Consider the following 60,948-nt stretch of genomic DNA (forward strand, 5'->3'; position numbering starts at 1 on the left):
CTAGAAGCCTAAATCCTCACTGCCAAACACACATGTACGCATGCACGTGTGCACACACACACACACACACAGAGTCCCCTCTAACAGAAAGAACAAGTCAACTTGAACTGGGCCTCCTTTCCTCAGAGAAAAGCCATGTGGCAGATCTATCTCTTGTGTAAATGTAGGTGTGGAGACACCCACTGCCCAGGGTAAGGGGTTAACACAACTTTTTGTGGCCCAACTAGGGCCAGCATTTATCTTTAGGGCCCTTGGTCTATAAACCTGGAAAGACAGAAATCGTGTTCATGAGAATCCCAGGGCTTCCAAGAAGACGAGGGGTCCCAACCCCGATATGAAAACTCATTTCGGTGGCCTGGGTGTGCTGCCCACCTCAGTGTGAGTCCACGGGGTGGCGGTTTGGTGTATATTGCTTACACGTGTCCCAAATCTACTCTTGGGCTGGGCACATAGTGGGTCCTCAATAAGTCTTTTTTTAGGGAATAAATGCACAAAGATGTGTTTGTAGGAAAGGACTCAGAAGGGTGCCCACTAGGAGGACAAGGCAAACGTGACCTCGGCCACAGGTCCAGGTCACCACAAGGCCTGGGCCAGGCACTGGGCACTAAGGTGGACTGGCTGGGGGCATCTGGACAAAAGGGCCTCCCAGCTGGGTAGACAGAGACTCATCTAGCCGGGGAGAAGCCAAGGAGTGGGGTTTTGGAAGCACCAAGGCCAGGGTGATCTTGAAGGCACCTTAGTGATGGGACCAGCGTCCAGCCTGTCCTGGGCATGTGGGGTGAGCCAGAGTTGGGGGATGCAGTCCTTGCAGGATCTGGAAGAGGTTTCTGGTTATTTATTAGTTTCATCTCCAGCAGCATGGCTTGCTGTCATTCTTCGGAGCTGCTCTCTGCCAGCAGCCCCCAAATTCAACCTTCAGGAGATTTGTAGAGTCACATGGAGATGGGGTCGCACCCCACAAGCCTGGCTGGGGAAGCTCGGGTTGCCAGAGAGGAGATCACACCCCGTCTAGTGCGAGAGGACAAGATTCCTTCACTGGGAGCCCCAGGCTCAGAGAAGCCCCTCCCAGAAAGCAGCAGGGCTGACTGTGGCCAAACAAGCCGAACTCTGCACGTCTGTCTGTCCATCTGCACTGAGGGGACAGCAGCACCCTTCTCAGCAGCCCCCTCTGCCCTCCCGGCCGGGCCACAGCTCCGAGCTCTTCACTGGGCACGGCTGAGCAGGGACAGGAGGGCAGAGCAGGCGCTAAATATGTGTTTTTAAAGAGAGAAGAGGAAAAGGAGACAAAAAAGCAATTCAGGCACCTCTAGCCCAGAACTTTTTTATGGAAAACATCACACATTCTACTCTTGCCAACATTCAAATTCAGGTGCCTGGAAGGGACAGCTGGACCTTAAGCGAGCAAAGGAACCACACCCCGGTCACTCCCAGTGCCTCCCCGCAGGCCCAGCCCCTGTCCCGGGTGGCAGCAAGGCCTTTGGGCAGCGGAGAGCCGGGGCTGCCCTTCTGGGGGGAGTCGGTCACACGTATAACCTCAGCAGCCGTCGCCAAAGAATGAGGGGAGGATAAGACAGAGTGAGTGGGACCCTATCACAGGGTCTCAGGGGTCTGAGTCAGCACTTTGTGCTTCGGCCCTGGGGAGCCTTTGGTGGTTTTTGAGCTGGAGAGTGACTTCTCAGACATGCGCACTAGAAATGCTCTATTTAGGGAAACCCAATGTTCCAGGGTGCCTGGCTCGGTCCCGGGTTTCCGGGACAGTCCCGATTTATGCCTGCTATCCCCATTAACTCCCTGTTATACTCTCAAAAGTGTCCTGGTTTTGTTTACTGGATATTTTATGATAATATGGAATAATTGTTGATTTTTAAAGATCTGCTGGGAGAATTGTGGTTTTGTTTTTTTAAAAAGAGTTCTTATCCTTTAGAGTTAGATACTTCAATATTTATAGATGAATGTTGCCTCTGAGATTTGCTTCCAAATAATCCGAGGGGTGGGATGGGCACGGGGAGTAGGCGGGAGTAGAGATGACTCAAGGTTGGCTGAGTTAACAGTTGTGGAGGTTTGGTGTGGTTCATTACACCCCTCTCTCTATTCCAGTATTTGTTTGAAATTTTCTGCTATAAAAAGGTTAAAAAGAGAGGCACCTGAGTGGCTCAGTTGGTTAAGTGTCTGTGTTGGCTCAGGTCATTATCTGTGGGTCCTCGGTTCAAGCCCTGCAGTGGGCTCCTTGCTCAGTGGGGAGTCGGCTTCTCCCTCTCCCTCTGCTGTTCCCCCCAACTCATGCTGGCTCTCCTGCACTTGCTCTCCCTCTCTCTCAAATAAATAAAAAAAAAACTTTTAAAAAAATTCTAAAAAGAAAGTGTCCCAGACTAGACAATAAATATGGTCCCTCTAGGGGCACCTGGGTGGCTCAGTGGTTGAGTGCCTGCCTTCCACTCAGGGTCCAGGGCTGGAGTCCCGCATCGGGCTCCCTGCTGGAAGCCTACTTCTCCCTTTGTCCAAGTCTCTGCCTCTCTCTGTGTGTGTCTCTCATGAATAAATAAACAAAAATCTTTCTAAATAAATAAAGTCACTCTAGTTTAATCATCAGGAAGGATTTTGCCCCAAAGGAACAGTTGGCAGCATCTAGAGACAATCTGAGTTGTAACAACGTAGGGTAGGGGTGCATGCTACTGCATCTCATGGGTAGAGGCCAAGGATGCTGCTAAGTGCTACAGTGCACAGCACAGCCACCACAACAAAGCATTATTCAGGCCAAAATGTCAGTGGTGCTGAGGCTGGGGGACCTGGGCTACTGACACTGTCTATAATTTATGCTGAAGCACAAATCCATGAACAGGAGGGATGGTATATTTGGGCAGGAGTTCACTGTAATTTATGCTCTAGGGATGATTAGTTAACACGTAAAGGAATTCACACTCTGGGAGTAGCCAGCAAGAGCCTCAAACAGTTGTCTAAATCTGCTCTCCAAAATTCATTAGCTGGCCTGCAAGGTGTTCTAGATAATTTGTCAGTAGTGAAACAAGTGATATTCAAGAAATGTGTTCGGCTGGAAAGATGCTACAGGCACCTATGTCTTTACTGGAACACCACCCACGGATGAGGGCTCTGGGTCTGTTCCCATTCGGTTCCGAGTCTCTCTCTGGGCCCCAACCACCCCTCAACGCCAATAGAAGCATCTGTCTCCTGATCCAACTGGGAGGCGGGCTGGTGCTGCCAACAGAACATAGTCTTATCTTTGGGGCACTGAACGTTTCCTGGGCACGCTTGCTGGCCTATCTATGGACAAAGAATGGGGGAAGGCCCAGAGCTCAGTGGACAAGTGACTGTTTGTGTGCCTACTTGCTATTAAAAATATGTCCTTGTGGCAGACTCTGGTCTGAAATTTTGCTTCCATTATCATATCCAGTCACCTGAAAACTCAGAGCCCCCCACCTAATCCCCAGGGACACCCATGTTTACCGAAGAACCTGAGAATCGGGGAATGGCCAAGGTGGCTGGGATTAGGAGGATAATGCTGGTGGTGTGTGGGGAGGATAGATGGCAGAGGCTGGACCTTTCCACTTCCTTCCGTCTTTCTCATATCTTTCTAATAGCCCTGTACCTTCCTGGCACCAGAACCACGTATCACACATTTTCCCGTCCACCAGGGTCTCACCCGTGTCTCCCAACACCCACATCTGTGGATTCATCCGTGGCCAGGAATTGTCTCTTTGTGCTCAGGCCTCCAAGGCAGGGCAGTAAACATCAGGAGAGCTCTGTGGCCTGAGAGTGGCCTCTGGGGCTGGAATTCGTCATGGTGGCCAAGACTGGTTTTCAGCGTCCTTTCATCTGCCTCCAGCAGCAGCCAGGCAGGAACAGGCTGCCTCAGTGTCCTAGAAAGCCAGGGAGCCCGGCAGCTGAGCGCCACTCTTCCTGCCCCTGGCTAAGCTCCCTGGTTGTAAGTGGTGGCCACGCATTTCGGGGCAGGGGAACAGTCAGTGAGCAGTGTGAGTGGCTGGGAGGGCCTCTCAGAAACCTTCTTTTCAGTCCTCAATGGCTCAGGGAAAGTGCGCTTCTCAGAGCATATTCCGAAAGCCTATTTGTCTGGAGAGAGGTGGGGAGGGTGGAGAGCACTGAGCGTGTGAGTGGGGAATGGGGTGGGCACAGCGAGGGAGGTGGGAGCATCCAGAGAGAACTTTCCAGAACTGTCACAAGATGAACTCCACTAATGTCACCATTTCTGAGGAGAACCATTGCTGCCCCAGCCGGTCCCCAACACATGTGCACACACACATACACGTGCACACACAGGCACCGCCAGAGGTCCCTGGGCTGCATTGGTTGGCCTCGTGGCCCTTTCCCTCCCAAGGTCTCAAAGTACATGTCTGACATGAAAGTTTTTCTAGCTGCTAATCCCACATGTGCTGGCTCCCATGGGGCCCCCCAAATGCTCCCGCTGGCCAAAGGCAAGCTCCTTCAAGGGGCATCTCTGAAACACAAGAGTCCCTGCAGGAGGCCAAGATCCCCCTGGAGGCATGTGTTCTTCTGTTTGGCGGGACTTTCTGGCACAAGTCCATGATGGCCAGGAGTTGCGCCACGGGAAAGCTTCTGGCAGGAAGGAGAAGGAGTTCTAGGCCTCCCATCATCCCCACAGCAGCGCCCCTTCCCCAAACCATGACAAATAAACACATAACGTAACAAAACAAAACACCCCCCAAACTGGTATGCTGCTTCTAGGCCCTTTGCCTACCAGCTACCACCCCAGCCCTGCCTGTCGGGGCTTCTGAGAACCCCCAGATCCCAGCCCACAGTGTCACTGGGATTCTATGGGGCATCTTACTCATCCGTCTGGGGTTCTCTGAGCACCGGGACGGGGCTGAGGCCGGGTGGTGTTGCTGCCCGTCTTTCCCACAACAGAACTCAGTCCAGAACCCCCTCGCCCCGTCCGCACCCCCGCCCCCACGGGCAGAGGATGTCAGTGAGTGTGGGCAGAAGTTAATTGCCTTGCAAGTTCAGATTCGCATCTTTGATCTGCAAACCTGGCAGTGCGGGTAGTGGAGAGAACTCGGGATCTGGGCACAGACGGCCCTGGGCTTGCATCCCGGTTTTGTCACCTACACCGTGTGACCCTGGGCAGTCGCTTTACTCCCCTAAGCCTGGATGTCCTCGTCTGAGAAATGAGGACGGTTGTACCCAACTCACAGGACTGCGGGAGGCGTGATTACACGACGTGCACGACCAGCCCGGCCCAGCGCCTGGTGGCCTCTTGGCTTCCTCTTGGGGATTAGCCGTGCCCGGTGATGAGTGCTTTAGTATTGATTTAGGGTCCTGCGCTTTCTGCGTTACCGGCATACTGAGCACTTTATATGGATCCTAATCCTCCCAGTCCTTTGAGGAAAGCATCGTTATTTGCGACACCACCACCTTTTCAGAGCCCAGGCAACAGGCCCAGAGAGATGATGATGCTTGGCCAAAGTCACCCAGCCAGTAAGTGGCATCACTGTGGTTCGAACCAAGGCATTTGGAGTTGGTACCTGCCCTTCTAGTTTTGCCACGACACCATTCCGAGGCCCTCTGACTAAAAGAGATCAATGAAAGGACGTTTGCTGCGATTAGACATATTTGCTGGGTTCCTCCTGGAGAAGTAGGAGCGGTGGTCTCAGGCCCACCTGTGGATGCTTACTGTGGGGTCCTGGGGACCAGCTCCAGCCCAGGCCTGAAGGAGGAGCCTGAGACCTGGCAGGGGCAGCCCTGCCCATCACGTCTTCCTCCGCAGCCCGCTCGCCTGCCAGGGCCTTTGAACAATGATTAACTGCAACGGGCAGGCCAGCGCAGGCCGGGACGGGCCCGCGGGTGAGCTCACCCCTTGCACAACGGCTGCCGCACCCGCCTGCCAGGCTCAGGGGCGACCCAGGGGGGCAGGGCCAGGCAGCCTCCATGAAGCTGGGAAACGGCCCTGGGGAGGGCAAGGGACAGCCTGGCTGCAAGCGATCACACCACATTCTGCACCCCTGGTCCCCAGCTTGTGGGGCTTCTTCTGGAGGCTCCTGCATGTCCCGGGAGCAGACTCTGGCCCCAGGGCTCGGTGGGATCAGCATTTGCTGAAGATGTTTCCCAAATCCTATCACCTGAGCCAGTCCCCTCTACTCCAGCCACAGACCAGCGTACCCAGATGGGACTAGAGGAGGCAGGAGCTCACCCTGAGGGCCCCCAGCCCCTCCCACCCCTGTTCAGGGCCCTGGGCGGATGGAGCCGCACAGTCAGCTCCTCCGCACCTCCTCCCCTGTCCTTGCTACACCAGGCAGCACAGGCGCATGCATGTTCCAGACATGGTGCACCCACCCACACACCACCCCCAGGGCCCCTTCCCCACGAGCACCCTGGCTCCTGGGGCAGTGGTGGTAGTGAACCTACATTCAGACTGAGCCAAATCTGCCTCCAGATGCACTGCCGTGCCCACACCCTCACACCCAGCCTCACCTGAGGCTGGGCCTATTTGTTGCCTGCATAGATCATGTGAGTCCTTTGTCCTGCATGAAGTCTGTGCCCATTTCTGGTCTGGCTTCACTGTTTCAAAAGTCCAGGGAGGGTTGAGCTGTGTGGGTGGGAGGCGGGGTGGGGAAGTGAATGAGAATTTCTCTGAAGCTCGGAGAGGGGTGAGGGGTGCCACGGACAGGGCTGATCCTCCCCCCACTCCCTCTCCCCTTCCTCAATATTCCAGGAAGGCCAGTCCCTGTTGGGCCAATGAGGTGTCTTAGCTCACCTGAGGGGTCAGCCAGCCTTTCGGGTCCTCCTCAGAGAACTGCCTCCCCCCACTTCCTACAGCTGTAGCCGCCCAGGGGTGGGGGCACTAAGGAAGGCCTGGGCCTGGGTGGGCTGCCTGGCCTCTCCTCACAATCCAGGGACCCTGTGACCCGAGGCTTCCTGAAAACTTTTCAGTGAAGAGAATAGAATATGCTCACTGCCCTCAGGAGCATGTGACTCCGTGGGGGAGACAGGCACATGCACACATGGTACAGAACGGGTCAGAATTTCCATGAAGGAGGCCTGTCCCAGCTGCTCTGGCTTCTAAGCAGCACCTTCTGTATACCAGGCCCTGTTCTAAGCAGGTCCCATGGAGTTACTTGTTTTTAACCCATGAGCTTCACAGCAGGGTATGACCCCCACTGTAGCTGATGAGGGAGAAGCAGAGAAATTGAGTAAGTGGCCCAAGGAGGTGAGTAGCAGGACCACCTAAGGATTTTAACCTTAGGGCACTGCGCTCTTAGCTGCCATGGTATGCCACCTCTGATGTAGCCTAGAAGAGAAAGGGATGACCAGGGACAGCTTCCTAAATGAGATGGTGGCAGAGCTGGGCCTGGAGTGTGAATGGGAGTCTGTCTGAGAAGCAGCATGGGCAACCCGGACAGAAGAAATAGTATCAACAACCCCAGGGAGGAGATGGGGACCCCCATACCCCTGTCTGGTCTGAATCTCCCATAATGAGCACATATTTATGTGTTACAGGTAAAATATAAACACACACAAACACAATAAAGACAGAAAGCAACACCCCAAAGCAGGAGCCGGCAAACTTGACTTGTAAAGGGTCAGCTGGTAAATATTTGAGGCTTTGCAGGCCATGCTTTTTCTGTCACAACAACTCAGTTCTAACGCAGCCACAGACGGTGTGTGAACAAATGGGCATGGCTGTGTGCCAATAAAACTTTATTTATGGACATTGAAACATCGCACAATTTTCACATGTCACAAAATATTATTCTTTTAAATTTTTCGATCGTTTAAGAGGTTAAAAGTGTTTTCACCTTACAAGCTATACAAAAACAGACATGAGTGGAGTGATTTGGCCATGGGCCACAGTTTGCCAACCTCTACCGTAAAGGCTCACAGAGGTGAGAGCAATCGGAGGCTTCAGGGAGCTAGTTACGCAGATTGGCTAGAGCCCAGGAGTCTCGGGAGTGAGGAGTGAGGTTGGGCCAAGATCAGAGGGAGCTGGAGCCTCCCCTGGGGTGACTCGAGGGCCCCAAGAGGAGGTACTGCCTCAGCAGAGTCACCCACAGGCTCAGGTTCCAGTGTCACCAGGCCCTGGCTGTGAGACCCAGGTGTTTGCTTCTCTGAGCTTCAGTTGCTTCGGCTGTAAAATGGAACACATGGCACTGATCTTGAAAGTCCTATGAAGGAAGCCAGATGGGGTAGGGGGTGAAGGGGTGGCTCTTATTAACTCATACAATTGTTTTGGTTATTCTCAAGATTTTAGGTGGGAATTTAATTCAGATATGGGTTTTGGAGACATCCTGCTGGTGGCCATGTGAAGAATGGATCTGCGTAGTTGTGAATATGTTCCATTTGCCCTCTAGATCCCCCCCCACACACCTGCTGCCTTGGGCTGGGAAGATCCACCTGTGTGGACAGTATCAGCCAGCTCCTCCACCTTCCTCCTGCTAGGCAGATTCAGCCAACAGGGAGCCCCAGCAGGAGGTGGGGGAAAAGAAAGGAGACCAAGGTTCCAGGCATTAACTCCCTGCAGGGTGTCTGTCTACAAGCTGGCTGCACCCCTGAGGAAAAGCCACTGGGCACTAGGCCTGGCTGACCTCACTAGTTCTCAATGTTTTCCTACCTCCTTGCTCACATGTGTGCAAATTCTTCTGTTTATCTGAACTTGAGTGCAACCTGGCTGATTGACTCAAAAAGAGAGAGACTGGAGAGATACCAGTAGGAGACCATTGCCATTTTGATGAAGGAAGATGAAGCAATGGGACTGTGAGGGGAAGATGGAGATGCTCAGGATACCCAGGAGGTACCCAGAAGGAGAGGACCCAGGGGAGAGGCAGGCATTTGGAATGGAAACGATGAGTTTGAACTGTTGTGCCTGCAGGACATCTGTGTGGCTGGATGCACAGGTGTACTCAGGCCGCCTGCAGTCCTGATTTTCCACCCAACTTTCAGCTACAACCCACTCTGTTGTCCCAGATGAGCCACCATGTTGCGAATAGCCTGGGAGTCAATGCATAAATGGTTGCTGGCCCTTTCGATGCTAGGAGAAGGCTCTCAGATCCATGAACTTAGCAGGGAGGAGCGATGGGGCATGCTGGGGCCCTCAAGAGAGGCCCAGAAGGACTGCATTCCCAAGGGGCCATGGGAGGGGTTAAAGCTGGAGCCACCAGCCAGTGATATCAATAAGAGATCGGCCAGGGATGCTGAACACGACGAGGCCCCTCAATTTGTGATATATTTGGTGTAAATCTTCCTTTTAAGCACCCATCCTCGTGGCTTGTAGGAGGCAGGAGGTCACCTCCAGGCTTTCCTCCAGAGTGGGTCCCGGTGTTGGCACATGTAGGGGCCAAAGGGAGGGGTACCTCCTTCAGACCTCTCCAAGGCTCCATCTCCTTCATAACTGCACTGCCTTCTGATGACGTTGTCCCTCCACAAACACTTGATTAAATATTTCTCAGCTGAATCACTGTTCAGTTTTCCTTCTCCCAGGAAATCAAGCATACTCTGGCTTTGCCTCTTCATCATTCTGGCCACAGTCACGTCTGACCTTCTCCTGGGATGGGCACTCAGTTTTCTCTGCTCTCTCTCCCCCACAGAACCCTGGACAGTTAGAGTCTTATCTCAGATTCACTGCCTTTGAGAGGGCGGCAGTTTGCACAATGCTTCTCTCCATTTGCCCACGATGAATTACCACATCTTCTCCTGTGAGGCTGGCCTGCCTTCAAGCCCCCCACCCCCACCACCTCAGCCCCAGTCCACAGGTCTGGTATTCATTAGTGTCTAGTCGAGGCCTGATTCAGACACATTGCTCCACAGGCAGCCCAGCGGGCAGACAGCTAATGCTTTAGGCAACCCAGATCTGACCAACTGGTTGGTCAAGTTCAGATGGCCATGTAGCTCCAGGAACAGCTATGTGGACCTCAGCCTTAGGTAGCTGAGACGGGGCCCATAGAATAGCCCCTTGCTCTGACTCACCAGGTGATACCGAAACTTTGGAACACTCAGGAAGGCCCTTTTTTTCCCAGAGAGCCTTCCTGGCTGGGTCATCACGCCTGGACCCAGCAATTGCTCCCACGCTGGCCTGTGCAGAGCATAGGGTGTTAGTTGGCTGAGCACTGCTTTCTGGATCGGTCTTCTCTGATATACTAGAGACTGGAGAGGACTTGAGCGTTCCAGAAGATCCATGAGGTACTCAGTTGCTGAGCCTCCACCTTAGTGGGCATGAAGTAATTAAACTGCAGCTCAGTCGCAGGGGTCAGGAAAGGAATGAGGTGATACAAACAAGTTCGTGCATCTTTGTTTCTGCCAAACCATTTTCGGCTCAGGCTTCATGCAGGAAGCAGGTTTCCCACCACAAAATTTCCCAGAACACCGAGGTGTGCCCCCACAGACCACAGCCCCTGGGCTCAGATTCCGTCTGGGGGTTCCACATCACATAGCAGCATAGCCAGCGAGTTGCAGAATTGGAGGGAGGCAAGTCTCCATGGAAACCGATTGCTAGAGACTTGGTCTTAACACGAGGCAGGGACATGCCAGCTCACACGAGACGGTGTGGAACGGGAGCCTTGATGACGAGCGTCAGCCCCCCTGATCAAGGCCTCTCAAAGACTCCTTGGTGTGACGAGGGTAAACGTCCCTCCTGGTCCAGCTCATGTAAGGGAGGGTGACACGGGGGGCCCTACAGAGCGTGGACTTGATCAGGCCTTCTTGCAAGCCCGCCGAGGCCTCCAAGGAGCCCCGAGTAGGAGCCCTGGGCAGTTGGACGCCTGGGAGCCTTGAGCGGGTCTGGCACCCGCTCCCAAGGCTCAGTTTGGGATCCGTTTTCCTAAGTGCCCTGGGAGGGCGAGGGGTGTCGGAGACACACTTCTGGTGGGAAGATCTGCTTCCTGTTGGGATTTCCCTGTCGATTTCCTGAGCCTCAAGGTCACCAAGAGCCTCTGTGGCAGAAAGTCAGATGAGCCCACGGAGCAGGCAAGCCTGGACTCTGCCCAGAGGAGGCACCGCCTGCAGACAGCTCCGCTTAGGAAACTGTGACCCCCGGGCTCCTTCTGACTGCACGGGACACTTTCAGAGGTGAGGAGCCCCGGGTCATTTGAACAGGAAGTTCTCGGGTCACATCAAATGTTCCATGTCACAAATCGCCCGTTTAACCCCTTTTCAGGAAGTCATCAGTCTCGGTGGCAGGGTCGGGGAGGGGCCGGGTATTGTAACTGTCACGAGTAGGTGGCGTCCGGCCATCCCTCCGGTCAGTGCACCTAGGGAAAGCGCCAGCTCTCTGCACAGCCCCACGACAGCGCAGGGACAAGACCCCTTTGCGGTGGACAGCACCAAAGTAAAATCCCCAGGAGCTCCGGCAAAAAGCTGAAAAGATTGGGCGTCTGGCAAAGAGCCTGAGACACTGGGGTGAGAGCTGGGGATGCTCCTGCATTCAGGATGGCAGAGGCAATGAGGAGGGACGGCCTCACCCCCTTCTCTCCCTGAGCCCATCCCTGTCTCTCCGTCCCTCTGGGTTCTACATCCTCCTGCTGTGTCCCCCAGCCGCAGGCCGGACCTGCAGATCCCACCAGGAGGAAACGACAGACAAAATTCTGTCCCACAGACTGAGAAATCCTCAGTCTAGCCCTGCCCTGTCCCCACTACTCAAACCCACACCCCACTCTCCTTGTGCTCGAGGAGAATCTGTGGGTCACAGGAAGGGTGGGTGATGAACGGCAGAGCTGCTTCCATTCACAGCCTCAGCCCTCCCCTGGAAGTCTCCTAGAAAGTGCTGGAAGATTCTAGAGTTACAGAAGGATCCTCCTAGCACTCCAGGATCCAGCTCAGTGACACCTCCTCCTGGAAGCCCACCCCTGTGAGTGCTGCTGCTGAGAAAGTAACTAGGGGAAGCAGAGGCCAGAAAAGTGTGTGGGATGAGGAGGAGGGAAAGGGCGGAGAAGCCACAGGGTCCATCCTGGGACTCTTGTTCCCTCGGAGACTGGCTCCATTGGTGTGTGGCCCCAACTCCTGATCCTTCCTCCAGGTGCCCCCCCACCCCCGCCATGGTACAGGTGGCATTGAGGGGAGAGGCAGCAGGTAAGAGGGAAGGCTTTCCTGGACAGGCCAAAGGGAGCATCCAGAAGGCGACAGAGAAGCTACCCCCACACACACCAGGAGGTGGCACTGGATTGGTGGGGGACACATCCTGCCATCTGAGCTCCCTGCCTGGGGGCACCCACCAAGCTAACCCCTTCTTCTTGAACCCTCACAGAAAGTCTTCCCCAACCAAGGAGGGAGTGCTGGGTGGGAGTCAGAGTCCCCTGCACCATCATCATGCCCACGGCAGGGTGGCCTGCTTTGGCCACTGCAGCACCCGCTACAAGGAAAAGGCTCCTGGAGAATGAGCACCTGCCTCAGCAACACCCAAAAATGCTGGAGCCCCCCACCAAATTACTTCCGTTGCCAGACTTGGTTTCTTAGCTCCTTATTTTTTCTTATCTTTAGACCTCTCCCAATCAGAAACCCCCCTGTCCTTCTAGGCCAGACCGAGAGCCCCCCCGCCCCAACACCCACAGCCCTGAGCAGGCTCTCCCTCCTTCCCTTACTCCTGAAGGGCCTAGAGTCAACTCATGGTGCCAAGTGCTTGAGTCTGCCCGGTGACTCCCCAGCAGGACCATGCGGTCCTCTGATGGCCTGTTCCCTGGGGAGCTGGGGCTGGGCATCCCGTAGGTGCTCCATGGGAACTCAGTGATGGGCCGAAGCCCCAGCTGCAGCCCCTCTGCCCCCTCCCCACCTGACCCCCCAACCTCCCCCTCCTCAGGAATTCCTGCCTGTGGGGACCAGCCCCGACCCCAACTTCGCAGGTAGGAGCCTGGCTTCTTTCAGGCTGCTTGAACTCGGGGCCTGGTCTTAGCAAACGACCTGCCCAGGGGACTCTCAACAACTTCCCGCCCATCAGTGGCCATGGCTCCTTTCTCTTCGAGGAACTAACTGCTATTCCGTGAGTCAATAACTGGGGACAAAGGAAAAGAGTGGCCTCATGTGACAGCTACAGTCATGGGGGGAAGGCCCTTCTGCTTCTGCTTCTCCAGAGAGACATTCTCCTCCGGTGGGAACACAGGTTCCCAGGGGTGTGCAGTCCAAGCAGATGGGGTCCCCGACGACCACCTGAACAGCCCAAAGAGCTGGGAGCAAGGGGACCCAGCAAGTCTCGTTTCCCCCTCTGATTAGCCAGTCACTCCCCTTCTCTGAACCTCAGTTTCAAGGCTATGGTCCCAAGAACCCTAAGAATCCTGTTTTGTGATCTCCAGAAATTCATATAGGTGGAGAAGCGTAGAGGGGCGGCCGTGCCCTAAGGGATCCGAGGGGCCAGAGGGCCCCCCCAACCCCGCCCGCGCTGCCTGGCCCGCTGGCTGCGGAGAAGCCTTGCAGCAGTGGCTCCGGGTCCCAGCCCGAGCTCAGCTCGTCTGTCACCTGCACGCGACCCAGCTTCCCCACCTGGTCTCACCCATGCAGAGCCTTGGAGCCCACCAGGGAAGGAATGCGCCCCAGGTCTGGAGCGCCTCCCGGGCCTGCAGGCCGCAGCTCCGTTCCCCCTCTTCCCCAGACGACACACCAAAAGGGCTCCCTGTCCTGAAGAGCCCCAGGGTGGGCTTTCCACGCCTCTCACAGCCCCCACTACCGGGAGCTGTTATGGCTACATGGTGACCCTGTGCGTCTGGAGGTGGGGTAGGGGCTGGATGGGACCCCATGGCCCCAGAGGGGAGCCCCCCCGAGGGGTGGCTGGGGCCGCAGCTGGCCTAGGCCTTTCATCTCCAGATGCTGCGGCCTCCCTCCCTCCCCACATGGTGCCCAGAAGGAGCATGGGGCTTGGCCTCCTGGAGGCAGCCCGCGCAGAGCTGTTGGGGGGGGATGGTGGGAGCGGGGCTTCGAGGGGGCGCTACCCCACAGCCCTTGAAGTTTGGGAGGATTTCTGCGACAGAAGGCCCTCCTCCCTGCCCTGCAGGTCCCTCCCATCCTTCTGGGCCATTCATTAGGAAGGGCTGGGCGGCCTGTGGGTGGGTGCACAGCCCCAGTGGCGGGGGTGGAGGGGGGGGCTCTCCAGGCCCACAGGGCCCGCCTGCACGCCAGTCACTGCGCAAGGGCTGCGTCTGCTTCAAGGATGGCTCTCCCTCTCTAATTGCAATCAAGGCCGAGGCCAGGCACCAAGGCCTCTGCCCGCAGAGCTGGATCCATCCAGAGGGGACGGACTGTTCCCAACATGCGCGGAGATGTCCGTGTGCCCCTGATGCCTGGAGGCCCTGGGCTGGGGGTCACCCATCCCTGGGTGGGAATTCGGGCAGGGAGAAGGACTGGGGGTTACGCCACAGGTGGGAACGCAGTTCACAAAGCGGCATCCTCTCGGAGCCAGAACTTTCTCCCCAATTCCAGCGCACCTGCCAGGACCCCGGCTCCTCCAGCCAGGACACGGGGCGCTCAGCCAGCCGGCTCAGGGCCTGCGAGCCCCGCCGCTGCTTGCCGGCCAGCACCGGGCTGTCCTGAGAAGGCGGGGGAAATGCTGCGTGCTTGGATGTGCCTTCCCACCCAGGGCGTCCTGCCCTGTTGGTGCCTCCCTCAAGAGAAGGGTGGGTGCAGGGCCCAGAGCCCAGCCCACGTCTCCAGATACTAAAGCTCAGGGGTCAGTTCTGATCTGAAGGCCAGGCCGGGCAATGCCAAGCTCCAGAGGGCTTTGGGATGAGCCCGGTCTCCTGTTTTGGGTCTCAGGTACTCTCTCCTTCATGCATCTCAGGGAGGTGGTTGGGGGCACAAATGGGGAGGGCATCGGCCTCCTCCCCCCTGCACTCTCTCCAGTCAACCCCCACCCCCACCCACCCCCAAGACTCTGTGGGGAAGACAGGGGAGACCCAGGACCTAGCCTGGTTGTGGCTTCAACACCTGTGACCTTTGCTAGGAGCCCCCATAGGGGATAGGCACCCACACAACCAGCGCTTGGGCTCAAGTGATCACTAGGGGCCCGTGCCCGGTGACCCATCCTGAGCACCCCTTACCACCCGCTGTCCTCACCAGCACAGGCCCAGGGAGCCCCGAGGAAGACTTACAAGAGCTGGTGTAGGAGGAAGGGAAGGGAGAGGAAGGGATGGGGAGCCAGGTCCTCCACACTCACCCTCATCCCTCGCCCTCCCATCCCCAGCTCTCAGCACAGCCAGCGGAACCCAGGTGTTTCCCATTAAGGGTTTTATTGCAGATTCTCAGGCTCCGGCAGAGGCTGAAGGAGCTCCACACCCCTCACCCCAGGCTGTGCCGACACAGCGGGCCTGCCCTCTGCCACCACCTAGGCCTTTGTGGGCAGCCCCTCGCCCTTGCAGGGAGGTCACCCGACGCCCAGCTCCAGGCCCCAAGCCCATCCCCTTCCACCCAGCCTCCGCACGGCAACAGCCAGAGCATCCTTCCATGGAACAAAGCTAATTATCCCATGCCCTTACTTTTAAATCCACCAAAATCTCCCCTTTGTGTGTGTGTGTGTGTGTGTGTGTGGTGTTTAACAACTGGCTCTGATTTGTAGCGCTTACCGGTTCCCATGGTGTCAATATTCCCACCACAGCCAATTTCAAGCTAACAGTGTGAGGTCACTGAACTCGTGCCCAATCAGCACTCACAAGCCAGGAGTCGTTGACCTCAGCACGCCACCACCTGTACCCTTTTACCTTGACCTAGGATGCAAAGTCCTCCTCTCCTGGCCCCAGTGGTCCTTCTGGCCTCATCTCTCACTGCTTTCCCATACACACACAGACACTGCACATGGGATGGCACCTGTGGGTTCCTGAGTGCACCCAGCACTTGTCGAACACCCCTCACCTGTTGAGCCCGGCCAACTCCTTTGGTAAGACCCAATTCAGATGTTTCCTCCTGTAGGCTGTCTTCTCTAACTCCCGAAACCCGAATAGTAGCCTTCCTCTGCAACCCTTGAGCACTACCCTCGGACATCTATATTACTTTGGAATGCACATCTGTCCTAACACAAAACTGAGGGCTCTGCAAGGGCCAGTGCTATGTTCTGGGGTCTCTGGGTCTCAGTCCCTGACCCAGAAGAGGCCTCAAGATTGAGTTGAGGGAATGAGACCCTCAACTTGTTAGCGTGGTAGCAAGCTTGGGACCCAGGGTTCTGTGGGAGGAGCTCCTCAGGGACCCAAGGCACACCCTTGGACCTTTCCCAGCATAGCCTGGTGCCACCTTCTTGGCCAGCTTTCTAGGAGAACTGCAGGAGAGGGACAGGGGACATGATCCATATTTGGGGAAGGGGCATCCTCTTACCTTCTAGGTCTGAGATTCACCAGGTGCCAGCCCCAGCCTGCCCCCTGGCACAGAGGGGCACAGAGCTGGCTGGGGCTGAAGTGACCTGCTGCCCCTCCTACTTGTTTGTATCCTGGTGACCATGGTTTCCTGCAGGGCAGGCTATCGTTATTGACTTTGGCACCAGCACCCAGGCATTTCAGAGAGGCCACCTTTTCCCATGCCTGGGAATAGCCTCAGGGGTGGCTAGGGCAGCCCCAGCCTGGAAGAGCTCCCCACCCAGGTCCTACCCAGATGGTCCTTTGTGACTGGAACGGGTGAGACAGGAAGCAGCAGTGGTCTGGGGAGGGCTATGGGCTTCCGAGAGCAAAAGACCTGGGTTTACAAATCAGCTCGGCCACTTGGTAGCTGTACAAAGTAATGGTGTGGGGCCTCGATTTGCTCATCTGTAAAATGGAGGGGGTTACACCTGCCTTTCAGGGGCTTTGTGAATATAAGAGTAATGTCCACCATTTATGGAGTGCTTGCAAAGTGTCCATAGCAAAATGTATTTTACTCACACTAGGTATCCCCCCTATAGCCCTACGAGGTCAGACCTATTAGCCCCATTTCACAGATGACAAAACAAGTTCTGAGCAGTTCATAGTCACAGAGCAAGTAAAGCGGGGTATAACCCCAAAGCTCCTGCTCCCACCACTATGCTACCCTGTGTCCCTAAAATTAGAGGGCAGGTGGGAGAGGGGCCTGGCACATTCTAGGCACATAGTAGATAGTAGCTATTATTAATAATTATCCCATATCCTGCTGCCGGCATGAATCAAGAGATGGAATTTTAAAAAATCTCTTTACCTGAAGGTAGGCACTTGTGCTCCTGGTCTTCAAATGAGGAAAACGGAGGTCGGAGGTGGTGTAGGCTTCTCCACTGCCCCGCAGCCAGTTACCGCAGACCCTGGCTGAGCACCAGGTCCGGGCTCTGGGCCTGCCATCTGCGGGGTGAGGGCAGCCTCTGGCTCCTGGGAGAAACCTGCTGGGTCTGTGGGTGCAGGTGAGGAAGAGGGCTGGAAAGACAGGGCCGAGAGGAGCTAACCATTGGACATGGACCGAGAGTGTGCAGAGAGGCCAGCTCCTCACCTCCCCCGCTATCCCCTTCTGCCCTTACCCTGGGCCACATAACTGGGTTGGGATGGGGGGCAGGGGAGCATGGGGTGCCTGGAGCTCCAGCCCTGGGACCTTGTGCACATCTCTCTTTTCTCCAGAGCCGTGTGCTCCCCTGTAGAATGGGAACGATGATAACCCCTGCTCCACCACCCGGTCCTGGGATGTCGTGAGAATGTAAGGCATGAGTCTCCTGGCCCTGTGGGTGGGAGCCCAGCTGGGGAGGGGGCTGCCAGCCTGCACTGAGCAGCAACTGAAGGGCACATCCCACGGACAGCTAAGCCCACCTTGGGAAAGAACGATTATGAGGCTTTGCTGCACACAGTGAAGCCCTGCTGTGTGTCTGCACTCAGGCCTGACAACTGTGTGCCTCTCACACCGGGAGACAAGTCCTCTCTAATAGGCTCCAGTGGTTGCACATCTGATCTGGTAAAACATCCTAATTTTAAAAAGAGAACAATATATAAATATTTCATATAGCCTTGAGAACCCGTGGTATAGAGAACAGCCATCTGTAAAATTCTTCCTCCTTCTGTGAACTATGGACAGCCAGCCAGGAGCTGAACTTGAACAAACCCACGTGCCTCAGGTTCCACTGTGGCTTCGGAGGAGCCAGGCTGGACCCACTAGGGGGCTTGGCTGCTTCTGCATTAGGGACCCCTGGGGCCTGGTGTAGACTTTCTTCCCTGACCCTCAGGTTGCAGGGATCACCTCCCAGGACGGTGAGGGCCCGGGTCTGCATCATCAAAGCCCCTGGGCCTGGGTATCGCCAGGTCAGGTCACCCTGCCCCCTCAGAATTCTGGAAGGTATGAGAGGTGATCTCACCTATGGCTACGTCCTAGGAGATGGGGAGACTGGGTCCGGAGGGAGAGAACATGAGCTGGTCATGTCCATGCTGGAGCTCCTGACGCCTTGCCAGCCCGTGATGCCGTCACTGGTTTAACCACAGCGCCTGTTACTTCCCACAAGGCAGCAACAGAACAAATGCCGTCCACCTGATGCCTTATTGAGCCCTCAGGACGCCCTGTGAGGGAGATCACGCCACTGGTAGATGCAACCACCAGGATTCTGAGCCCAGGCATCTGGTTCCAGCATTTGTCTCAACCACCATGCTATTTCGCCTTCTCCATGAGCTCTGAAGGGGCAACCACATGCCCTGCTCCCCCCATGTCACCTTCACCTTGGGGGTTGACAGGAGCACTAGGACCCCCCCCATCCTTGGAAGCCCTTACACCTAGGGCTGCTGGAGCAGGTGTGCCAGCCCATGTGTGTCTTGGCTGGTCAGGGACTGGGAAGGGCTCTAATGATTCAGGACTGAAGATGCTCCCCTGCCAAGGTCTCTGGGGCCCCGACCGCCCGGGGGGCTCCAAGGCAGCCCAGGAACACCAAGCAGGCTTCCCCTGAGGCTCACACAGAACCTCGTGCTTGCTTGCCTCCCAGGCCTGGAGAGTTCAGCATTTTGCAGCTTTTAAGGGTGAGAGGCCCCAACCTGGGCTGCCCTGTGCAGTTGTGCAGGCTTTGCCTGGGTCAAGGAGCAAGCAGGGGGCTGATACCCTGATTTCGAGGTTCGAGATTCACAGTCCTGTAGGAAAAGGTCCTTTCTCTTACTGGACAAAGGTGTAATCCGCTAATGGAGCCAGGCCCCAAATGGGGAGTCTTTTTTAATTCAGCAGAGATGCTACATGGGCTGAGGGTGGCCTGCCTCAAAGGAGGTGTGTCGGTCAGCCCAAAAGCTCCGGAGCACATGTCCTGTCTTGTGCTGTCTGGCCCCAGTCTCTCTGCTCCCTAGGGGCCTGTGGACCTCTGATGGTTCTCCCAGGTGACGGCTCTCCTTCAGGCAACAGGGACCCCGCTTTCTGGATGTGAAATCAGGATTTGAACCTGGACAGAGGCAGTACTGATTTCTGAATCTAGAAGTAAGGAAATCCTTACGGTTGAAGAGCATTTGGGTTATTCTAGTTTGGAGTGGTTATGAGCAAAGTCACAGTGTCCGTACCGTGGAATACTACTCAGCAATAAAAAGCAACCAGCTTCTGATCCTTCAACAGCTTGGACAGAGCTCAAAGGGAGTCTCCTAAATGAAAGAAGCCAGACTCAAAAGGCTGAAGCTATATGATTCCGTTTATGGGACATCTGGAAAAGGCAAAACCACCAGGGCAGAGAACATATCAGTGGTTACCAGGGGCTGGGTGCAGAGTAGGGTTTCAACTACAGAGGGGCACCAGGGAGTTTTCAGGGTGCTGGACAGTTCTACTGTGTGCTTGTGACAGTGGTCACAGGCTGTTTGCATTTGCAAAAGGGGTGTCAAATAGATCTTAATTTTTTTAAAGATTTTATTTATTCATGAGAGACACAGAGAGAGAGGCAGAGACATGGGCAGAGGGAGAAGCTGGCTCCCCATGGGGAGCCCGATGTGTGGATCATGACCTGAGCCAAAGGCAGACATTTAACCACTGAGCCACCGAGGTGCCCCTAGATCTTAATTTTTTAAAAGAACAGAAAGAAAATGACATTTCCTCTTCTATTTTTCTGCTCATTTGGACCTCAATATACATTTGAATGTTAATGAATGTGATTTAGTAGGAATTTCCCAAGTGTCTCCTGCATGCCAGGCCCTCTGCTCTGTACAGAGGAGGGAGTGGCACCCAGAAGCCTGGGCTCACGCGGGGACGTCCCCACTCCCGTTCTTCCTCAGCTTCTGTCATCAGCCCCATGCCTCCTCCCATACCTTCTAGCATGCGTTCAGAAGCACAGTGCACCCCAATTTCCCTTTTAGGGGACTCTGGATTGCTTTAACCTATTGCTGACTGATGTGGGTCAATTGGTAACTATGTGCTAAAATACTGGAATTTCTGAGATGTTTCCATGGTTTATGGGACCATAATATTTGAACTGGGAACATGGGAACCATCCTTGACGCCTCCTTGTCACCCCACCCCTCCTATGCCCCACACTGTCAGGTAAGGGGGCACACAAATTAGCAGGCAGGTGGCCCAAGGGGGCTCAGGCCTAATTCTGTGGCTTATCAGTCTGGATCCTATGTCACAATTTTTGTGAAGAACAGTTGGCAATTTTTTTTTCACTGACCCCAAAGTGCCCTGGACTGTTGGGCAAAAAATCAATCCACTGCGGCTCATCCTGTTGGTCTTCCTTTCTGAGTGTTTTCATACCTCCCTTCCCCAAGGCCACCGCTTGCTTGTTCCAAGCCATGTAGCTCTCACAGTGACCCCTGCACCAGCTGACCAGTCCCCCACTCCCCTCACCCTGCAGCCGGATGGGATAGTTTGGAAACCAGAACCTGACAGGCTGCTCCCTCAGAATCACTAGGTGCACACAGAACCCACACCGATCCATTAGGAAAAGACAAAAGGCCCATTAGAAAAACAGGCCAGGGGGCGTCTGGGTGGCTCAGTGGTTGAGCGGCTGCCTTCAGCTCAGTTCGGCTCAGGTGGTAATCCTGGGGTCCTGGGATGGAGCCCCGCATGAGGTTCCTCAAGGGAGCCTGCTTCTCCCTCTGCCTATGTCTCTGCCTCTCTGTGTGTCTCTCATGAATAAATACAATTTCTAAAAACTAAAAAAAAAAGCCAAAAAATATGAAGCAGTTGCCCTATGGGGAAAAAAAAAAAATCTATACAAAGACTCCTAACTGGGGCAGCCCCGGTGGCTCGGTGGTTTAGTGCCGACTTCAGCCCGGGGTGTGATCCTGGAGACCTGGGATCGAGTCCCGTGTTGGGTTCCCTGCATGGAGCCTGTCTCTCCCTCTGCCTGTGTCTCTGCCTCTCTCTCTCCTCTCTGTGTTTCTCATGAATAAATAAAATCTTTAAAGAAAAAAAAAAGACTCCTAACTTCATTTACAATTAAATAAATGAAAATCAAAACAACCATGTGATACCATCTGCCTCCCCCACATCCATGGAAAAGGAAAATGCAACTGGTTGCTGGTAACATATGGTGACCTGCGAGCATCCAAGACTCCTGGGGGGTAGAGGGGGGTTCCTTGTGTCTCTCACATGCAGTCTGGGTGTGGTGACAGGTGTGGCAAAGTGGCGAAACGTTTGGAGGGTCATGGGGAGGGACACCCCCTTCTTCCATCCCGAACCCACTGCTAGGAAGGGGCCCGTGGCGTGTAGGGTTCACGGAGTCTGCATCACCTACTACTGTACGATAGGCTGCTCCCAGCAGTGTTTGCAGAGCAAAAGCCTGGAAAGAAGATGCCCACCCCGAGGGGGGGGTCAAGTCAGTAATGCTCCATCCGAACAACGAGATGCCCCACAGACCGTAAGAAGGACGGGGTGGGCCGGAGACGACACCGGGTCGGGGAAAGGGGCTGTGGATGGAGGCTCTCCGAGACGTGCCTTTGGTCGCCACTCCTGAAAGCACAGGCTTATCCTCACAAGTACACGCGTGGAAAAGTTTCTGGAAGCACGCACCAGAAACCTGTTAAGTGAAATTGCCTTTGGCGACCGAGACAGGTGGGGAGAAGGAGGCTTTCCCTCTTCATTGTGTGCTTTGCTGTCCTGCTTGGGTTTCCCGCGCCGAGGGTTTTAATTTTTGAAATGTCATCGGGAAATATCTGGGTGGTGGGATTTGAGGCCAATTTCGTTTTCTCCTTCGTACTTCTCTATATCAAAAAGAATCAAAATCAACGTGTTTAAACGTTGCAAAACAAACAAAAACTTTCGCTGCCCTGGGGATAAAGTCCGCTCCTGGCTCGCGCTGGGAGTCCTCTGGTGCCGGCGGCTGCTTCCCCTCGGGCTCCGGGTCCCGCAGGCCAAGGTCCCCGCCTTCCACCCCCAGAGCCCCTTGCTCTCTCGCATCTGGGCCTTGGGCCCTGCTGTGCCACCCTCCCCGATCCCTCCCTCGGCCCCTCCGATTGCCTCTGGATTTCGCCCTCCTCCTCTTCAGCCGGCACCTGGCCCTGCCTGGCTGCTCCCCGGCACCCGGCCTCCCCGTCGAGCCGGTGCCCCTAAGGCCGTGAGGCCCGCGTGCGCCCAGCGCCCCGGGAGGGAAGGCCAGGCCCGGGTCACCCGCAGCGTCCGGGGCCCAGCACCGCGCCTGGCACACGGGACGTTTCATACACGGTGGCTGCTGGGCCCGACAGACGCCTCCCAAAGCCAGAGGACACCCAGCTGGCACCCAGGCCCATGGCTCCGTCCTCCCTGGGCAGGCCTGTGTGCGGGGTGGGGTCCCCGGGCCCCAGGGCCCGCTGACGCAGTCTGGAGGGGCCCACGCCGCAGCCCGCTCGCTCCACGGTGGCTTCTATTTCCTCTTCGGCGGGTGCCAAGTCCCTGAACAAATATTTTCCTGGAGTGGAGGAGCAGCTTAGCTCGCAGCCCCAAGTGCTGGGAAGGCCGCTGGGTCGGCGGCTCCAGGAACCGGAGGAGGAGCGAGGCCTGACTGCAGCTCCAGGAGGCCAGTCCCGGGGCGGCCCTCTGCACGGTGCCCACCCTCCTAGGGGGCTGGGGAGCCGCCACCCCACCAGCCCGTCGCCCCCCCACACCCACCCACCCAATAGCAGCCTGCTTGTTCTGTTCAGCTCACGGCCGGGAAAGGCTTCTGCCCTGGGCCTCTCTGCCCATAAATTAGAATCCTCTGGGATCCTGAAGAAAACCTAGGCCATGTGGGCCTCCCTCATTTTTGCTGAAAAAGCTACAGTGGGGTTTACAGATTCTAATTAGAATCTCAGAAGCCCTTTTAAAAGAGCACCCTCCCCACCCCCCACCCCCCCTCCCCCTGCTGTTTTAACTTTCTTACCCAGAATATGCAGAGTATACTCATCTGAGATATATAGCTTGATGATTTCTTTACATATGCATACACCCTTGTGATCACCACCTACATGAAGCCAGAGAAACTTCCAGAGAAGGTTCCTTCATGTCCCTGCCTTGCCAATCCCACATCCCCAGCAGAGGCACCACTGACTTCTATTGACATCAATTAGCTTCGCCTGTTCCTGAGCTTTATACAAATGGAATCATGCAGTAGGGGCTCTTTTGTGTCTGTTTTTTTTTTTTTCTTTTTTAAGATTTTATTTATTTCTTCATGAGAGACACAGAGAGAGAGAGGCAGAGACATAGGCAGAGGGAGAAGCAGGCTCCATGCAGGGAGCTCAAGGTGGGACTTGATCCCAGGACCCCAGAATCATGCCTTGAGTTGAAGGCAGATGCCCAACCACTGGGCCACCCGGGCATCCCTGTTAATCACCTTCTAAAGACAACTTGACTTTCAGAGCAAGCCTGAAGCACCAGGTGTCTACAATAGCACCCCAAAGGGCAGTGAGCCCAGGCCTCATGCATAATAAAGCGTCTGCCCTCAAGAGGCACCCAGGGTGGCAGGAAGCCACTGTGGAAGCAAAGACTGGGTGATAGGATGAGAGGTGCCAAGGAGGGACCCAGAAATTCAGGGGCACAGATGACACGGGGTCTCTCCAGCCTCTAAGTGGAGCAGGTGTGGGATAGCACTGCCAAGCACCTGATTTGGAGGTGCATTCACGCTCATACCCCCACTGTGCGAATGGGTGTAGAGCTGGCAAGGCTCAAAGATGGCACTGGGTGACAGGGTGCAATGATGTTGGGGAGTGGGAGGAAGGGAGAAAGCCAGGTGAGGGCTGTGCCACAGCCGGGCAGAAATAGCAGGATCCCATGGCCCTCGAGGGTCCCCTGGCTCAGGGCTCTCTCCTCCACCTCTTCCAAGCAGCCCGCCCACCTTATTCCTCTGCCTTGCTCTCCAGGCTGGACAGACGGGGGATGGGGGAGGACTGGGGGAGGGAGGATGACAGGGTGCCTTGGAGGTGGGAGCACGGCCCCACACTCCTCTCTGCATGGGAGTGCCCTGCAGACCCATTTAAAAGAAGCCTTTTCCCCCAGATGCTGCTTGGGGTCCTCCTACCGATAATGCCTAACGTGGAAGGGGGCATGAATCCCCCCTTGAGGCCCAGCACTGGGACTCCTGTCCCTTCTGCTTCCCGTTACCCTGCCCCCACCCTGTGACCCAGCAGCTCAGAGGACAGCCTCGGCTCCACTTGGGAAGTGCACCTGGGGGAGGGCGAGGAGCGGCCCAGTGAAGTGCGGACAGGCCTCACAGGTTGGGCCAGTTCTACCTCTGAAGGAGTTCTCAAAGCCAGCCCCTCCTCCCCATCTCTAGTGTCCTGGGCCTGGGGCCCACATCCCCCCATTCCCTGATCTGCTCCTCAGAGACCCTCAGAGACATTGCAGGTGAATTCTCGCCACATCCCAGCATCACCTCTTCCCACACCTGCTTTCACTGGGCAGCAGCATGAAGTCTCTGGAGTCCCTACTCTTGCCGAAGCTGTGCCTTCTGCCTGGAATGCCTCTCCCACCCCCTTTGAGAGGCCTCTGTCCTCAAAGACCGGGTCTAAGTGCCACCTCTGGGCACCTCCCCTGACCCCGACGCCAGGCTGGATTGTGTACCCCCTTCCCCCAGGCAGCCCACACCCACGCTGGACCGCAACATCCCTGGGAGCCACACCGCACATCTTTGTTCTGGGTGTGAAAGCACAGGGTAATCCCATGATCCAGAAAAAGCCTGAGAAGCAAACAAGGCAGAAAGTGCCACGTAAAGCAGAAAGTGGCTTAAATTAAGAAGACAACAGCATTGGGGCACCTGGGTGGCTCAGTGGTTGAGCGTCTGCCTTCAGCTCGGGTCATGATCCCAGGGTTCTGGGATTGAGTCCCACATCAGGCTCCCCGCAGGGAGCCCGCTTCTCCTTCTTCCTATGTCTCTGCCTCTCTCTGTGAATCTCTCATGAACAAATCAATAAAATCTTAAAAAAAAAAAAAAAGGCAACACCCATCAATCTAAGAGAATGGTTTAGAAAATAACTCGAAAGAACTCTTGGCGGCAAATTCCAGGAGCCCCCCATCCCCATACAAAGCATGGACGCATCGCCAGGCGCACCATGGGCACGATGGCAAGATGGGGAGAAGGGGAAACAGGACCCAATTGCTCCATTCCCAGGGGTGGGGAGGGAGAAGCTTGGGGAAGCAGGAAAGAGGGGGTAAGCAGGTCAAGGCCGCGGGGAGTAGGGCATCTAGCTGAGGCCTGAGAAGAGAGGGACGGAGAAATTAATTCCTTGAGGCTGGGGTGCCCGAGGAACTTGAAGACAATGTGTTAGCCCTTCACGTTAGCTTTTCCCCCGTTAGGCTCACTCAGTAAAGCCCATTTTATGGCACTCTCCTGCACGGGTCATGCCCTCTGGTGGGGTGACCCCGCTGGGGGCTTAGAATAGCAAAGGCAGTTAGCAGAGCAAGAGAGTCAGTGGCCCAGGACACTGGGTCTTGGAACCTGGCAGGTCCCAGGGGGAAGGGACATCAACCCTCCTTGGTCCTAGAGCCACCTTCAATGTGTGCATGGCCCACGGTGGGCTTGGCATCCAGACTACCTGCTTCCAAGCCCCAGCTCCACTGCTCATTGGCCTGGGACTACGGGCAAGCCACTTTTCCCCTGTGCCCGTTTGTGTCTGCCAAGTGGGCCTAGTTCACAGCAGCTCGGGCTCCGAGACGGGTTGAGAGGTTGGTAGTGGACTAAACCATCCAGGTGTGGTGCCGAGCAGCATCTGGCCCGCAGTGGGCTCAGTGGAGGTGCAAAGTATGAAGTTGCCCACAACCGTGCCCTCGCAGAGAATAGGCATTTGGGCTTTTCAGTGTCATATAAATGAACAAACTAAGGACTGTCTCAGCCTCCGAAGGCGTCAGGCAGTGTGTTGGGGAAAGCACAGTTCACCCTGCAAAGCAGCCCGGAGCATGCTCTCCCTGCCCCCACCTCCACCACCCATGAGTGCAGGGCCCTAGAAGGAATGGTCCCTCCCACCTGTGCTCCCAGGACACACCTGGGGTCCAACCCAGCCCCAGAGGGTCTGATGCCAAGAGCCTCAGGCAGGGAGACCCGCCGGGGAGGGGCAGCTGAGGGACTTGGTGGCCACCCCCAGCCTGGTTGGGACTCTGAGCAAGGGGAGAGCAGCCAGACGCCCTTAGAACCCTGGGGCTCCCACAGCACATTGCACTTTCTCAACCTCCAAGATTTTCACTCTAGTTTTTCCTTAACGTGTAGACATTTTAGGCTTTGAGCATTTGAGACCGTTCACTGGTGAGCTTTCCAGAATTGCAGGACAAGGAGTGCAGAGAGCGGTCAGCTAACTCTGCGTCTATAGGGAGCCCTTGTGTCAAGGTAGGAAATGACCTAGAAGGGGAGCAAGGACAGGCTGGGGAGGAGACGGTAAGAGGGAGCCCTGAGAGGAGGAGAGATGACAAAGGCCAGACAGAGGGCAGAGCGGGAGCACCACCCCAGGGCCAGGCTCCCTCCAAGAGGACAAGGAAGGGCACGGCCAGGCGAAGAAGAGACTCCACCACCACCACAGCCCAAATGACAAGTACTGTTTATTACAGTTACACGAATGGGCCCAGCCACAGGCTCGGCGCCACCCCAGGGATGAGCAGAGATGAGCAGTCACGGACCCCCTCCCCACCCCCCACCCCCACCCCACCTCCAAGTCGTGTCCAGTCACACACTCTGGGCAGAAAGTCCTAGTATTGAACACAGAGCACAGGTTCCCTTTGCTTGGCGGTGCATCTCTCTGAGTCACAGACGGCCCCACTCTTGGAGCAGCCAACAGAGCAGCTGGAACGTTGTCAAATTAAATAGGCAAGTACAAGAGGTCCCAGGAGGACCGGGCTGGGGGCCTCGGGTCCTCGCAAAGGTGTGAGAGGAGGTCCGTCCGAGGTGTCTGAGAGGCAGGCCTTGGCTCCGGGCCTCGTGGGGCTGGCGGCCTCCGGTGAAGCTGGGCCGGAGCCATCACAGCTTCTCAAGCCATTTCGGAGACGGTGCTTCAAGCTTGGCAACACGGAAATCTCTATCAGGCCTTATATAACCTTGGTTGGACCTACTGACCTCCAGAAGAATTTCAGCAAAGACAAAAAACAAAGAGCAAACAAACCAGAGGGACTCTGGCCCCAGAATCCCTCCCCACGGGAAAGATAAAGGCACAGAGTTTTTAGCCAAGTTTCCCAATATCGTTTGTGTTTAGAGAGCAGGCTGGTCACGTCCACACGACCAGCACAGAGAGAAGAAGCAAAGGCAGCAGAGTTCACATGACTACTTTATATTAAAGTTTATTACATTTGGAAAATCTACTGTACAGGGAAAAACCCATTGGATTAAGTAGAGTTTTGCCAAAAGCAAAAGACTATCACTCTTTGGAACATTCCTGATTCCAGCCCAGGGCAGGGCCACAGGAGCTAATCAAAGGTGAACCTGGTCCTCTGTGGATCAGCTCCGTGCCAGGTGTGCCCAGACCCCTCTCGTCACCTTCTGGAGGAAAAATGTCCCCCAGAGACTTTTTCTCTGGGGGACCAAAGGGAGGGCTGGGTCCGTAGGAGGTTCTCTGGGCCCACTGCCACTTCGCCCACCCGACGGTCCTCTCTCTCCTCGGTCCCCAGCCAGAGGTGCCAGGATTCCATTCTCACGCAGCTCCCCCATATGACAGCGGCCCCGAGTCCATGGGCATAGGCCTGACCGCTCCAGAGGCAACTGCCCACGGCAGCCAGGACCAGCCAGCCCACCGCCGGGGCCACAGACACACATTCCATACCCTGTTGCACACGTGAGTGACAAAATCAGAGACAACACACAACATAGGCCTATATGTTGGCTTCCAGATTTGGTTCTCCTAGTTTAAAAAAAAAAAAAAAAAAAAAAAAAGTCTTAACCCTGGATGCTTGTCTCCTCGCCGTAGATTAGGGAAGCAAGATGGGAGTAATCGAATCAACTTACTTAACTTACCGCAGAAGTAACAAAGTCTACTGGGCTATGAACAAAGAAACTAGAGGAAACATGTGCAAAAACAAGTTGATATCTAAATGAGACCTCCCCACAAAACAATGTGAATCTGGTGGAGCTCTGCACTCCTCTCCCCGCCACTCGGGGGGGAGGGGGACGGGGGTCGGGGGGTAAAATGCCCCCAGACCCTTGGTCTCCACCAGCAAGTGCTACAGATGTGCCAGCCCTCAGCCAGCAGGCCCATCCAGGGGTGAAGCGGCGGGGTCCCCTTTCTCTCCAGAGTTGGGTCAGGGGAGGGGCTGCTCCAGGTAGGAGAAACTGAGTCAGAATGAGGAGATGCCAGGTGCTGGCTGTGGTGGAAAGGTCACGCGCGAGAAAGCCCCTGCGCCCAAGTCTCCAGGCAGAAGTCAGAGAAGCAGAGTCGAGAGCCCCCAGCGCGCCCCGGAAGTCCGTGGGCAGGGAGCTGGGGAGGCGGCATGGTGGCAGGGCCTGCAGTTCTTCATGGAAGAGGCAAGTGGGGGCCTAGCGAGTGGCAGGGGGAGGAGGAGCCCGGTCCCCGTCAGGCGTAGAACTCCTCCTGCTTGCTGGGCTTCTGGTAGGCTCCGCCGTTGGCTTGTTTGGGCTCCTCCAAGGAGTAGCTGCCCTCGTCCTTCTTCTTCATCCGGTACAGCATGAAGCCCACCAGGCACACGGCGAAGATGAGCCCCACGAGGCCTCCAGCGATGACCCCTGTGGGAGGCAGGGAGGCCAGCTCCGCTCGGTGCTCCTCCCGGTAAACAGCCAGCCCCCCAACACCAGGCAGCCCTCCAGGTGGCCGCGGTCAGACCACCCCCCCCACCTGAGAGAAACTCACCTCCCAGCACTTCCTTCCTGTCCAGGAGGCCCTGTGAGGCCCCCGTGGCCCCACGGTCCACTGGGGGTTGATTCCGCTGGTCAGGCTCCACAGCTGTCCCGGCCGTGTTTTCCCCAGATACGTCAAAGGTGAAGTCCTACGGGAGGCAAGGGACAGTCTCAGGCCGGGGTGGGCCACTGCCGGCGGCGGCATCCACATCCAGTTTTATTTCCGAACCCAGAAGCAGCTCGGGCCTCCCTGGTCACTGCAGCCACCGGCTCAGACACACCGAGCCCAGACTTCCCGGACCCCAAAGTCAGGCACCTCTCATCGTATCACCCCAGACCCTGGCTGGACTGTGGCAGTGACGTCACACCAAGTGATACAAAGCAACAGGTATTTATATGAAAATAAATAGGCTCGTGTTCATGTTAAGTGTAAAATCACCACGATTAGAAGACAGAAAGACAAAAAAAAAAAAAAAAAAAAAGACAGAAAGACCCAGTAGAGCCTTTACAGTCGCTCGCTTCAGTTTGGGAAGGACTGCTCTGCTCTGGTCTCAGGTCTAGCCTGTCCCCCCACCCCACCCCCCGCCCCGGGGCTTGGCCCTAGACGCAGGGGAAGGTGGGACCTTGTGATCCTTCCTCACGGTGGGGAACGGGACATGCTTATGGGACACAGGGTGTTGGGTGTGCCAGATGAGCCAGCCAGCGCCCCTCAGCCCCCTGCACTGTGCTCCACCAGGTAGCAGCAGCCACCCCCGGCCCAGGAGACACGGGGGACCCCAGCGGGCACTCACCTGCTCCCCGGAGCCCTCTCCCGCCGGGAGCTGAGTGGAGACTCCGTCCTCGGCGGCCCTCTCGGTGGCAGAGGGACCTCCGTCCTCCACTTTCGGGGTGTGAGGGTCGAGCTGGCTGGGTTCTGCAAGAACCGAGATCTGATGGTGGTCAGGCTGCGCGTCCCTGTGGGGATGGAGGGTGGCAGGGCCCTGGGCCGTGGTGGCTCTGGCGGTCGAAGCCCTGTGAGTGGTGGGGTGCGGCGTGGTCTCGCTGGGGGGGTGGGCGGTCTCCTTCTCCCGGTCAGTGAAGCCGGGCTCCGCCTCTGCCACGAGCACGGCCTCTCCCCCCTCGGGGCCCTCTCTGGTCAGCAGGATGGACGTGGAGCTGTCGATGTCATCCGCGCCGGTGGGCTCCTGAGCCGTGGGCATGGCCGTCAGAAGTGCCATGTCCTTCCAGGTGGACGGGGTCTGCTGTGACAAGGTGATGTCCTGCAGAGCACCTGGAGGCCCAGAAGCAGAGCTCGTTGGAGCGGGGAAGGCCCAGAACATCTGGGGCAGCAGAGCTCACCCAGGCAGGATGGCAGGGACACGGGCCCGCACTCCCACCAGCAGAACAAACCCTCTCGTGAGCAGCTGGTTCCCCAGGGTAGAACCAGGTGAGGCTAAAGTCAGCTTTGGAAATTAGAGGAGGAAAGCTGCTCTTTCTCCAGCATGTGCCTGGGGACAGCATGGTCCCTGGTGCCAGGACACATCTAGGCCATCAGGGAAGGAACCTTTCCTGTGGCTGCTGGAGCCCACTCCCTGGGTGGGGAGCCTGAATGCCCAGTCCATGGTACACACACCTCTCTGGCCTCCTCCCTATCCACCTGCCCTCTCCCCAGAAAGGCCCAGCCCCCCAAGAACAGAGGCCTGTGCCCCACCTTCCAGCTCCCAGGCCCCTACCTTGGCCACTTTGCCCACGGATGGCCTCAGCCCTCTTCCAAAATCCTGCTGAAGAGCCCCATCCCTGGGAGGCCTCCCTGATCACCCCTGGCTCAAGGACTTCACTCCCCCAGGGAAAGAAGAGGGCGAGATGAGGGAGCATCACGGAAGATCTACACCCCACTAGGCTCTGTGTTACTTTAATATCTTCCAAAAGTCTTACGAAGTCAAGATACACTCCCATTTTACAGATGAAGAAATAGAAGCCCAGAGAAGTCCACCTTTTCAAAGATTGCCCAGGGAGTTAGGAGAATAAGAGCCCAAGTCTCCCCAACAAGGCCCCCAGGGCCTCCTGGAACCCCAGCATTCACTCCTCCAGCCTATACATGCCTTCTCCTTGCAGCGTGGACCCCACTCTCTTCCCTAGCATCACCCTCCAGGCCCAGCCAGGGGGCTGCCTGCCTGCCGTCACATCCACTCACCTGCACCGGAGCCAGAAAAGTTGTCAGAGTCATCCCCAGAGCCATCTTGGTCTTCGGGGGGCACATTTGTGGCCACAATTTGCTAGAAAAGGATCAGAAAAGGGTATGAGTGGAGGCTTGGCTGAGGCCCTGCTACTCTGGGGTCCCTGTCCTAGACAGCTGGGTGAGCTGCCCCCCTCCACACACACACAGCACAGGAAAGACACCTGTGTGTTTGGCTCTAGGACCCTCAGCTCAGGGCAGCCCTCCAATCCCCCACAAACCCCTGAATGATACAACGACACAGCCCTGTGCTGGGGGTGCAAAAACACATGAGAAGGGGCAGGGTTCTTGTCCCAAGAAGCGCAGTCTGGTAAGGGAGCCCCAGACCTCCTAGAAGAACAGCAGAAGATGCCATTACTGGGAACAGAGGCCACAGCCCCAGTGGGACCTGTGAGCTCACCCGACACTGAAATCAGGTCTTGGGGCCATCAGGGTCCAATACTGGGGTTTTTTAGAGCTCCAGAAATAACCCCCCAGTAACCTGACTCCAGAGCGGCACTGTCCAAGCATGCTGGGCATCAGGGTATGGACATCGAGAGCCTCCCGGGAGAGAGGTCAGGGATGGTCACAGGAGGAGCTGTGCTGAGAGGCAGGGCTGCCCGCAGAAGACAGCCCCAGGCCTGGCCACACTGTGTCTTCCTGCACCTGGCCTGTTTTCTCATCCATGGGAAGGACTGGGTCCAGACCCCCTTGGGGAAGGAAGGACAGGATGCCCTTTAGGCTGGGGACAGATGACACTGATCTAGAAGGGGTCCTGCACTCAGGAGGCACCGATAAATGGGCTGCTGGCCTGGTAGGGACCTGTGTGCAAACAGCTGTCTCAGCCAGAACAAAAACTGAATAAAGAGGCAGAGCAGCACAATTCAGAGCACACGGGTTTAGAGACCCCCTAACCTCAGCCACACTAGCCTGAGGTAAATCTCTTATAGCCTCATTTTACAGTCTCTCCATCTGTAAAATGGGGGCGGTAGTAATACCTACATTCCAGGAAAGTTGCAGAAATTCAATGAGGTCACGCACATGAAGAACCTAACAGAGCCTTGGCCTGCAGAAGGCCCCCGACCTACCGCAGCCACTGCTCTAACCTGGGGAGCGAGAGCCGCTCAGCATGGATAAGAGGATTCTGGTGCCTGCTGGGAAGAGATGGGATGGAGGTGGTAGGGTTTCGGAAGAGCGGCAGGACGGGGCCAGGTGACAGGAGGCTCTGCATAGACTTGTCAGAGGCGGGCTCTGGCCCAGGCAGCAGGCCTCCTCCGGCCGAGAGGCCTCGCCGGGTCCTGGCCACAGGCCACAGAGCTTCACTCTTGAATGGAGCAGAGCAGGGAGGCACAAGCAGGACCTTTGGCCTCCTGAGGCTGCCTGGGGCAGCACTGGACCAGGTGCAGGCTTGGCGGCCAGGGGCTCAGGTCAGAGGGAGGCTTCACACACGTGTAGAAACCACCAGGCTAGAAATACCACTGAGCTTCCTCTGAAAGTACAAAACCCAAATACCTCTCCCCTCACCCCCAAGAAAACGGTTCTGGCCCCAGAAAGGCCTGTCTGAGCTCTCGTGGCCCATCTGAACAAACTCCCGTAGTCTGGGCCCTCCACCTGCACCTCAGGCCACATCCTGCATGCGCTGGCCCCAGGTGGTGCTGCCGACACCTGTCCCCCTGTCCCGTCTCCACACCTGTCTTCGAAGCTGCGCTCACCTCCCCTAAGCCCGTACCCTTCAGTAGCAAAGAATACTGCTCACCAGGCAGAGAGTGGGTACCCCACCCCAACATGCATGCCAGGCCCCAGCAGACGGATTCCCACCAGGCAGCTTGCCTGGGGGCAGGGGGAGCAAGCGTTCAGGGGACCCCCACCCCTCCAGTGCTTCCACCTGCCATCACGACTCCCAAGGAGGCCCCAGAGGATGAGCAGAGCAGCTCTCCCAGTGCACTGACGGCGTCCCAGAGAGGATGCTCAACGAGGAGCATGATCAAGCCAGAGCAGCCTCAGCCGCGGAGCAACGAGAGCCAAATCCCCCAGCAGAAGCCGGAGTCTGGGGTCCAGGCCGTACCCCACAGGTGAGGGGAGGAGGCCTGCGGAGAACCCAGTGCAGCGGGACCCTGTCAACCTTGGAGGCAGACGCCAGGGAGGCCCAGCCTCTCACCTACATGGAGAAGCCCCAACAGGTTAGCAGTTTCCCAAGAACGGGGCCTCTTTCGCCACCAGGTAAGACTGTGGATCTGCCCAGTCCCTAAAAACAATTTGTTCCGTCAACTGGGCTCAGCTTATCCCTGTGCGATCTTGTTTACACAACAAGCTCTTGAGCAAACGCTTTCTCTGCTGAAACCAGCTCCCTGGCCTCAGGGCAGCCCCTCCCCTCTCGGGGCTGGGTCTCCACCAGGGGAAGGGCTGCAGTGACCTCCTGCTCCCCTCCAGCTTGAACCCTGGTTGAGGACCTCAGCTCCCTGGGGAGGAATCAGCAGAAACTGCTCGGTCTGAACTTGGATCACTCGGTGCCCGCTGACTCTGGCATTTTGGGTGAGACTTCCAGTTTCACTTAGGCAGCTATGCTAAGGGCCTGTGGCCAGCTGCCCAAGACCTCCTGCAGCGCTGCCTCCACCGGGGGTCCCTGCAACACCATGTGGCCACAGCCCCTGGGGCTGCTTAGGGACAGGTTGGCCCAGCTTGGAACCCACCTCAAAGAGCCTGGGAAGGTAAAGGCAGGCCAGCTCACACCTTTAATGGGGCTCCTTAGCCTGTGCGAGTCCTAGAAAGATCTACTTCTCATTGAACAAACCGAAACCCTTGTAGTAAGATCTAAGCACGTTCTGTTTGCTCAAAGTAATTAAGGGTCAATCTGCTCCCTCCCCACCCACAGCACAGACCCTTAAAAGCCCACTGGCCAGGTCTGGCTCCAGTGGAGGGCAGGGGTCATGGGGCAGACACAGGGAGGCTGGGGGACCCGGAGTATGAGAGGAACTTGGCCCATCTCCATCTCTGCCACCCTGGTCTGTGGCCACACCCGAAATGCGTGGAAGGGCTGGAGAGGGGACCCGGGTCAGGGCTCCAGGGGAGCAGGAAAGAGCGTATGAGAAACTGAGGCTTTCTCGGGCCCTGGAAACACTTTCTAGACCTTTCCACCTTTACCCTTTGGGGCAGGCAGGCCCGAGATTAGCAGCTCCCACAGATGAGGAACTGAAAACAGACAAGATGAGGGACTTGCCCAAGGCCACCGAGCTGTGGCTGCACGTGCTCTCCTCACCTGCCCGGCTCTCCCCCTCTCTGGCCCCAGAAGACCCCGTGGCTGACCCATCTACTTTGAGAGGCCTGTCTGTGCTCGCTTCCATAGCACAGATCCCAAGAGGCCAGTCTGGTCAGCCCAGCCGCAAGGGATGAGAGGGGCTACGGGATGACAGTATCACAGGTAAGAATCCCTGAGCCCTGCCCCAGCAGCCAAGGGGATCAGGGTGCCAGCCCACATCGTTTCTGAGCCACCAGGGGCTGGAAGTCTACATCGAGCTGCCACCAGCCATTCCCAGGAACGGATCAGGAGTCTGTGGGCAGAGGAGCTTCAAGAAGGCAGAGCCTCAAGCCCAGCCCTCCCTGGCCAGAGAGAGGGCCGCTGTCCTTGGCAACATCCATCTGAGCAGCCCCCTTGCCCTGGCCACCCCAGGAGCCTGGAGCCGTGTGGAAGCATCCCTCCGAGACACCTAGAGGACAAGGGCTCCATGGCTGGGTCACAGGTCCCACCCTTTGTCCACGAGTGGACATCTCGGAGGGGTTCAAGTGCAGACGGTGGACCCGGGGCTTCTAACTCTGGACGAACGGAAGAGGCCGCCTGTCCACCTGCTCCCTGGACTCCCGCCACCCCATCAACGGCAGCCAACACATCCAAAGACCTGTGGTCTCCACCCCACACCCTGAATCACTAACCATGTGTCCTCTGCTGCCTGACCTATGTGATGGATGAAGCACGAGTCCTCCGGGAAGCATTACTGAGTTCACTGCATGGTGCTGCTCTTTCAACCACACGCTGCTCAAAGTACAGTATCGCATAAGGAGGTTACGGGAGGGTGTTAAACTGGGTCCTTAACATCAAAAGGATCACCATCCAGGGGCTTTGGAGAGAAAAGACTTGGTCTGGTCCCAGTCCTGGCAAGCTCCCAGGGCACACAGCCAGGAGCCCCACCTTGGGCTTCCCAAAGGGAGACTGGGGCACAGAGGGTCACCCTCTAGAGACCCTGGGGCTGGGCCCCGAAGCCTCCAGGCAGACCTAGAGAGAGTAAGACAATGCTTGGCCCCAAGTCACCAACCTTAACCATGCTGGGGACCTCAGAGCGAGGCAGGCTCACTCATCCAGCAGGAAAGGAGGTTCAGGTATCTGTTGGCCGTATTTGTCCCAGTGGGGCGACAAAGCCCGGGCAGCTGAGCCAAGTCACTGAGTCCACAAGCCCTACTAGTGTCCAGGGAAGCCAAAGACAAAGAGGCTGGCCATGGCCTTTCCTAAGCAGCCAGCCTTGGTGCCAGCTTTGGGGCTGTTGACCTGAGGGGACCCGCTTCTCCTATCGCTCCCACCCAGAGGTCCCACGAGGCTGCAGGCATGCTCAGGAGGGTTAAGAGAGTCACAATTTTCTTTTTAAAGAAATCCTTACCCCCGTCAGTTTCTTGGTCAGATCTCTGGAACTAAGGAAAACGAGCCCCCTGCCTCCACCCCAACACACTGTCCCCCTAGAGTTCATAAGGCCTAAGGCCTGAGGCCTCTGCTACAGAACCCTAGCATATTCCCCCACCTATGCCTTAAGATGCCAAACTGACCCATAGTGACATGCAAACCACTGCCTTTGTCCAGGCCAGAGGCTCTCTTCCTCAGCGTCCCTGAGCATCACGGATCGTCAGGAGACGATCGGAGGTGAAGTCTTCTGAGCTCCGTCCCCGAGGCTGACTCAGTGGGTCTGGGACAAAGGCCCAGGGCTCTGGTGTTGAACAAAGTCCCCGCTCTCCTGTGGTGGTATGCAGACTCCACGTGGGAACAGTAACCTAGACAGGAAAACATCTAGCCTGGAGTTGCCCAGGACCTGGGCTCTGGGGGAGGCCAATCCTACAAAGGTCCCAAGACCCTCACTCAGGTCGTGCTCAAAGAGGCGGCACCAAATAGCAACAGACCCCCGTAGACAAGCCCTGGGGACGAAGGGACCCAAGATGGCTCTGGAACATTCTCTACCTTTCTGATCCATCCGCTCTCCGCACACAGTACACCAAGTGACTGCCTCATCTGCAAAAAAGCTAAGCGGAGCTAAGGAAATCCTGAACTTGCAGAGGCACGGGCCCTCCCATTGCTAGCAGCACACGCAGCAGCGGACAAAGCCCAGGCTGCGTCCAGCCCGTCCTGCCGGCCCAGGGCTGCCGGACCCCATGGTATCTCAGGCCTGAGGCACTGACCTGGCAAGAGGGGTGGGACCCCCGGGACGGGGCAGACCAGGGAGGGGAGCAGGGGCTGCAGAGCCTCACTGCAGCCTTTCAGGGACACCTGCCTGTCCAGGGAGATGGGGTGGGAGATGGGGGGGTGGTGGCAGGGGAAAGAATGTTGCAGAACACGAAGCCCCATTCCTGCGGCTCACCGAACACCTGGTGCCCTAAAGCAGGGGGTTTGTGACTCTGCTTTCCTCACCGGGGGCATCATTTGTACCCCCTCCTCTAGCCCTAGCTAACAAGGCCTATGCATGGACCTGAGGGGACAGGCCAGGCAGGTCACACTCAAAGCATCTTGGACCAAGTGTCTCACGGAAAGAACCAGAGCCAGGGGAGGTTGGGGGGGGGGGGGGTTGGTCTGACCAGGGTGGCTGGCCCCGGGCAGGCCTAGCTCCATTGTTCCCTTGCCAGGGGACCTGGGCAGCTCTCTGCCTCTCTCTAGACAACAGGGGGGGCTTGGCTAGACCCTCAACTCCCTTAGTGCTCTAACGGGCTAGGCTGGGACGTGGGAGCAGTGCCCCCAACTCCTTGTCAGCGGGGCCAGAATGCTATAGGGGTGCTGCGTTGGCCACAGACAGCCAGGTTAGGTGGGAGGGGCAGGACTACAGGCCACGGCCAGGAAGATACCGGCTCTCCCCTGGCCCAGGATATCAGGGTGCTGGCAGATAAATCACTTTCTCTCCAAAGGCTTCTTTCCTCACTTAGGAGCTGCCAGGGAGACGTGCTTAGGGCACTGAGAGGCACGGATCTCCCCAGCTTTGGCCTCAAGACCCTGAGGACCCCACTTCAGATGACTCCCGGGGGGGTAGGGGCCTCACCAGTGCCTCAGAGAAGCATCAGCGTTTCCGGCCTGACAGGCACGGGGACTTATCAGCTCAGTGTCTCTCTGCCAGAACCAAGTCAAGCTGGGACTTGCAGAGGGCGTGATGGGCATGGCCCAGGGCGGCAGGGGCCCGGGGAACAGCAGCAGCCTTCACCCTGAGCAGCCATGAGGGCACCTAGGCCCCCAACCCCCATCAGCACTTCTACTGGCAGGAGCACCTTGCAGGGGACCTCCTAGGCATATAGCCTTCCCCGCAAACACACAACCCACCTGAGCTGTCCCTACCCTGCCACTCGGACGCAGAACTCACCATCTGGGGGATTCCAGGGCAGGGCCAGGGTGCAGGGCAGCATCCGCACTGAGCTTTAAAGTAGCCCTTTGCAGCAGCATTTCCCATGGCACTGAATGTTGGGCTTTATGATGGGACGCCTGAGGTCAAGGTCACAGAGCCCTTTGCCCTGGCTCGTTCTGCCCAACTCAAGTACCCGAGAGGACAAGGTTGTGTTGGGGGAGGACGGATCCTGGCAGCCAGTGCCAGGCCCAAGGCCCGAGCCAGGGGAGAGCTGCCACCAGCACCCCATACCCACCCCTCCACCGAGCTGGCGCCCGCTCGCAGCCCACGTGCTGGGACTCGTCTCGGAAGGGCCCAGCTGACGCTGGGTGTGGGGCTGCAGAGCTGGAAGACCAGTTCCTCTGCTTTCCCCGCCTGTGAGAGCCCTGGGCTGGGCGCTGAGCAAGGCTGCCGGCCTGGCCCTGCCAGCCTTTGTGGCCGGGGCCGCCCTGGGAGTCAGACAAGAGATGGCCAGGGGAAAGTGACCAAACCCAACACCAGGAAGACCTGGGTAGAGCCTGGGCTCTGTGCCCAACTTACTAGATGACCTTGGAAAAGACCTCGCTTCAAGTTCCCCATCTGTCCATTGAGTGACAGCAAGGGGACTCCTAGTTCCCAGTCCATGGCTGGGAGGTCAAGGCCTGCCCCCAAGGGGCTGGCCAGGTGCAGCGGCTCCAGCAGAGCCCACCTGAGGGGTACACCACAAACACGGCATTCGGCAGGGGGAGGACCCACCATGGCAAGTGGGGGGAGGGCACTTGACCAGAGTGACTCGGTGTCATTGCTCTCAGCTTCCCAAGGGTTACGGCCTAGGCAGCATGATGGAGATATTCCAAATCAAGACGACTCTGGGATGGCAACTGGCAACCCATGGGGACAGAGGGAGCAGCTGAGGCCTCCAGAGGCTTGTCCCTCCTCAGCCCTGGCTATCCTAACAAGACAGCTAAGACCAGAAGCTCAGGGTACGATTCCCCACCCAGCCATCACAGGTGCCCCCTTGCACTCCTCCCTGGCTGATTAACCCCCAGATTCCACCAGGCTTGGGGGCCTGACACTTTTGGCACATGGGCTTCTAGAGACACCCTCCCCCTACTCTGTCTAAATAAAGTATTGTCACAAGTTTCACAGACGCAGAAACTTGTAGCTTGCCGGACACCTGCAACTAGTCAGGGCTCCAGCTGCGAGTGTAAAGAATAGGAGCACTTCATCACCCAAATTTACCCAGTCAGCGTCCCTGCAGTTGCAGAGCATCCTCTTTAAAACACCTCTGGGAAAGGAAAAAAAAAAAAAAAGGGCAACCTCTGGGAAGCCTATCCAGTGCTAGTCACTCACACTAGAGTATAAAGCACTTCTACATGGGGGGAGGGGCCCATTCTGGAACTGGGGCAGTGTGGGTGGGTAGGAGCTATGGAAGATGGGAAAGGATTACAAAAGAGAAGCTGGGAGATGCCAAGAGCAAATTTTTTAACCTGTGTCAGAATACGGTTGCCAGCCAACCCCATACCCAAGAAAGACTCAATTGCCTTTGTTCCCACTTTGAGCTACAGACATACATGGCTGCTCCTCCCACTTGCAGAAGAACGGACTAGCCTGGGATCCTGGCTCTGGGATAAAGTACAATCCAGACTGATTAGGCACTGAGGCTGCTGGCAGCCCAAAGACACAGGAAGGGCAGAGTGTCCTCGAAAGAGTCCCATGGGGGCACCCTGGCAGGGTGGAACTGGGAATTTGGGGCCTGAGCAACCCAAGGCAGAATTTTCCATGAAGACCAGATCTGAAGAGGCTGGGCTTGCGCCCCAGCTTATTGGTGGAATCTCACCTCAAACAGAGGCAAAGCAGCCTCAAGGCCCTCGACTGTCAACCTAACACCACCAGGGGCCTCCTGATGGCTGGAAGGCTCCCAGAGCCCCCCGTGCCCAGCGCCGAGCTCCAGGCGGTAGCAGCACCTGCACACAGATGCTAAGGCAACTGAAGGGAGGCTATGGATGCAGCCTTGGTCTTCGGAGCTTGGAGTCACCTGGGACAGGCAGGGGCCGTAACACCGCACTCAGGGCCCAGGGACAGTCAGGGGTGGAAGTAAGAACCTAAGGCTTTTAAGCTGGGCTGGGTGTTACTCGAAAATACTCAATACTCAGGTATTGAGAAATAGCTGAATTAGGCCTTACAGGGGAAAAAAATAGTTATTAGGGCTAATATTTATTGTGCACCACGTGCCAGGCACTAATCTAAGCACTGTAGCTGAATTAATCTTCACAATAACCTAAGGTGCTAGTACATAGCCATCCTCCAGATAAAGAAATTGAGGCAAAAGGGACAAATCGTTAGTCCAGGGCACGGGACCAATGAAGGGCCAGGCAATCGGCAGGCCTGTGTTAACCACCGTCAGTGAGGACCACGTGGCTCTCTCACCCACAGGAAGAAAAAGGCCATCATTTCCACGGGAGGTGGCACCAGGGCAGCGCAGAAGGAAGGACCACAGAAGTGGGGCCTCCCCGGCACCCGGCACCCTGTGGTGGTCCAGCCGAGCCGAGCTCCCTCTCCAGGGTGACCTTCAGTCTGCAGCCCTGCAAGCCACTGCCCCCCACAGTCTAGGGCCCTGCTCAACTGGCCCGAGCCCCTGCCCAGGTGCCGGGTGTCTGGCTGTCTCCTCCCCCTCCCCCCCACCCGGCCCAGCCCACACCTCCTTGGGGTCAGGAGCCAGCCCCTGGCCGAGGCTCAGGTGGAGGCGAGCAGAGTCTGGCCTGCCGGTGAAGACTCTTTCTGAGAAGGGGCAAAAGCCATGTTTTCAGACCCTGTGACATCAGCGCACCGGAGTCAGACCAGCCGGCCATTCACATGAAGTGACTGCACCCCCAGGCCAGGTCAGACTGTACTCCTTCCGCTGCCACTGCCACCAGGGGCTCTCCCCCGGGGACTCCCTACACAGTCTGCCTCCAAACTTCCCCTAGACTTATTCCTCTTGAGCCCAGGCAAGCAAAGGGCTCTCAATCATGCCACATACATTACTTCCTGGGGTCTTTTCAAAAGTCCTCCGAGGCATAAGAAAATGCCCACTTTACAGAAGAGAAAAGTGAGACTTAGGAAGACAGATAAAGAAACATGCCCAAGGTACCCGGGGAGGATGTGATGGAGCCTGGGGAAGATCTGAACTCCACCGGCTTGCTCTTCCCAGCCTCCACAGGACACCTCTCACTGCTCTGTCCCCAGTCCCTGGTGACACTCACCTATGCCGACTGGCCAGCCAGTTCTAGATCCCACCTGGCGTCCCGGGCCCCACAGCTTCAGGACCCCGGAACCTACCCCAAGCATTCAGGCTCAGGCTGCTGGCATTCCACTGGGAGGAAAGGTGGACCAGGGTGTCCCTTGGATGCCCAGCCCCCAGGTAGGAGTCTGGAAGCAGGGCCCTGTTCTGCAGCGGGTAGAGGGGAGGGTGGGCGAGATCGCAGGTTCTCTGCTCCTCACACCATTCCCAGGACCCAGAGCTCAAGGCCTTCCCAGGACCTTACAACCAGGATGACCCCAGGGAAGCTTTACAAGCATGCTCCTCCTCCACGGCCCCCCTCTACAGGGTACCCCGAGCCCAGTGCCTGTGAAAGGCCAGAGAGAGGAGGCTGGGGCAGAGTCTGAGGAGCCCCCTTTGCCTAGGTGTGCCCACTGTCCCAGCCCACAGGCCCTGGCCAGCCTGGAGGTCTTCCGGACCAGGCGGTCCCCACATGGCACCCTGGAGGAGATGTGGTCACCACAGATGGCAGCACGGTGGCCCAGCAGTTCTCTCTGGGAGAAGGTGGAGCGACGTCAGCCCCAGCCACAGTCTCCGAGGCTCCCGAAACAACACCTGCAGCCTGGGGCCCTGCGAGCCCAAACCTGATCATGCATCTGTCGGGGACACTCCCCAGAGATGGGACTCCAAGGCCCCGGACGGTCTCTGGGGGAGCAGGGATGCTGACAAGCCATGGAGAGGAAAGCCAGTGCAGCCTCTGCACCTGACACTGTCAGGTCCCCGAGCAGGCAGGCGAGGCCCCGGGCGTCAGCGGCCACTGTGGTGTGGGTGGCACGGAACCAGCAGTCCTCGGGTCCCCCAGGGCCTCCCGCTGCCCGGCACGTGCTAGGTCTGGGGTGGACGAATGCGCCCAGGTCCTCCAGAAGCTCCCTCCTTACTGCCCCACATTCAACCCACCCAGGGCCAGAGGGGACCCAACAAGGGCTGGCGTGGCCACAGCAAGTGCCAGGCAGCCCCAAGTGGGAAAGCCTGTGGGTTCAATGTCACTGTGACAGGACAACTCTCCTAACACCCCTGGAGGTCAATGGTACCCACGAACGGTCCCGGAGCAGGCCTGACCGCCTCGGCCACCCCCGCTGCCCCCATCAGGGCACCACCACCCCTGCCACTCCCTTTGGCCAGAAAATGACCTGCCTTCTGGCCTGAGCTTCTCATCAGAAACTGCCGCGGGATTCTGGGATGAAGGCGTTCTCGGTGAATGACCTTTACAGACACTGCTCCCCTGGCCTGTCTGCACAGACCAACTCTCCTGTCTGGTCTGGTCCCAGTTAATGGCCACCCTCTCTTCCACCCGCCCCTGGACCAGGGACGAACCACTCCCCACCTGCACGGGGCTATGCACACGGCAGGCGTCCAGGCTCTAGGCTTTAGATCTGGTCAAGTCTGGGAGGGCTCATGACCCTCAGGGGTTAAGTAAGAACTCTCCTGGGCCAGCAGGAACAGAGATAGGCCCCACCCAGATGCCCACCAGTCCTGTGACACAATAGGACACCACAAACGCCCAGATGCATGAACACCCCAATGCAGGACGGTCACCTCGGCTTCTTTGCCCCCTCCCCCCATTTCACAGATGGGCTCACTGAGGCCAAGACAGGCTGTTGCACAAAGTCACTCAGCAGCAAAGAGGAGGGCCAGGTAGAAGGCAGGTAGCAGAGCCTTAGTCAGCCCCACTGGGCTGCTCCCCACCCCATGCCTGACACATAGTGGGCTCATGGTCAAGACTGGTTGGGTGAGTGTCAGGGGAGGATCTGTGGGCCTGGCACCATGACTCAGCTGACAAGTGGAGCGATAAACATAACTGCCTGCCCCACTGCCCCAACCTGCCCGACATGGCTTCCGTTCCTGCTGATGAACGGACCTGGGGCACTTGGCCAGGATGCCTGGGCGTGTGCAGAACATCACCAAGTCTGACCTTGCCCGGGGTCCCCTGTCCACCTCTGGTTCCCACACTGAGCTCTAAGTCCACCTCCTCCAAGCAGCCTGCCCTGCCCTCCACCCCCACAAATGACTCCTCAGCCAGGGAGTGTCCCCTCAAGTTCCCTGAAAAGAACAGCGGAGGACCCTAAGCCCCAGCCAAGTCCCCTATTGCCACCTCCACCCTCCCCAGGACAAGGTCTCTCTGCAAGCACATGGCCATCAGAGCGGAGAAAGGGGAAGGAGACGGCTTGAGCAGATGGGAGAACTGAGGTACAGAGCCAAAGACCTGTCCAGCCCAGTCAGGGCCTAAGCTGGGACTAGGAAGGATGGGTGTCCCGGCTGCCCTTCTCTGTAGGAGCAGCTTCCAAAGACTTTTTTTTTTTTTAAAGATTTTATTTATTTATTCATGAGAGACACACACAGAGAGAGAGAGAGAGAGAGAGAGAGAGATAGGCAGAGGGAAAAGCAGGCTCCCTGTGGGGAACACAATGCAGGACTTGATCCCAGGATTATGGGATCACGACCTGAGCAAAAGGCAGATGTTCAACCACTGAGCCACCCAGGCACCCAGTCCAAAGACTTCTAACACCAGGGATGGAGGAACATCCGATTGCAGCTGAAGATGAAAAAGTCCACCAGGAGAGGAGAGGAGAGGGGAAGATCACTCCCTGGCTTCTGAAAAGGAAGCTGCAGACAGGTGGGAACCAGGTTCCCCCCAGAAACAGACTGCAGCCAAACCAGCAGGAGAGCCCAACAGGGAAACAGAGTCAGGACCACCCAGGCAAAGCTGCAACCCATGCTGCGTGTCCACCACCCCACACCTGCACGTATGTACACACACACTCATACACACGCAGCCTCTGGTGGGGCTGCCCCCCTCAGGGGCCTCACTAGAGTTTTCCCTGCACTGAAGGCCAGGGAAGCAGCAGCCTGTACCTACAAGGAGGCAGTCCGTGAAGCCATAAACAAATGCCAGGAGAAGAGAGGCCTTCAAGGAGCCCCAGAGGCAGGAGGGGGTGCATCCAGAAGCCTCCATGCACATGCATCATCAGCAGGAAACATCACGGGCAAACAGGTGTGTCGAGGAGCAGCCCTGGCCACCAGCCTTCCCCTCTCCCTATCCGTGGTTGGTCCCAAACCCAAGATTGGCCACTGCACTCCCTCCCTGCGCCCCTCTGGACACCCTGTCTCCCCAAACCTGCACAGCACCACGGGCAGCAGGACTTTCCAGAGCAAGCTCAGCCCATCTCCCCTCAGCACCTACCCCACCCCCCACCCCGGCACCCCCATCACCGGCCGCACTCCTCTGGGTCCCAGGGCACCGGCACGGGGAAGCCAACTAGGTGCCCCTGCCTCAGGCCCAGAAATACAAGGGGCCTTCTAGAGCCCCCTCCGCCACCAATGGTAGCTCCCCGAGGACAGGCAGGAGCAGTGCCTTTATGCACACCGAGCTGGTGTCCCAGGGCTGGCGCGACGATTGGAAGTTGCACAGCTGCCGTGGTGACCCGGGGCGCGGGGCCTTGCCTTTGGGGCCTCACACGTGCCTCCCTGTGTTGAGGGACACGCACATGCCTGCCCTCCGTGGGCGCCGTCAGGGTGCTCCCAGCCCGCGCACAGGGAGGTTCCAGAAGGCACACTCCCGTCTGAAGCCCAACGTCTGCTGGAACAGCTGAGGGAAATGACACCGTGCTGAATCTGTTCCAGGGCGCAGGATCCTGGCGCCAAAAGCCCTCTTTCCACAGACTCCCTTAATCCCATTCCTTCTCTCTAGACACTCTTAGGCAGGCCCTCAAGGGGGGGTGGGCTTTCAACCCCAAAATTCAAAATTGGTTGTTGAAAAGAAGGAAGAAACCAAGAAATTGTTTGTTCTGTAAAACTAGCAGGGATCCAGGGTTAGAAATCATTTAACGACCCATTCTCCTCAGGGCTACTCCTTCGGGGAGACCTAGTGTTGGGGGGGGGGGGGGCAGCAGGGAACCCAGCACAGGAGCCAGGAGTCCTGGGTATCTGGTCACTTGGGTGGTACCATGGTGCCTGCCTCCCAAGCTTAAAAACGTTTCTATTAATCCCACAAATGTTCCCCTAGTGCCTAAGATAAAAGTCAGGGCAGACTGGCTGCTGCCCTGGGGACAAGCACGCAGGCACCATCCAAACATGGGGACACTTGCCCCAACAGGCCACTCTGCACCAAGCCGAGGACATATGGTCCCTGCATGGGCATCAGAAGCACATCCCACTCTCATCTCCTGGGTCCCACTGTTTCCTGACCTTGGCTTCTGGGAGCAACTCTTGCCTGTCCCTAAGCCACTGGATGAACTCAACCCAAGCCCAGGATTGCCAATGCTCAGGGTTCGCCTAAAGGCACTGTTCAGGCCAGCTCAGCCCAGCGCAGTGCCCCCTCCATCCAGCCCATGCACACCCACGGCTCCCTGGAATGCAGCAGCAAACACCCAAAGGGCCTCCTAGGGTTCAGGCAGCCTCCTGTGCTGGGCTTCACTGGGGAGACTCGACAGCCCATCCATCCATCCATCCATCCATCCATCCATCCATGTCCCACCCATGTGCCCTCACAGATGTACAAATCCTGGTTCTCCCGCATCAGGGGCTCCCCTTGGAGGGGCTCACTTCTCTAGGCCCCATCCACAAAAGCAGGGCAATGACATATATCATAAAGGTTTGGGGTAAAGATGAAATAAGAATAGGAGAAAAGCATTGGGCGCTCAACAAGTAAAGGTACCAGGAATTCTCTCGATAGCTCCCTTTCTCTCCGGCACTTGCGTTTCCAAACCCTTTCAAAGTGCTCATTATGGAATGAATATGCAGTGACAGAAAGAGGCAGGGAGAACAGGTATGACGTCCGCTGTTCAGAGGACATCGAGACTTGGGGGTGAAGTGACTCACCCAAGATTACATGGTAAATTAGTGGCAGGGTTGAGGCTCGGTCCTGGGGCTCTACTGCATCCAAAGCTCTTTCTGGCCTGCCAAACAGCATGGGCGCACGCGGAAGGGTGCACTTCAATCCGAATAGAACATGGTGAAGAGAACAAGGGGCCTTCCTATCAGGATTTATAGCGAGTTAGCCTCGCCAGGCCCAGGCGACCTGGGACTCTCAAGTCACTTACAACTCAGAACCTGGGGTCATGGGGTGCCTCCTCCCAGAGGTCATTCACACCTGTCCATCGAGAGGGCCCGTGGGCACTTCCCTGGACAGCCTTTGTTATTCTAGGTACTATCAAGGACGCTGCAGAGATCCCAGCGGGGTTCACGGAGGCAGAAACTGTGCGCACCACAGATCATGAACATTACTCACAAGTGAGACTCGCACTCAGCGCTGAAAACTCAGCGATCATTCTAATGAATGCGACTCGTGTCTTAGTACTGCTGGAGGAAAGTGCAAATTAGAACTCAACAGGAAAGCTGCTTGCTACACGTAGGCCCAGAACTGTCACCTCGGGCTGCGATCCCAGATGGAAGAAAAGAGCAAAGCAGGATGCAGAGTGTACCAACCTGGGGGCGCCCGGGACAGGGAGCAAGGTGCTCTTCGGAGCACAACCAACCTGGGAGATTAAATGCCTAATGTGACACAGTGACAACAAGGAGGACCCTAGCATCCCCAGATTAGGTTATGCTTAGTATTCTTTTGTTAATAAAGGAAGGAAAATAAATATTGCAGAGACCTGCCCAAAATAAGAATATTTCTGAGGTTAATATGGATTCTTAGCTCACTAAGAAAACCTGGATACCAAGGATACCTCGTTCCCAAGGGATTTCAGAATCCGAAACTCTGCAATAGGAAACAGTCCTCTATAAAATACTACAAAATTCAAGCTTTTCACTAATTCTTTCCAGGCCTCTCTCCTTTCTCATCCCTCTCCCCACCAATCTCAGTTAATGAGGTTTTATTGGAACCCACCATGAGCCACAGGTAGAGACTTAAAACAGCTCCACCCTCCTGGTGGAGCTGAAGCCAGGAGTGACATCACCTCTAGAAGGCTCGGAGCCCAGGAGGAGGCAGTTAGCGCCTCCCCCACCTCACCCCCCCAACTCTGCCAGGCCTTTGGGAAATGTCTCTACTAGCCCCCATAATTAGGGCAAAAAGGGATTTTATGCCTTTCGAGAAAGAGAAAAGGGAAGGAAAGGAAAACAGCAAATAACTATTCCAGAACAAGCAATTTTTCTGGCATGGAAGAAACAAAAGACCACGGGAAACACACACGCACAGAGAACCCTTTTTAGACAAACCTGTTCTTGTCTCTTGGGAGTGGTTTCAAGCAACCTCCTGCCCTAACAGCCTTCCCTTGTCCATTCAAAATCAGGTGCCCAGGATCACGCCCTACCTCACCGGTCCCCAGGGGGTTCTGATCTGCTTCCCACTGGGACCAAAGTGGAACCCTGGGAGAGGACCAAATCTCTGCAACCTAGAGACCTCCTCCTATTTTCGGCAAACCCCATTGCCTCATTTCTTTTAGGAAGGGCCGTTGGGGGGGGGGGGGGGTCCTCTACGCCACTTGATTCCCACTTTTAACCCAACAGGGACACCCATAGTAGGAGAAAAAAGGCAGGACTGGGAAAGAGAAAACACACTTTATAAAAGTAAAAAAAAGAAAACCTGAGCTCCAAGCCAAGGTCTAACCCCAAAGCTTAGTGCTCCCAGGCTCCACTCAGCCACCCCCTCCAGGAAGCCCTCCCACCACCACATTCTAAGGAGACTCCCTCCTTCCATCCTTTCCCTCTTGAGACTCAACTGCCTCCCAGTCCTGAGTCTCCTTCTGTAACGTGTCAAAGTTTCTAGGCCAAGATATAATGCCTCCTCCTACTGCGGCATGTGCCGTTACCCAGTACACAGGAAACTCTGGGGAGACCGGTCCACACAGAACCTCACAACCCATCTGCCTCCCCCATGTGACCCGGGCTCTGGGATCCCAGCTCGCAATGCCAGCTTCAACCAAGGTGGGCAAAAGATCCAGCAAGCGCCCTCCTCCCCATTCTGGCTGGAAATGGGTGGAGAACCCGACCTCAGCAGCCTCCGCGGAGGCCCACTCTTGGGCCTGGAGAGAGAGGGGGGCAGCCAGGGAAGGCGGCCAGGTGGCCACGGAGGTAAGCCGCACACCTCCGCTCCCCTCCCCGGCTCGAGACAAAACCCGAGTCTCGCAGAGGCTGCGACCTAGTCAGAGAGGAAGCCAGATGCCAGCTTCTTGGACCCGAGGGCCAGGAATGCACCCGAGAGGGCGCTCAGAAATCCCATCTGTCCCCATGGCTCCCCGGGCTTGGCACCCTCCGTCCGCAACTCCGGCTCGTCAGCAATTCCAGGGGCACCGGGGCCCTGCTCCGGGCTCCAAACGGGCCCAGACGCAACGGTCGCCCGGAAGGCCGGGGCAGCCCCGCACCTGAGCCAGACCCTGGGAACCCCCGAGAGCGAAGGGACAGCCCCAGGGCGGCTCACGGGGCCGGCGTCGCCGAGCCTCGCGCAGACGCCACTTTCCCGGGGGAGGGCCCGGCCCCCGCCGCCCCCGCCCACGTGCCTCCCCGACCCGGGCCGGCCGAGCGGTCCAGATGGGGTGGCCGGAGCCCGCCACGTCCGGAAGGGGTCGAGCCCGGCCGCCCGCCCCGTCCCGGGGGCGCTGTGGGGCTGGGGCGGACGCGGGCAGCCGCGGCAGCGCTGACACCTGGCGGCCGCCCAGGTCCCGGCCGCGGCGGGCGGCGCCCAGGAAAGGGTTACAGGGGCCGAGAACAAAGCGCCCCCGGTGGGGAAGGCGGGCTAGCGGGCGGCGGCGGGCGGAGATCGCTTTCGGGGGCCCTCGGGGGCCCGCGCCTCGCCGGCGGTGGGTGCTGGGTCCTCCCCAAAGCCCCCCCCCGCCCCCGCCACATTTGCCCGTCGCTGCCCCCGGTCCCCGGGGCGGGCCGCGGACCCGCCTTCCCCGCGCGCGGCCGCAGCACAAAGCCCGGCCGGGGGGGAGGGGAGGGGAGGGGACGGGAGGGGAGGGGACGGGAGGGGAGGGGAGGGCAGGGAAGGGCCCTGCGGGTCCCCCCGCCCGGACGCCGGCCGGCACCGCGCGCCCTCCGCGGGCGGCACAACTTCTGCGGCCCCGAAGTTGGGTTCCCGCGGGGCTCCGGCGTCCGGGGGCCAACTTCCCGGAACCCCCGCCCCCGCCGCCGCCGCGCCCCCCGCGCCCCCCGGCCCCGGCCCCTCCGCCAACGCGCCCCCGCCGCGCCCTAACTCGGGCCGGGCGCTCGGGGCGTCGCGGCCGGGGTCGCTGCACCCTCCCGGGCCGCCGGCGGGAGCCCCGGCCGCTGCGGCGCCCCAGTGCCCGGAGGGGAGCCGGCGCCCCGCGGGCTGGCGGGCTCCGACGCAGGCGGGGCCCCGGCGCGGGCTCCTCTCCGCGGGGCGCCCGAGCCCCCCCCAGCGCGGCGCCCACCGACGGCGGCGGCGGCGGCGGCGGGGGCGCGAGCCCGGCTCTCGCGGTCACCGCCCCGGGCCCGGCCGGCCAGCGCGGGAAGGCAAGCCCCGCTCCCCTCCCCCCACGTGCCGCCGCGGCTCCCGCGGCTCCCGCGGCTCCGCAGCACCGGCTTCCCGCCGCTCCCCGCCCGGCCCGGGCCGCACTCACCGGGAGAGCCGGCTGCAGGCGCAGCGCCAGCGCGCACAGCCAGAGCCACAGCGCCGCGCGCCTCATGCTGCCCGGGCCGGCGGCGGGAGCGCGGGGGCTGCGGGGTCGGACCGCGCGGGGCTCCGGCCGGGCCGCCGGGTCGCTGCCGCCGCACCCTCGGGCGATGCCCCGCGCGCGGCGGTCTCCGGCGAGGCTGCGGGACCCGCTGGCTGCAGTCCGCTCGCGGCCGCCCGACTCCTCCGCGCGCGCCTCCCGCCCGCACCGCTCCCGCCGAGCTCCGCCTTATAATAAACCCACAGGCCCTTAGCCGTTGCAAGAACTAGCCCCCCACCCCCAGCTCGCCGGGTCTCGGGGCCAGCCCAGTCCCCACCCCCAGGACCCCGCCCCCTGAGCCACCCAGCCCGGCCCCTTGGAGCGCCCCGCCCCCGGCGCCCTGGCCCCGCCCCGCCCGGCCCCGCCCCGCCGGGGACAGCCTCCCCCGCCCCCCGAGCTGCGGTCCGCACGGGTCGTGGTGCGCGGCGTCTGAGCTCCCCTGCTCCCGGGTGGCGGGTCCGAGGCGCGCCCCCCTTCCGCCCTGGCCCAGGATAGTGGGGCGCCGTCCGGGAGGGCGGCGGGCGGGGCGGGCGGCCGTCTTAGACTGCGGGCACCGGTCTGCAGCGCCCTCTGGGCGTGGGCACCGAGCGGCCTCCAGGTGCGTTGGCCTCGCCACGTCCCGGCCGCTGAGCTGTGCTGGGGGGGGCGGGGGGGGGCGCGAGGCGATGGGGCCCTAAGCCGAGGGAGCCCCCCCTCCGGCTGTGCGGGAGGGGTCCCGAGGACAGGTTCCCGCATGCCCTCGCCTGCTGCCAGCACTCCAGAAAGAGTTGGAAATTTGGGGCCTTACTTTGAACAGCAGGACGGGCTCAGGACGCGCGGTTAAAAAAAAAAAAAAAAAAAAACTTTCTTGTCTTTCCGTAGAACACTGCCCTCTCTCTGCGTCCTCTGAGCTAAATGGAAAAACAAACGGCCTTCTTCCCGGGTGGGCCCTGCCCTGGCCTGCACATCTGAGGAGCACCGCTTGAGCGCTTGCTCCTTGGTGGTTCCCCAAGAGGCCCTGGACCTCCGTGTTTCCGGCACCAATCAGGCACCTCTGTGCAAAAAGGCGACGAAGGCCTATGGGTGTAGCGCAGATGGCCTTGAGAGAAAAGGGAGGAACCTGCCAGGCCCTGCCTGCAATCTGGTAGGCGGTAGAGATGGTGCCAGGCGACCTTCGTTCCTGGACCTGGAGACCAAAGATGGCATCTTCCTCACCCATCTCTCCGGGCAGTGGGCAAGGGTGGGCCTCAGTTGCCCTGAACTGGGCACCAAGAAGGCTGCCTCTCAGCAGTCCCCGGTGTTTCTCTTGAAAAGATGTAAGCCTTCTTGGATCTTGGTTACACAGGCAGGGACAATCCGCTGCGGGCCTCTGGGTTCTCCACCCACCCGGCAGGTCTACACAGCCTCCTGCATCCCCAGCTCAGCCGCATTTCCCTAGCAGAGCCCTGAAAGGTGATGCCATGGAACAGTACGCAGCCCTGTTCTTGTCCCTGCTCTGAATACCTGTTTGATCTTGGGCAGTTCCCATTTTGGGATGTGTTTCCCCAGGTCTGTCTTTGGAGGATGATAGATCCTCATCAGGGTTTGGGGGGAGGCCTCATGTGGGGTCCCTGAGTGCCTTGGTATCACGGATCATTCAGTAGGGTGGCAGCAGGCAGGGTCTCTCCGGGAGCTCAGGGAGTCGTGGTGGGTTAAAAAGCCCTTTTAGTAGAAAGGCTGTGTGTCTCCCAGGGGAGCTGGCTCCACGGGTCTGAAGTCAGTTCACTAGTCCTTTCAACCCAGTGTGGAGGAAAAAATAGGTCAGTTTGGAATCTGGCTTTTTTCTACTGCACAAAAAAGAAATTTGGGGTGGTGGTGGGGTTTGATGAAGTCTTTAAAAAATCACCAGTTTAGTGGTTCCACATTATATTTGCCCCCAAATCAATGAGTATTTCTTTGGGCAGACTAGGAAGAGGAGGGACCCATCTGGAGGCACCCTTGGCAGGGTCCTCATTCTGATTTGTGTTCTTAACATGGCTTATTGAATATGTTTAATATCCTCCCTGGTGAACCACTAACTGCCTTGAATGTGTTTCTTCCTTTTGCCACTAAAAGAAAAGCAGGTTCCAGGAAGGCAGGGCCAGTGTCTCGTTCTTCCCATGGGCACCCCAACTTCATTATGGGAGAAATGCACACTTGTCGCCACTGGGGCGGCAAGGGGCAAGAGGCCGGCCCTGTGGGGAGAGTGTGGGACCCTGGGCACGGGCTGGCCTTCACTGCAGTAGGCGCCCGATGTGGCTCAGGCCTAGGCAGCCTCACGCAAGTCGGCATCTATCAACCCTTAAAATGCGCTTAGCCTTCCACTCAGGAACTCTGCCTCAGTGCGTTTACTCTTCCTAAGTGTTTCCACCAGTGTCCAAACACGCATGTCTGAATGTGCACCAGCAAAGAAAAAGTGAAATAATTGTGAATATTCCCACACCTTGGAAAACTATACAACACTTTTTATTTTTTTAAAGATGTTATTTATTTGAAAGAGACAACACAAGCAGGGGGGGTGGCAGAGGGAGAAGCAGACTCCCCGCTGAGTGGGGGGAGCCCTGGGATCAGGACATGGGCCTAAGGCAGCCGCTTAACCGACTGAGCGCCCCAAGCGCCCCATACAACACTTTTTAAAATAAAGCAGGTGTTTTAAGTCCTGACATGCAACACTTTTCAAAGCTATTTTTAGGTGAAAAAGCAAGTTAAAAACTGATCTCTAGGGACGCCTCGGTGGCTCAGCGGTTGAGCATCTGCCTTTAGCCCAGGTCACGATCCTGAAGACCCAGGATCAAGTCCCACATTGCACTCCCTGCATGGAGCCTGCTTCTCCCTCTGCCTGTGTCTCTGCCTCTCTCTCTCTCTCTCTCTCTCTCTGTGTCTCTCATGAGTAAATAAATAAAATCTCAAAAAAAAAAGTGATCTCTATATAGTATGGCCACAGTTTTTTTAAAAACAAAAACGTGTGTAACGTACATAGACTATATATATGGAGGTAAAAAATTTTTCCTCTGCCGGTGGGGGTGGGGAGCGGACAGGATGGAGACAGTGTAGGAGAATTTTTAAGTTTACTTATTATTAAGTTGTTTAATGAGAATATACATATGTATACACACACACGTATATAACTTGTTTAACTCTTTAAATTAGAAGCTGTTTATTAAAGCAGTGGACGTGCTCTCAACCTCAACTAATAGCTTCCCCTCGACCAGCTAGAATAACAGAACATTTATTGTGTGTACCGTACCTGCATTACTCATGGTGCAACCAAGAGCGCCACACAACTGGAACTTAAGGCCCTCCCACCTCTCAGCTCTGCCATCTGGTGTGGCTCCACATTTGGGAAGGTGTCAAGATGACTGCAGCATTTCCAGCCATCTCAGCTAACACACCCTTGTCCAGAAATGATGAATGGCTTTCTTGGGAGTGAGGAAATAGTTCCCTGAAGTGCCCCCCCACTGACACACACACACACACACACACACACACACACACACACACACACGTTCCTTTTCCCACCTCACTGGCCAGAATGGGATCAGCTCCCACATGAAGCCATCACTGGCGAGCAAAGCTTGAGTATCAGTATGGGTGCAGATTAACCTTCCAAGAGCTTGGACTTGGGAGAGCCAATGTCAAGGACTTCCCAAAGAATATCAGATGCATGTAAGTGTATTTGTAGTCAAGATGGGAGAAAACACAACTTTTTTCATAACAACTTCTTCTCGTCATGAAACACTTAAAAATAACCAAGCGATTGTTTTATTTTGAGCCATTTCAAACATGAAGAATGATGTTCTTCAAAAAATTAAAAACAACTACCATATGATCTAGCAATTCCACTTCTGGGTATATATGCAGAAGAATTAAAACTAGGGACTCAAATAGATATTTGTACACATATATTCGTAGCAGCATTATTCACAATAGCCAAAAGGTGGAAGCAACCCAAGTATCCACTGACATGAGTAGATAAAATGTGGCATATACATAAAATGGAATGTTATTCAGCCCTAAAAATGAAGGAAATTCTTTTTTTTATTTTTAAGATTTTATTTATTTGAGAGAGAGAATGAGAGTGAGCTCGAGCCAGAGAGGAGGCACAGAGGGAGAGGGAGAAGCAGGCTCTCCGCTGAGCAAGGAGCCTGACATGAGGCTCGATCCCAGAGCCCTGAGATCAAGACCTGAGCTGAAGGCAGATGCTTAGCCGACTGAGCCCCCATACACACACCCTAAAACAAAGGAAATTCTGATTCATGTTACAACATTGAAGAACCTTGAGGACTTGATGCTAAGTGAAATAAACCAGTCACAAAAGGACAGATATTGTGTGATCCCATTTATTTGAAGTTTCCGAGGTAGTCAAATTTATAGAGATAGAAAATGGAACAGTGGTTGTTACCAGGGTTCGAAGGGAGGAGGGAATAGAACATTATAGTTTAGCAGGTATGGAGTTTTAGTGTGGGAAGGATGATGGTGGTGATGGTTGCACAACGTGAATGCACTTAATGCCACTGAACTGTGCATTCAAAAGTGTTAAAATGGTATATTTTACGATAAAAAAGAATGCAGAAAAACCTCCACCTCAATTGCAATACCCCCCAAATAATAATATAATGAACACCTTATGCAACTACTACTCAGTTTATCTAATCTTAACATTATCTTTTTTTCATTACTTTTGTATGAAATGAAATCTTAGAGTCAGTTGAGTCCTCTCAATTTATGTTTTGAGATTTATCCATGTTGATACATGTGGCTCTGGGTCACTTACCTCAATTTCTGTCTTATCATTTACTGTATGCACATACCCCAGTTTGTTTATCCATGGACATTTGGTTGTTCCCAGTTTTTCAATATTATATACAATGTTGCAGTCAGTTCTTGTACCTTTCTCCTTGAGTGTGTGGGAGACTTTCTCTAAAAGTGGATACAGCTGGGTTTTAGGTCCAACTATAGTCAGCTTTTTAGGAATTGCTCTAATTTCTCTTAAACGAATTGCTCTCCAAAAGGGTCCCTAGCAATTTATACTCTCAGCAGCAGTTATGAGAGTTCCCATTTTTCTACATCCTCTATATAACTTGGCATTTATTGGACATTTTCTATTTCGCCAGTCTGATGCAAGTAAAGTATCTCATTGTCAGGTGATTTTGAATGGCCCTGCTGTTACGAAAGGTTTTGCGGAAGCCTTTTATTGCTGACTGCTTGGGCAGGTACTGCCGGTTGCTCCCCAAATTTGTTTTCTTCTCCCCTTTTCAGTAAAAGAACCCCTACATTTCAACAGGCCTCTTGGCCATTTGCAATAAAGACTATCTTTCCCACCATCCCCGAGAGCTATATGTGGCTGCCTGATGAGGGCTTTGCCAGTGGCACAGGAGCAGAGATGGTGTGCATAGATCTAGGAATGGGTCAAAGGGAGGAACAGCTTCTTTTCCCTTCCTGTTTTCATTCCTCCTGGCTGGGATGCAGCTATGATGGGTGCAGATGGAGCAGTCCTCTTGGACACGAAGTGAACTTGAGAAGAGACCATGCCTGTCAGAGGACCAGGCTAGCAGGAGCATGGGTCCCCAGCCAGTGAAGGAGCACCCCAGCCCTGACTGCCCATGCAGATGGGTCCACGATGGAGAAACAGACTTCTCGTTTCTTCAGACACTGTTATCCCTCGCCAGGGAATCTAACCCTGACAACACACAGGTCAGTCTGGCCTGCTCGGGACCCAAGAGTGTGGGGAGGACGGCTGTGTGCGGGGAGGCGGGGAGGGGCGGTTCTGAAGGTGCTGCCAGTAAGTGCCTAGGGCGGGAGGGCAGGTGATGCCACAAGCTCCCCAGTCCGGACTGTATTAAATTCTGGAGTTGACTCATGTCACCTAATCACCTCTGTCTCCAAAGAAGTCTTGATGAGAGGTGAATCGTTCAACCCATGGGGCGTTTTCAGAAGCTGAAGCACATAGGGTCCCTCTGCTCTGCTCACGCTGCTGGGACCACTCTCACCTGGTGGCAGGCATGTGGGGTGGGGTGGGGGGGTTGCTCCACAGGAAGCCCTCACCCCCGTCGTCTGCAGAGGCCTGTGCTTGTGTCCATGGTGACACATGAAGAATGAAAGGCTGTGGCAAAGGACGCCTGGGTGGCTCAGTGGTTGAGCGTCTGTCTGCCTTTGGCTCAGGTCGTGCTCCCGGGGTCCTGGGATCCAGTCCCACATCCAACTCCCTACAGGGAGCCTGCTTCTCCCTCTGCCTGTATCTCTGCATCTCTCTCTCTCTCTCACACACAGATAAATAAATAAAATCTTTAAAAAAAGAAAAGAAAAGATAGGCCACGGGAAGGTTTTGTTTCTTTCAAGCAACTTATGTGTTTCTTTTCATGTAACTTATGTGTGTTGTGTTTGCACTGCTGTGCTCAGGCGGCTCTGAAAGGGGGGGTGACTGGGTTATTGCAAGTGTACCCAACAGTCACCTCCCACTTCTCTGTTGCTTCCGCACACCCTGCCTCACCCCCACACCACCTGTCCATTTCTCATGTATAGTTTCACTTGCCATCTAAATTGCCTGGGATATTTGCTAGAATGTTAGCAGGAGAAAAACAGAATAAATATGTCCTTTGTAAATATCTTTGTAATTTACACGTCGTGGGAGTCAGAGTTACTTCCCTAAAGCCTTGCCCTTGGGGGATTGTGTTCATCACCTGATGCTGCCCATCCCGCCGTCCTAGGAAGAGCGGAGGACTCTTTGTCTGGGAAGATAGCTTTTTTGGGGGGGCGGGAGGGGAGGAGGAAGGTGGACTCGTTGTTCATTCATTTGATAAACATGTCCGGAGCTGCTGTGCGGCCCAGCCGCACCCCAGGAGCAGCCTTTGTTGGAGGCTCGGGCAGGAAGCTCTCGGCGGGCAGGTGCCAGCGCCGGCCTCACCCTCTCAGGTGCCTCATACTGATTCATCCCGAGCCACTTCCCGGGGTGGGGCTGCTTGTCTCTGGCCCACCGCAGCCTGTCCCCACTTCCCAGTGACCTGGCCTCTGAGAAGCCGCGGGGCTCTCCCTGACTCAGCCCAGCGTCGGGAGAGGCGCGTGTGCCCCCGTTCTCAGGGAGGGAAGCTGCGCACCCACCTGCCGTCTCAGCCACCTGCACCCATGCCCGGTTTCCTCCTGCACATTCCTAGCACGGCCTCAGCTGTGGGACCTGAGCAAGTATGTCAGCCTCTCTGTGCTTTGATTTGTTCCTCTATGAATTGGGGAAACACTGGTAACTACTCACCCGGGCGTCCCCTCACAGTGTTTGTTTGTTTGTTTTTGTTTTTTTAATAGAGAGACTTCTATTAGCAAATTGCATATAAGAATCCAGATTTCTGATTTTCTAGCAGAATCAGAAGAGCTGCTAACCACCATCCCGTCATGGCAGGGACCAGCTAAAGCCACGACTCTTGAAGTGCATGCATTTCCAGCACATCTGCCACCAACTGGGTCCTGCAGGAGTCCGACTTCCAAGAGCCTCTGCACAGCCATGAAGTGTGTTGGCTCTGGCATGAGACCACGGTTGAACTCTGGCCCTGCCTCCCTGGACAAGTCCTACTTGTCATCAGTAAAAGTCTTATAGAACTAGTCCCTTCCTCACACAGTTGTTGGGGGGAATGGGATCATATATGCAAGGCACTTAACATCTGGGACTTATAAGTCTCCAGTGCTTTCCAGCTATTGCTGTTGTTACTGCTTCTGGTACTAGCTCATGATTTTAGGGTTAAAACTGACCTCTTGGGATGCCTGGGTGGCTCAGTGGTTGAGCATCTGCCTTTGGCTCAGGGCATAATCCCAGGGTTTAGGATCAAATCCCACATCAGGGTCCTTGCGAGGAGCCTGCTTCTCCCTCTGCCTGTGTCTCTGCCTCTCTCTCTCTCTGTCTCTCATGAATAAATAAATAAAATCTTTAAAAAAAAACAAACAAACTGAACTTTTTGGAGACTGGAAAGGAACTTCCTTGATTTGGACAGCCTGATTTTTCCCCAGGTCACAGAACCACACTGTGGGAACATTTTAAAAAATCCCCTCTGCTCCAGGTATTGATCCCTTCCTACCCCCCAACTCTTGGTAAACCCCAATCTTTTTTACCATTTCCATAGTTTTGCCTTTTCCAGAATGTCATGTAGTTGGAATCATACGGTAGGCAGCCTTCTCAGATTGGCTTCTTTCCCTGAGCAATATGCATTTAAGCTTCTTCCATGCCTTTTCATGGTTTGATAACTAATTTCTTTTTATCGCCGAGTAATATTCCATTGCCTGGATGCATCAGTTTGCTTACCCACTCACCTACTGAAGGACGTCTTGGTTGCTTCAACGTCTGGGGAGTTATGAATAAAGCTTCTATAAACATCTGTGTGCAGTCTCTTGTGTGGACCTAAGTTTTTAACTCTTTTGGGTAAATACGTAGGAGCATGATGGTTGGGTCATATGGTAAGACTGCCTTTTAATTTCATAATATGTGAATACAATCACATTGGATTCAACTGGTTTCCATATTGGTTAGGAGTCTTGCATCTATAGGCATGTATGAAAATAGCCCTCTGTTATGGTTTGTGTGCGGTAAAGTTCCGCTTTGTTTACAAGGTTGTTACAGTTTTGTAGAATAACTTGGGAAATTTTCATCATTTTTCCTGCTCTGTAAAATCTATATTAACTAGGAATTAGATGTTCCTTAAAGATTTACAGAACTTGTCCCTTAAACAGTCTGGTCTCATGCCCTTAGATATCCTCGACTACTTTCTTTTTTCTCTTCTTTCTTTCCATCTTCTTTTGGTTTTTGTTTTTTTGGTATCTGCAGCATCTGTAGGTGGATAGTTCAGTAGTAATTCACATTGTTACACAGCAGATCTCCAGAACTTTTTCATCTTGCAAAGCTAAAACTCTATACCCATTAAATAGCGACTCTTCATTTACTCCTACTCCAGTCCCTGGAAACCACTTTTCTGTTTCTGTAATTTAACTATTTTAAATACCCTCATATAAGGGGAATCAGACAGTATGTCTTTTTATGGTTTCACATATCATAATGTCAGGTTTATTCACATTGCAGCTTATGTCAAAACTTCCATTTAAGGGCTGAACGATATTCCATTTTATGTATAGAGCACATTTTGTTTAACTCATCCATCCAGGGCAGCCCTGGTGGTTCAGCGGTTTAGTGCCGCCTTCGGCCCAGGGTGTGATCCTGGAGACCTGGGATTGAGTCCCATGTCGGGCTCGCTGCATGAAGCCTGCTTCTCCCTCTGCCTGTGTCTCTGCCTCTCTCTCTCTCTCTCTCTCTCTCTCTCTGTGTCTCTCATGAAAAAATAAATAAAATCTTAAAAAAAATCATCCATACACTGATGGACATTTGGATTGTTTCTACACTTTGGCTATTGTGGACAATGCTGCTATGAACATGGGAAGGCAAATATTGCTTTGAAATCCTACTTTTTTTTTTAAGATTTATTTATTTATTCATGAGAGACACAGGGTGAGAGAGGGAGGCAGAGACACAGGCAGAGGGAGAAGCAGGCTCCTCACAGGAGCCCGATGCTGGACTCAATCCCAGATCCTGGGATCACGACCTGAGCTGAAGGCACTCTCCCAACCACTGAGCCACCCAGGCGTCCCTGAAATCCTACTTTCTTTTTTTTTTTTTTTAATATTTATTTATTTATGATAGAGAGAGAGAGAGAGAGAGAGAGAGAGGCAGAGACACAAGCAGGCTCCATGCCGGGAGCCAGACGCGGGACTCGATCCTGGGACTCCAGGATCGCGCCCTGGGCCAAAGGCAGGCGCGAAACCGCTGAGCCACCCAGGGATCCCCTGAAATCCTACTTTTAATTCTTTTGAATATATATACCCAGAAGTGGGATTGTTGGATCAGATGGTAATTCTACTTTTAATTTTTTGAGTAACCCCAGAATGGTTTTCAATAGCAGCTGCACCTTTGACATTCCCAATAGTGCACAAGGGTTCCCGTTTCTGCATTTCCTAACCCTTGCTATTTTCTGTTTCCTCATAGTCATGATGAGTGATATCCCACTGTGGTTTTGATTTGCATTTACCTAAAGATTAGTGATGTTGAGCATCTTTTCGAACGCTTGTTGGTCATTTGCATATATCATCTTTGGAGAAATTCACTTCCTTTGCCCTTTTATTTTTTTTATTTTATAGATTTTTATTTATTTATTCATGAGAGACACACAGAGAGAGGCAGAGGCATAAGCAGAGGGAGAAGCAGGCTTCTCAGAGGGAGCCTGATGCTGGACTTGATCCTAGGAGCCTGGCTGGGATCACACCTCGAGCCAAAGGCAGACACTCATCTGCTGAGCCACCCAGGTGTCCCTCCTTTGCCCTTTTAAAATCAGGTTGGGTTTTTTTCTTCTTGTAGTTCTTTATATGTTCTGGATAATAACCCCTTATCTGATACATGATTTGCAAAGATTTCCTCCCATTCTGTGGATTGCCTTTTCATCTGATTATTCCCTTTGAAATGCACAAATGTCTTTAAGTTGAATGTAGTCTCATTTATCTAGTTTTGCTTTGTTGTGCTTTTGGTGTCATATGCAAAAATCTTTGCCAAATCTAAAGCTATGAAGCTTTTGTCATGTTTTCTTCTAGGAGCTTTATAGTTGTAGGACTTTCTTTTTAGGTATTTAATCCATTTTGAGCTAATTTTTGTATTTGGTGTAGAGTAAGAGTCCAACTTCATTCTTTTGCAGGAGGATAGCCTATTTTCCCAACACCATCTCCTTTCCCTATTGAATGGTCTTGACACTCATGTTGAACATCATTTGACCCTTAATGGAAGGGTTCGTTTCTGGATTCTCTATTCATCCTGCTGGTCTATGTCTGTTTTGATGCTGTACCACACATTTTTTATAAAATTTAATAAAAAATTGAGGTATAATTGACATATTAGCTTCAGGTGTATAACATGCATGATTCAGTATTTGTATCTATTGCAAAATGATCACAATGTATAGTTAACATCCAAATGGTTTTGATTACTGTAGGTTTGTAGTAAGTTCTGACATCAGGCAATGTGAGACCTTGCTTCAACTTCATTCCTTTGACTAGCTTCTTCCTTTGTTTTATAGTTATTAGTCTATTTATATTTTGTATTATTCTTTTATTTCTGGAGTTTACTTCCCTAGAAAATTTGATTTTTAACTTATAAGTAGACTTTAAAAAAAATATTTACTTGAGAGAAAGAGAGAGAT

The 60,948-nt window shown here is 55.8% G+C and overlaps 1 protein-coding gene across 3 annotated transcripts; it reads right to left on the minus strand.

The window, feature by feature from the left end:
• Window positions 1–27,509: 27,509 nt before the first annotated feature.
• SDC1 (syndecan 1) lies at window positions 27,510–49,952 on the minus strand. 3 transcript variants are annotated; one of them, XM_025454579.3, is made up of 5 exons: window positions 49,646–49,952; window positions 31,206–31,287; window positions 29,824–30,302; window positions 29,046–29,181; window positions 27,510–28,921 (listed from the first exon to the last, which is right to left on the minus strand). In XM_025454579.3, exons 1-5 carry the CDS (start codon window positions 49,709–49,711, stop codon window positions 28,752–28,754), a joined length of 933 nt encoding a protein of 310 aa, XP_025310364.1. In that variant the 5' UTR covers window positions 49,712–49,952; the 3' UTR covers window positions 27,510–28,751. The 3 variants fall into 3 exon arrangements, with proteins under 3 accessions (XP_025310364.1, XP_025310363.1, XP_025310365.1); XM_025454578.3 differs by lacking the exon at window positions 49,646–49,952 and adding an exon at window positions 37,823–39,130; XM_025454580.3 differs by lacking the exon at window positions 49,646–49,952 and adding an exon at window positions 36,036–36,062.
• Between the last annotated feature and the right edge of the window lie 10,996 nt (window positions 49,953–60,948).

The sequence above is a fragment of the Canis lupus genome, chromosome 17 (assembly GCF_003254725.2).
Source record: "Canis lupus dingo isolate Sandy chromosome 17, ASM325472v2, whole genome shotgun sequence".
NCBI classification, from domain to species: domain Eukaryota; kingdom Metazoa; phylum Chordata; class Mammalia; order Carnivora; family Canidae; genus Canis; species Canis lupus.

Coding starts and splice junctions, on each gene's coding strand:
- SDC1 (XM_025454578.3), bottom strand. CDS start 37,909: ATGGGAAATGCTGCTGCAAAGGGCTACTTTAAAGCTCAGTGCGGATGC. Junction 31,288..37,822: donor GCCCTGGAATCCCCCAGATG/GTGAGTTCTGCG, acceptor ATCCTTTTCTAG/CAAATTGTGGCCACAAATGT. Junction 28,922..29,045: donor CAGGAAGGAAGTGCTGGGAG/GTGAGTTTCTCT, acceptor TGCCTCCCACAG/GGGTCATCGCTGGAGGCCTC.